Source organism: Sus scrofa, chromosome 3, assembly GCF_000003025.6.
Source record: "Sus scrofa isolate TJ Tabasco breed Duroc chromosome 3, Sscrofa11.1, whole genome shotgun sequence".
Classification (NCBI taxonomy): domain Eukaryota; kingdom Metazoa; phylum Chordata; class Mammalia; order Artiodactyla; family Suidae; genus Sus; species Sus scrofa.
Genome location: NC_010445.4, coordinates 22,972,945 through 23,026,658, shown reverse-complemented (window position 1 = coordinate 23,026,658; position 53,714 = coordinate 22,972,945). Strand labels below are relative to the sequence as shown.

Sequence of the window (53,714 nt, the reverse complement as noted above, 5' to 3'; positions counted from 1 at the left end):
TACATAGCTCAGTGGTTAATGAACCTGACTGGCATCCATGAGGACGCAGGTTCGATCCCTGGCCTCACTCAGTGGGTTAAGGATCTGGCGTTGCCTTGAGCTATGGTGTAGGTCGCAGATATGGCTCTGATCCCGCATTGCTGTGGCTCTGGCATAGGCCGGTGGCCACAGCTCCAATTGGACCCCTAGCCTGGGAACCTCCATATGCCAAGGGTGTGCCCCTAAAAAGACCGAAAAAATAAATAAATAAAATAAAAAAGAAAAGAAAAGAAAAAAGAAAAGATTCAGCCTTAGACTTGGGAAATCAAGGAAGACAGTAGCGTCAGGACCCTGCACCAGAAAATGCCTTCACCCTCTGCCATGTTGTCACCATCGGCGAAGCTGGACACACTGCAGCCACCAAAGCTGGCACAACCATTGGCCAGTGGTAGCCACACTTTTGGACCCTTGGTTCTGCTATAGAAGAGCTGAATCATCTTGAATAATTTCTGATTGTCCTTGAAATTTTTCTGTCACACCTTCAAAATTCTAAGCCGAAAGTGGAAGCATCTATTTCATTGGGCTAACTTCTAGGTCCAGTTACTAGCTCCTGGGCGGTAGGAAGGAGAGTGTATCTTTCTACAGCTTCTATAGTGGGAGACAGAGTTGCTTCCCATTCATCTTGAGACTTTCTCCAAAAGGATGATTACTCAAAGCTGGGCAGCGAAAAATGACAAATGTCTACTGCAACCTACGGATGAGGTGTATCTTGATAGCATTAAATGTATTGCTTTATCTGCTTGCTACCATTTCACATAGTTTTTTTTTTTTTTTTTTTCTTTTTAGGGCTACACCTGCAGCATCTGGAAGTTGCCAGGCTAGGGGTGGAATCAGAGCTGCAGCTGCCACCTGCACCACAGCCATGACAACACCAGATCTGAGCTCTGTCTTCGATCTACTCCGAAGCTTACGGCAATGCTGGATCCTTAACCCACTGAATAAGGCCTGTGATTAAACAAGGCCAGTGATCCTCAAGGAGACTACGTTGGGTCTTATATGAGTCATAACAGGAACTGCTCACATAGAAATTTAAATCTATTTTTATAAGAAAGCCAGCTTGCTGCAGTCTGTGTGTGCATACTATCTTTGTCAGGTTTAAGCTTTATCAGCTTTTTAAAAAAAATTTTTTTATATAATGATTTTTATTTTTTTCCATTATAGCTGGTTTAAAGTGTTCTGTCAATTTTCTACTGTACAGCATGGTGACCCAGTTATACATACAAGCATACATTCATTTTTGTCGCATTATCATGCTCTGTCATAAGTGACTAGACATAGTTCCCAGGGCTACACAGCAGGATCTCATGGCTCATCCATTGCAAAGGCAATAGTCTGCCTCTATGAACCCCAAGCTCCCCATCCATCCCACTCCTTCCCCCTCCCCCTCGGCAACCACAAGTCTATTCACCAGCTTTTTAAAAACAATTGTCAAATGTCCTTATTTTCCCCGAAGCTCTGGAACAAGTTAATGATGTATGTTCAAAGGTTGTAAGAATTCTCCCATTTACTGTCTGGATCTGATACGCCTGGCAGTTCTTTGAAATAGTTTGCGATGGCCTTCCATTAATACCAGTCTGTCTAAATTTTCTCTCTCCCTTTGAATTAATTTTAGTCATTTTATTTTGCTAGAAAAATCACCCATGTTTCCCAAGTTGCTCGCACAGTCTTACAAAGAATTATTTTAAGATGCCATGTTCTTTTGGCTCAGGACCATGCAGGTGAGTTTAATACAGTCCTCCATTTGTGACTCTGTTAACCCTGCTGTACAGCAATGGCTTCTCCTGTCCTGTCCCCTGTCCTTTCTTCTTGACAAGGATATTCACTAAGGTGATGCATTCACAGCTGATTCGCAGCTGGTGCCGCCCCCAGATCCGAGGGATCCTTTAGCCCTTTTCGGGGCCAGGCCCCCAGCTGGGTGCTTTGCTTTGAGTGGCTGCACCTGTAACTCTCTTCTTTGGGCTCCTGGCACTGCCTCGTCTGTACGCACGGAGAGCTGGACATGTCTCCTGGGGTGGCCCTTAGCCACTGACTCTTGGGTGCAGAAGTATGGAAGCCAGTGCTCTGTCTCCATCATCACAAATTCTGAGGCATCCCTCACATTCGAGAACTCCCTGCAGGATTAGGATGAAAGTAGCTTTTCCAGGAGTTCCTGTTGTGGCTCCGTGGTTAACGAATCCAACAAGGAACCATGAGGTTGCGGGTTCGATCCCTGGCCTTGTTCAGCGGGTTAAGGATCCAGCATTGCCGTGAGCTGTGTGTAGGTCGCAGATGTAGCTCGGATCCCAAGTTGCTGTGGCTGTGGTGTAGTCCGGCAGCTGTAGCTCTGATTTGACCCTGAGCCTGGGAACCTCCATATGCTGGGAGTGCAGCCCTAAAAAGACAAAAGGCTAAATACATACATACATATTCATATATATTATATAAATATATCATAGTTATTATATGGAGATACATGTGTGTATATATATATACACACACACAAGAGAGGGAGAGAGATTTATTACAGGACTTGCCTCAGACAATTGTGGAGGCTGAGAAGTCCTGCAATCTGCTGTCTGGGAGCCAGAGGCCCAGGAAAGCCAGTGGTATCCTTCAGTCTGAGTGCTGAGAATCACAGGGCCAATCATACTCAGTCTGAGTCTGAAGACTCAAGAACTAGGGTGCTGACATCCAAGGGCAGGAGGAGACGCATGGCCCAGCTCCAGAAAAAACATCACTTAACCCTTCCTCCGCCTTTTTGTTCTATTCAAGTCCTCCACGGAGTGGGTGAGGCCCAACTGCACTGGTGAGGGTGGATCTTCTTTTACTTAGTCTACTGATTCCAATGCTAAATCTCCTCCAAAAGCACCGTCGGAGACACACCCAGAAATCGGGTTTTACCAGCTACCTGCATCTCTCTCTCTCTAATTTTTTTTTTTTTTTTTTTTTTTTTGCTGCCTTGAGGCTTATGGAGTTCCTGGGCCAGGCATCAGATCCCAGGTCATGACCTAGGCTGCAGTTGCAGCATTTCCAGATCCCTAAACCACTGGGAACAAACCTTTGTTCCAGTGCTCCTGAGAGGTCACCAAATTCCATTGTGCCACAGAGAAAAACCCTATCTGGACACCTCTTAGCCCTGACAAGTTGACATTTAAAATTAGCCATTCCAACTCATTCATCAAAGTAAAGAATATTTAATTTTTTTTTTTTTTGTCTTTTGTCTTTTGTATTTTTACGGTTGCACCTGCAGCATATGGAGATTCCCAGGCTAGGGGTCGAATTGGAGCTGTAGTCACCGGCCTACACCAGAGCCACAGCAACGCAGGATCTGAGCCCCTTCTGCAACCTATGGCACAGCTTACGGGCAATGCCAGATCCTTAACCTACTGAGTGAGGCCAGGGATCGAACCTCCAACCTCATGGTTCCTAGTTGGATCTGTTTCCGCTGCACCATGACGGGAACTCCAGAATAGTTTAATATAAAGTTTTGTTTTGTTTTTTGGCCACACCTGAGGCAATCAGAAGTTCCCAGGTCAGAGATCAAACCTGTGCCACAGCAGTGACAATCCTGAATCCTTAACCACTAAGCCACCAGGGAAATCCAATATCATATTTAAAAAAACAAACAAACAAACAAACAAAAAAACAAGCTGAGGAGTTCCCGTCGTGGCTCAGTTGGTAACAAATCCAACTAGGAACCAAGAGGTTTTGGGTTCGATCCCTGGCCTTGCTCAGTGGGTTGAGGATCTGGCCTTGCCATGAGCTGTGGTGTAGGTGAAGACGAGGCTCGGATGCCAAGTTGCTGTGGCTCTGGCATAGGCCAGCGGCTACAGCTCTGACTCGACCCCTAGCCTGGGAACCTCCATGTGCTGAGGGAGCAGCCCAAGAAATGGCAAAAAGACAAAAAAATAAAATAAAATATACACGTTAGAGTTATAAATTTCTGTCTGAGCACTGCTTTAGTTGAATCCTCTAGAGTCAGTTTCTTAAACCAATATTAATCAGGGCCTTTAGGTCTCAAGAGCAGAATAAAATCTTAACCAGTTGTGTGCTCTGTTCAACTCCGGGGGACCACCATCAACATTGGAATCTATTTATTTATTTATTTATTTTGTCCAAGCCACGTCTGCAACCTACACCACAGCTCACAGCAACGCTAGATCCTTCACCCACTGAGCAAGGCCAGGGATTGAACCCACAACCTCATGGTTCCTAGTCAGATTCATTAACCACTGAGCCACAATGGGAGCTCCCAAAATCATAATCTAGAGTTTTGTAAAACAAAATTTAAAAGCTGCTTCCTCTTCCCCTTCCTCCTCCTCCTCCCTCCTCTTCTTCTCCTTCTCCTTTTTCTTCTCTTCTTTCATTTTATGGCCACACCCATGGCCTATGGAAATTTCCATGTCAGGGGTTGAATCTGAGCCACAGCTGTAACCTACGCCACAGGTACAGCAATGCTGGATACTTTAAGTCACTGCTGGATACTTTAAGTCACAGGCTGGGGATTGAACCCACACCCCTGCAAGCACCCACGCTACTGCACTCAGATTCTTAACCCACTGAGCCATGGTGAGTTAAGCTTCTCTTAGGTATTTTGAATGTAGTTGGTGGTGGGGGGAGAACAAACCTGATTTAATTAGAGCAGTCCTGAAAGACTTGCTTGAAAGGTGAGTTTGGAGCAAAGATCTGGAGAAGGTGAAACTGAGCTAGGCAAAAATTAGGAAGAAGGGTATTCCAGGAGGAGAGGAGCACAAATACAAATGCTGTTTATATAAATATGCCTGGGGTTTGAGAAACAGCAGTAAGGCCAAAGTGGAGGTGAGTAAATGACAGGCAAATAGTAAGATATGAGGTTAGTTAGTATTAGGTAACTGGTTTAGTGGCATAAAATCATGTAGGTGTCCAGTATAGACTATATGGTAGGCCATAAAGCAGACCTCAATAAATTTAAAAGGATTGACATCGTATATCACATGCTCTTCGACCACAGTTGAGTGAAATTAGAACTCAGTAACAGAAAGAAATATGAGAAATTCACAAATATGTAGAAATTAAACAAGATACTTCTAAGTAACCAATAGTCAAAGAAGAAATCATAAGGCAAATTAGAAAATACTTTGAGATAACTGAAAATGAAAAGACAACATATTGAAATTTACTGGATGTAGCTCAAGCAGTTTTGTTTTGTTTTGTTTTGTTTTTTTCCTTTAAGGCCACACCCATGGCATACAGAGGTTCCCAGGCTAGGGGTCGAATTGGAGCAGTAGCTGCTGGCCTATGCCACAGCCACAGCAACACCAGATCTGAACTACACTCACGGCAACGCCGGATCCTTAACCCACTGAGTGAGGCCAGGGATTGAACCCAAAAACCTCATGGTTCCTAGTTGGATTCATTTCCACTGAGCCACAATGGGAACTCCCCAAGCAGTTCTTAAAGGGAAAGTTATAACCATTAATATCTATACGAAACAAAGATCTCAAACCAATCATCTAACCTTCCACTCTAAGACATTGAAAAAAGAAGAACAAACAAAATCACAGAAGACCATATGGGATTTGGCTTTTGTATCCTGAGATGCTTAATTTTACATGTCAACTTGGTTGGGCTAAGGGATGCCCACAAAGCTGATAAAACATTATTTCTGAGTACTTCTGTGAAGGCTTCCAAGAGATTAGCATTTGAAAGAGTAAAGAAGATCATCCTCTCCAATCATGAGCCATCATCATCTGATCTGTTAGGAGTCCAAAGAGAAGGAGAAGACAGAGGAGGAGCAAATTTTCCCTCTTCTTGAGCTGGGATGTCCATCTTCTCTGCCTTCTTGCTTGAACTCTCATGCTGTAACCAAGTGCTCTTTTCTGCAACCTACTTAGTGCCACGCTTTCACATTTTTGCGCTGTTTCTTGGTGATTTTGCTATGTAAAACTTCAAGTGTAGGGCTAATGTGCTGTCCAGTGTTTCCAAGTACAAGCAGGTTGTGATTGGCTCTTCAGAGAAAATATGTGCATTAGATAAGCTTTGTTCATGTGTGAGTCATAATGCTATTGGCCATGCGTTCAATGCTGATGAACCAATGATACATATTAAATAAGGTATGTTTAAACAGAAACACACTTTTTAAAAATTTATGCATTGATCAGTTGATGACTGTGTTGTGACCAGAGGCTCTCTATTTCTCCTGGGAGCAATGGCTCAGTATTTGCTAACTCCGTGCTTGTGGCTACTTCATAGAATATAACCACTGCACATGCAATTATCAAGAAATGAGCGAACATTTCTAGTTCTATAGGCAATCTGACTGTGACATCTCTCATTTGTCATCTGTGCTGAATGAATAACCTGGTGGGAGAAGGTCACTTTCCCTATTTCATCCTTCTTAAAGGATCCATCTCAAAGCTTCGAGTGGCATTTTATGGGAAAGGAACATATATTAGAGACCTTCCATACGAGGGGAAAGCCCATAACAGTAGCCATGGCTGCTGTCCACGGTGCTGATCATCTAAAGCAAGCTTCCTCAATAGAAGAAGCATCAGAAAAATCATTGCAAAATTCACAGGAATGAATCTAAGGATACTGCCCCTGCTCCCACGTGATCAAAGAGAGTAGTTTTCCAAAACTAGGTTAAATGGCATTCATGAAGAAAAAGTCGACCCCATCTTTGTGGGACAAAGTAATATCCACAAGAACTGAGGCTTCTTGTCATCCTAGAGCCACAGTAATCCTGAAAAGAGCCAAACTGGGGAGCAAGCTCACTTATAACTACTGAGTTCCCATGCATAGCCAATGCTGTGCCATTGAAACCTAAGCCCTAGTATCAGTTTAACCAAACCTCCCAAACAATTTTAGATCTCCTCTAACTCCCCATAAGATTTAAGATCTCCTGTTATTTCTCACAACTGGCTTCCTGGGTCCCTGAACCCTGATCCTCTAAAACCCAGAGTCTCTACAGACTCCACATTACAAAAAGTTTCAAAAGGCAGAAATAGGAGTTCTCCTGTGGCACAGCAGGTTAAGGATCTGGTGTTGTCACTGCAGCAAACTGGGTCACTGCTGTGGCATGGGTTCAGTCCCTGACCCAAGGACTCCTGTGTGCCACGAGTGCAGCCAAAAACAAACAAACAAAAACAAAAAACAAAAAAAAATATGCAGACATAAATTTTAGATAAAGTGGTACCTCCTAAAAGCAAGAGAAGACAATATTTCACTGAGATAACTTATCAATTGCAAGTGCCAAAGAAGGCAAAATTGGGGAAATTATGGAAGACAAGTTGTTTCGCAACTCAGAATTTACTTTGATTTTGCTTTGGGGAAACACCCCCTCTCTCACTCTCAGACCATGTATTTTGCATCAAGATGATTTGAAATCTAAGCATATGATCCTAACCTAAGCCAATCCGTGCATTCATTATTTTAATCACAGCATTCAGTTAGAGATTGAGACATGCTTCAAGCAAGGTAATAAAGCTTAATTAGGATCATTCAGAACTAACCTTACAATCTATGCTGGAGCCACCAGTCCTTCTGGACTCAGTTATATACATGTAGGGGCTGGAGATAAAGCAATCTTATGATTGCAGTGGACAGAGAATGGCATGAACACTGAGAAAGTAGAACCAGGACTTAACAGCAGAGAAAAAAGGTCCTGGTGACATCGTTTGAATCCAGGTTTAGGCTAGGCTGAAACCAAACCCCTCAGTACAAGAAATAATTTTTTCCATGTTTAAACCTAAACTAGCTCAGAGTTGCTTGTTTCTGATACTTGCAAAATACAGAGTTCTACTTGGATAACAAGTAAGTCCCAGAAGCAGAATATTTTAGGTGATGTATGATAAAATGTAGAATTGAGGAGTTCCTGTCATGGCGCAGTGGAAACAAATCTGACTAGGAACCATGAGGTTGCAGGTTTGATCCCTGGCCTCGCTCAGTGGGTTAAGGATCTGGCATTGCTGTGGCTGTGGCATAGGCCAGTGGCTACAGCTCTGATTAGACCCCTAGCCTAGGAACTTCTATATGCCGTGGGTGCTGCCCTCAAAAGACCAAAAAAAAAAAGAAAAAAAAAAGTGTAGACTTGACAAAGGCCAAGTAATTTGGATAAAGGGCAGTGAAAACCCTTCTGACCTAGCTAGGAAGTTGGCCAGACTTTTCATCTGTTCACAAAAATGCTGGCTGAATTCCCTTTAAGGGAAGGTTTTCATCAGCTGTCTTGGGAAGCATGCTCTTCTGGAACCAATGGCCAAAGAGAAAAATGCTACAATTGGTGCTGAAAGTGGGGTTCCTACCAGAATCACAGGGCCACAGGATAGAGGAAGATCATTTTCCAAAGGAAACTGTTGGCTCTGTTGCCAGTAGAAAGTGGAATGGACGCCTCGTAGGCAGGAGAAACAGATTCCAGATTCCATCAAGCACTCTCCTGTGACAGTTCTTTTTTTTTAGGGCCATACCCATGGCACATGGAAGTTCCCAGGCTAGGGGTTGAATCAGAGCTATTGCTGCTGGCCTACACAGCAACTCTGGATCCAAGCTGCATCTGCGACCTATACCACAGGTTGCTCATGGCAACACTGGATCCTCAACCCACTGGGCAAGGCCAGGGATCGAACCTGCCTCCTCATGGATACTAGCTGGATTCATTTCCACTGCACCGCAACAGGAACTGCTGTTGTCTTTGTTGTGTTTTCTATAAGGCCACATCATCATAGGTAATCTTGAGCCTTAGAGAATCTGATTAATAAAAGAATGTTTCTGGAGTTCCCTGGTGGGTTAAGGATCCAGTGTTGTCACTGCTGTGGCTCAGGCCGCAGCTGTGGTGCAGCTATGGTGTAGGTTTCAGTCTCTGACCTCAGGAAATTCCACATGCCATGAGTGCAGCCAAAAAATAATAATAATAATAACAGGATGCTTCTTGCACTAGAAAATGATACTAACTTTTGTCAGAAGCACTTGTGTCCCTTGGAGGAAAAACGTGTCCCAGAAAATGAATGTAACCAAATTTGCATTTCTCTAATAGTACAACAATTAATGCTATTGCCCCAAGGTAAGTCTATATGAAGAAATAGTATCCAGGTCATTGGGAACCAAGGTCTGATTAAGAACTAAGAATGACAGATTTCACTGCATATTTAGCATCCTTACATTTTTTGTAATTATTTCTTCATTCGTCCATCTAGCCAACTATTTCGTGAGCTCTTTTGTGTATAAGCATCTGGTCTTCTTATTTTGGTAAATCTGAGGCCTCGCACTTGAATATAATAAAATCAGATTTAGAATACATCAAAAATGAATAAATAATATTTTCAATACCAGACACTCTAAGGAATGTTTATAATTGTAAAACATTATTATTATTATTATGGTCTTTTTGCCTTTTCTAGAGCCACTCCCACGCCATATGGAGGTTCCCAGGCTAGGGGTCTCATCAGAACTGTAGCTGCTGGCCTACACCAGAGCCACAGCAACGCGGGATCTGAGCCTCGTCTGCAACCTACACCACAGCTCACGGCAACACGGGATCCTTAACCCACTGAGCGAGGCCAAGGATCGAACCCTCAACCTCATGGTTCTTAGTCGGATTTGTTAACCACTGAGCCATGACAGGAACTCCAGTAAAACTTATTAAATATAATTAAATAATAATTGATAGCCAAAAAAAAATCAAAAGAAATAAGAACGATCTTCTCTCGTGCTACCACCTCTCGTGAATCTAGCAAGTTGTGGAAGAGGGTCCTCCCTGGTGTCATCAGGCATGGAAAAATGTTCTCCGGAAAGTTTGCAGATCCTGCATCTGGGATTGGGTATGGAATACACTTACTTTGGAGTTCCCGTCGTGGCTCAGTGGAAACGAATCTGACTAGCATCCATGAGGATGCAGGTTCAATCCCTGGCCTTGCTCAGTGGGTTAAGGATCTGGCATTGCTGTGGCTGTGGCTGTGGCCAGCAGCTACAGCTCCAATTTGACCCCTAGCCTGGGAACCTCCCTATGCCACAGGTGCAGCCCTAAAAAGACCAAAAAAAAAAAAAAAGTGAAATACATTTACTTTAAGGAGTAGAAGATGGTCCACCCCATACAAGCAGATTGCTGATTAGGACTCTTGATTTCCAGTGAGAGGAACTGAACTCACAGTAGCAAACCTACTGGGTCACATGACTGAAAAAACCCAGGAGGTAGACCCAGCTTTAAGCCTGCATCCAGAGACTCACATTTTCTCATCAGGGCTGGACCCTTCTCCATTTCTATGCCTATGGTCCAATGATGACAGAGATGTTTCAGAGATAACATCACTCTGTACCAAAGATATTTTTGACAGCTCTGATCGACCATGCCTTATGCAAGCACCTTGACAGGCTTGCTGCCCCATGGCCTTGGAAGTGAGGGGTGTTTCTCCATCTCAGCTCTTCCAAGGACTTTTGTCATGCTTCATGTGGGACCTGGAAGGATGAGGGCTGGTCCCACTCACAGTGATTTTCATGCAGCTTTGTGGATAAGTGTATAGGCTTTGTATTCTACAGAGTGGACTTGGATGCAAAGCTAGGCTCTCCCGCATACTTACCAATGGTAAACATAAGCTTTCTGCGTCTCAGCCTCCTCATCTGTAAAACTGGGGTAAGAATAACTCAGTAACCAGAGGCAAGGATGGCACAGTGGAAAAACGAACGTCAGAAGTGAATTTGTGGAAGAAAACAGATGCAAAAGAGCACACACTGTGTGACCCCCTGTATGTGAAGTTTAAGAACCAAGAGAGTGAATCTATTGGGGAGTTCCCGTTGTGGCTCAGTGGGAATGAATCTGAGGCAGGTTCCATCTCTGGCCTCGCTCAGTGGGTTAAGGATCCGGCGTTGCCGTGAGCTGTGGTATAGGTCGCAGACATGGCTCAGATCTGGCATGGCTGTGGTTGTGGCCTGGACCAGTGGCTACAGCTCCAACTCAACTAGCCTGGGAACCTCCATGTGCCATGGTTATGGCCCTAAAAGGACAAAAGACCAAAAAAAAAAAAAAAAAAAAAAAGAATATTGTTGCATTGGCAATGGTGATTACCTATTTGGGAAATGAGTTAAAAAGGGGCTGAGGGAACTTTCTGGAGCAATGATCCACATGTTGATTAGGCGGATGGGTACAGAGTGTGTACATTTACCAAAACTCATGGAACCCTAAAATCTGTGCATTTCACTGTACATAAATTTTAATTGGATTTTAAAAAATAAGCCAATCCTGCCTAAATTCACTATATCCTACAGTAACATAGAAGTGATTTTAAGCCTTATCCTTGGAGTTCCCGTCATGGTTCAGTGGTTAATGAATCCGACTAGGAACCATGAGGTTGCGGGTTTGATCCCTGGCCTTGCTCAGTGGGTGAAGGATCCAGCGTTGCCCTGAGCTGTGGTGTGGATCGCAGACGCAGCTTGGATCCCAAGTTGCTGTGGCTCTGGCGTAAGCCAGAGGCTATAGCTCCAATTCGACCCCTAGCCTGGGAACCTCCATATGCTGCAGGCGCGGCTCTAGAAAAAGGCAAAAAGACACACACACACACACACACACACACACACACACACACACACACACACAAAGTCTTATCCTTGACTTCAGCTAGCTAGATATCTTGCAAAAACAGTCTTACTTTTATGGCACAGGTGATAAAAACATTTACATACGCATACACACATATAAATATATGTATTTATATATATACATATAAAACAAAAAAACTTAAAGAAGTAAAATTCACTTCAAACCTACCCCAAGAGATAATAACCTCTTTTTAAACCTTTGGATATACAGTCTACTACTCTATGTATTGTTTTGCATCCTACCATTTTCTCTTAACTGTTCGTTTTTTGTGTCAATTAAACTGGGTAAGTACATTGACAGAAGAAAATACACTAGTAGGACTTTAACCCCCAGGAAATAATCAGAGCTATACATGAAGCTATCTTACAGAAAATTTATATTAGTGAAAAATTAGAGGCAATCTTAATATATATTAATAGATCGATTAAATAAGTTAGGTCCATTTAGTTATTGGCAAGGAAAGCTACACTCAGTATATCGTGAGGTGAAACGTCTGGTTTTATTTTACACTGAGACTCTAACTGTAGTGTATTGTCATTCAAACAAAGTTAAAGAACAGTGTGTATATCATTATATGCATATATCATTATATCATTATATGTACATATCATTATAATAACCCCCAAGCTTATTTTGTGGGGGTTGCAGATTATGGAAAGGCTTCCATTTCTCTCTCTCTCTTTTAAATTTAGGGGCATATGGAAGTTCCCAGGCTAGAGGTATGCTGGCCTACACCACAGCAGCAGCAATGTCAGATCCAGCTGTGTCTTGAGACCTACACCGCAGCTCACTGCAGTGCGGGATCGTTCACCCACCAAAGGAGGCCAGGGGTTGAACCCACATGCTCCTGGATTCTAGCCTGGTTCGTTTCCACTGAGCCACAACAGGAACTCCCTCCATTTTTCTCTTTATCTTTGAATTCTTTACTAGAAGTATGCATTGTTAGGAAAAAAAAAAAAAGTTGAGATTTTAAAAGAGGGTTTTCTTCAAATTGCCCTCTCGAAATTCTGAACCTGTTTCCACTCACCTAGGAAAGTAATGCTTGCTACTCATGTTGTGGTCCTTGGACAAGCATCAAAGGCATCACCAGAGAAATCCAAATTCCCAAGCCCCACCCCACTCACCCCTAGTGAATTAGGATCTGTATTTGAATGCGATTAGCAAGTGAAAGTCTGAGACGCTCCGAGCGGGACTGACCAGCTTCTCCTCTCTGCTCCTGTTCCTTCCCTACTCAGGGGGAACTGTGACAGAGGTGTCCCTCTGGTCCCTCCCAGGAGCAATTTTCTGAGCTCATTTCTTGTAAGATGTTAGCGTGAGTTCCTATAAAAAGGCGGCTAAGGGACTAAAGGATGAGTGCCCTCCCCCCCTGGTGGGCACTGAAGAAGCCCCAGGCTCCTGCCAGGTCAGGAAGAAGTCAAGGACTGGAGGCGGGGTGGGATCGCTCTGGGCACAAGACCCAGCTGGAAGGCAGGGTGGGAGGTGGCCTCAGGGCGGCAGCAGCCACTGCGCGTTGCCACCTGAAAACCCAGCGCCGGACCGGCTGAGACGCAAAGCGGCCTCTGGCTGGCAGGGGGCGCTGCCGAATCGTGGCTGGCTCGGGGCTGCCACGCGTCCTCCGCCGCAGGGGGAAAGACACCTGGGCAGGTGGGGGCGGGGCCTGAGGGGGCAGGACTCCAGGGGCGGGGCCCAACTCACAAGAGCCTTGGCCGCTGGGGCTGCGGGATGCTCGCGCTGTACCAGCAGCAGAACGGCGCGGACGCGGATCGCTCGCCCGCCAGCGGTGGACCCTTCGGAACTGAGTGAGGTGAGCCCAGCCGGGTCGGGTGGCACCAGGTCTGGGGATTCAGGCACCGGAACGGCCGCGGAGCTCTTGGGCTTCCCAGACGCTGTGGTCGGCGGCCGGGCGGGCCTCAGCCCGGGGCTGCCTTCCAGTACCTGGGATGCTGGGACGCTTTCCTAAGTCCATCCGCTCGCGATCTCTGCCGTCTGCCCCATTCCGTGGCCCGGGACGCAGGGCCGGGGCAAGAGGAGTGTCTGAGTTACTTAGAAAGCAGGTTCGGAGGCCGGCGCCGCACCCCGCCTCGCCTCTCCGCCCAGCACCTGCTCAGTCCCCTCCTGGCCTTGGTGAGACGCGTGAACCTGATCGCGATCGCTCCTTTTCCTCCCTGGAATGTCTTCTCTGGGGTGACTGTAGTTGCGGAAAAAGCAAACACTTGAAGCGAGTCGGTTGGGTTCCCTCCAGCGCCTTCAGCCGGGGCTGCCCTGAGGCAGATGTGGCTTCTGCCGCAGCGCTGCACCCGGTCTGTCGCTCTGCGCGGGGAGGGCAGGAGCTGCAGAGTCGCCCAGGAGCTCGAGACGGCGGCTGGTGTTCCCTCACTTGAAGTTTGGGGGGGGGGTTGAGGTCAGGAATGGGCGAGAGGGGTGCAGTAGAGAATCGTGAGGGACCCCAGCGTTCCAGAGTTTTCCTTTTAATCCTTCCCGTATGGCCTTAGGCAAGTTGCCTAAATTCTGGGCCTCAGTTTTCTCTTCTGTGAAATGGGGATAGTACCAGTACTTCGTATAATGACGGTGAGGTTAAATCAGGTGCTGTGTGAAAAGAGCTGAGTAGGAAGCCTGGGTAGCTTAAGGGATCAATAAGCAATAGCTGCTACTATTTGTTGTTCTTGCTGTTGTCATTATTATTATTGCCATTATCGTTACTATTATTTGAGGAGAAATTTGTAGTTAAAGGCATGGACTCCTGGCTTCACATGCCACCTCGGCCACTTTCTAGGGTGACCTTGGGCAAGCTACTTAACCGCTCAAGGTCTCAGGTTCATTTGTATAATGGAGGAAATTATAGGGCCTATCTCAAAAGGTTGTAGTGGAAATTAAATAAGTTAATACCTGTAAAATGCTTAGAAGAGTGAGTGCTGAGTGACAGCTACTAATTCACAAAGGCATCACATTTACTGGAGCAGCATAACCTAAAAGTAGTTACAGCCTGGCTTTGCTTAGACATTGAAATATTATTTGTGTGAACATGTCTATGTTTCGTGAAGCACCAGATAGGTTCCGCCTTCATTCACCTGTGATTTCACTGACCCTGGTGGCTGATCCATGGGGGTCAAGGTCAGTCCTGGGGAAGGGGCTGATGAGGCACAGGGACCCCAGGAGCTGTCTTCAGTGAGAACATGGAAGGTTTGATGACAGAAGCTTCCAGAATCATGGTTTCTTTTGAACATTCACAGGGAACAAAATCTTCCCTGGGTTCAGTTTTATTTGATAGGAAATTGCACCCAGACCTATTTCTAAAACAAACTCCTGCTAATTTTTTGCTTTGGGATTGTAGTGAGAGAATTGGAGATGGGGCAATCTTTTAAATGATAGAGCACAATAAATGTCATTGCTTTTGTCTATAAGAGATTCATAGCATAATTTTGAGGGTCAGAGATCCCAGCAAGCTCAGATACATCTGCAGAGGGTTACAGTGGTCTGGCTGCCTCTGGGTGTCTCATCTGCCCCCACAGCATTCTACATCCTTGCCCTCCTAAACCTGAAACCCACCAGCACCTTGAACTTGACAGTCTCCCAGCTTTGCCCCCAGCTCCTGATTTTGAACAATATCCCATGGGCTCAGGGTGGAGAAAAAGTAACTCCTCAAGCCCAGAATCCTGCCTAAAGAACGTGATGGGGCAACCTCAAGTCTTTGTCCCAGCATCCATCCCCCCCCCCGGGGAATGTGGGACCACCCTATATATTCTACTCCAGATTAGGGTGTAGCCTAATTTGCCTCTGTCACCTAGGGTAGGCATAGGAGGCAGAGTTCCCGTATCCCCCACTCTGAAAGAGTGTTGAGAAGTGGTCACATCACCTACTCAGAGTTTGGAAATTAAGTCTCTCAGGATCCCATCTTTTCCCACCTCCCTTTGGTCCCAGGGATGCTTAATTAACTGTCTTGGGGAGTTGGCAGCACCCAGTGCAATACCAGACCCCTCGTGGTGATAAAGGCTGCATGGTTCCAGACCAGTGCCTCCACTTCCTAGCTGTCTAATTTTGCACAAGTTACTCCACCTCTCTGAGCTCATTTTCCTCCTCTGTAACATGGAGATGATAATAGTATGACTACCTTCTGGGGTTATTGAAACAGGAACTGAAATATATATATAGAGAGATTATATATATTTGGAGGGAGCTATGCATTATATATGAAGAGAAAGACTGCATATATTTATGAGTCTAATGAGACTATATATGATTTTAGTTCATTTCTTTTTTTTGTCTTTTCTTGGGGTTTTTAGTTCATTTCTTAAAAGATCAGGAGTTCAGTTTCAGGAGTTCCCGTTGTGGCTCAGTGGTTAACGAATCTGATTAGGAACCATGAGGTTTCAGATTCCATCCCTGGCCTTGCTCAGTGGGTTAAGGATTCGGCGTTGCCGTGAGCTGTGGTGTAGGTCGCAGATGAGGCTCGGATCTGACGTTGCTGTGGCTGTGGTGTAGGCCGGGAGCTGCAGCTCCGATTGGACCCCTAGCCTGGGACCCTCCATATGCCGTGGGTACAGCCCTAGAAAAGACCAAAAAAAAATAAAAAATCATTGTTTCACATTGTAAAGTTTCTATGATACAGATGCGTCATGTATATTGATGAATGTGGTAATTTGCTTTCCAGCACTCTTCCCCAGATAAAGCTGTTATTAAATCAAAAAGAGTATTCTCCAAATTAGTGGGTATCTTAGAATCAAGGAAATATGGCACAGTGCCTGGCAAATATTCATCGGCCAGTATTTCCAGGCTATTATTATTAGGTGCTCTAGAAACACTAAGGGCTTGGAGCTCCCATTGTGGCTCAGCGGAAACAAATCTGACTAGCATCCATGAGAATGCAGGCTCGATCCCTGGCTCCACACAGTGGGTTGAGGATCCAGCCTTGCCATGAGCTGTGGCGTAGGTTGCAGATGTCGCTTGGATCTGGCGTGGCTGTGCCTGTGGTGTAGGCCAGCAGCTACAGCTCCAATTCAACTCCTAGCCTGGGAACCTCCATATGCTGCAGGGATGGCCCTAAAAAGCCAAAAAAAAAAAAAAAGAAAAGAAAAGAAAAGAAGAGAAAAAGAAAGAAAAGAAACACTAAGGACTTGACTGGAAACAATAAGTAAAACAGAAATGAAACAGAAACACTCTATGTGCAACAAAGCAGCTGAGAAAAGGCTGGGAAGGCTGGGCTGGGAAGGGACTGAACATGATCTAGGGTGGCTGCTCGGAAATTCTCTTGGCAGATTTTATCTGTTAGAACTGATTTGCATGGTGCTTGCTCTGTGCCAGACGCCGAGCTAGGCACCAGGGGGCAGGACGAGATAGGAATGCTGCCCTTGAGGAGGGCAGGCTCCTGGAGGAGGTAAAAGCAGACCCAGGCAGCGATACTCTCATCGCAGTGGAGCTGATTTGAGGCATGTGGAGGCTGGTAAGGATGGGGTTGCTTAGCGACTCCTGCTCCAAGCACCTGGGGGGGGAAGGTCCTTCTAGCCCGTCCAGTGGTTCACAGGTTAAGCCTCACCCGGTGTCGCCTGGGGGCCACAAGAGAAGGAGGCAGCTCTCTTTGGCAGCTGCGGTGGCCCAAAGCAAATATCCTGGAGCCAGGGCCAAAACCTCAGAAAGCAAACTGTCCAGCCCACAGAGAGAAGGAGGAAGGCACCCTCTGAGGGCACGGGGGCTGATGTTTCCCAGCGCCCCGCTTCTGGGCTGTGCCGGCTCACCTGCGTTTCTTCTCTGCCCTTCCAGCCTACCTGCCCCGTCACGTACACTCCCCGCCATGGCTCCTGGAGAGAAGATCAAAGCCAAAATCAAGAAGAATCTGCCCGTGACGGGACCCCAGGCGCCCACTATCAAGGAGCTGATGCAGTGGTACTGTCTCAACACCAACACGCACGGCTGCCGGCGCATCGTGGTGTCGCGTGGTCGGCTCCGGCGCCTGCTCTGGATTCTGTTCACCCTGACAGCCGTGGCCCTCATTTTCTGGCAGTGTGCCCTCCTCATCTTATCCTTCTACACGGTCTCCGTCTCCATCAAGGTCCACTTCCAGAAGCTAGATTTTCCCGCCGTCACCATCTGCAACATCAATCCTTACAAGTAAGAGGCAGGAGCGGGGATGTGGGGGGGGGGGGCCGTGCCCCCTCCAGGTGCTGCTATCCCTCCGGAAGGTGGCATTCTCCTCCATGACACATGCTTTTTATTTTTATTTTATTTTATTTGTCTTTTTGCCTTTTCTAGAGCCGCTCCCGCAGCATATGGAGGTTCCAAGGCTAGCGGTCTCATCGGAGCTGTAGCCTCTGGCCTACGCATCAGCCATAGCAACGCGGGATCCGAGCCGCGTCTGCGACCTACACCACAGCTCAAGGCAACACCGGATCCTGAACCCACTGAGCGAGGCCAGGGATGGAACCCACAACCTCATGGTTCCTCGACGGATTCGTTAACCACTACGCCACGACAGGAACTCCCGACACATGCTGTTTAGAAATGTGAACTCGGCAGCGCCCGTCATGGTTCAGTGGTAACGAAACACAGCTAGGATCCATGAAGATGCAGGTTCAGTCCCTAGCCTCACTCAGTGGGTTAAGGATCCTGAGTTGCTGTGGCTGTGGGCTAGGCCAGCGGCTGCCGCTCTGATTGGACCTCTAGCCTGGGAACTTCCATGTGGCACAGGTACGACCCTAAAAAGACAAAGAAAAAGAAATTTGCATTTGTTGCCAACGTTGATAAACTACCCTCTCCCAGGCGTTAAATCTGTACCAAGTTTTCAGTCCATTGGAAGAGGATGGGCCAGCACAGGGAAAACAGGAGAGGGAGGCTGTTAAGGATCACTTTTGCTTGGAGGTTGAGCCTGGAATGAACGAGCCCAGCCCCTGGACACACACGCACGCACGCATGCGCGCATACACACAAGAGCGCATGCGCACAGCTCAGCCATTTTCCCTGAGCGGTGCAAGTTTACACCCTCACTCTCCCCTGAATGTGAGCCGGAAGCTGACTCAGACATGACACCTAGGTGACTTCTGGAAGCATCGCGGCTGCCCCAAACCTTCATTTGAGTTAACCCAGCCCCATTAGTGGAGATCACGAGGCTCTGGGCGGGATCAGCCCTTGGCGCTGCCCACGGGCTGCTGCAGGACCTGTTCTAAACGGGTCACTGCAGTCCTCAGGATTATTGAAAACTGATCTGTGAGGCAGGTGAGCATCTGGCAGAATTTGTCAGAGTGGGGGTGGGGGTGGGGGTGAGGAGAGCAGGAGAGGAAGTCTATCGAAGGGAATTGACTGGCCCAGGCGTCAGGGACTTGATGGCAAATTTCAAGAGCAAAATTGGGTCTAAGCTCATCCTCCACCTCAAAGTCTTTCCTTCCTTCCTTCCCTCCTCCCTTTTTTCTTTCCTTCTTTCTTTCTTTCTTTCTTTCTTTCTTTCTTTCTTTTTTTTTTTTTTTAGGGCTACACCTGTGGCATATGGAGGTTCTCAGGCTAGGGGTCTAATCGGGGCTACAGCTGCTGGTCCAGGATCCGAGCTGCGTCTGTGACCCACACCACAGCTCACAGCAACTCCAGATCCTTAACCCACTGAGCGAGGCCAGGGATCGAACCTGCAACCTCATGGTTCCTAGTCGGATTCATTTCCGCTGTACCACGATGGGAACTCCATCTTTTTTTTTTTCTTTTCTTTCCCCTCCTTCCTTCCTTTCCTTCTTTCTCTCTCTGATTCTTTCTTTCTCCCTCCCTCCCTTCTCCTACCCTCCACCCCCACCCCTACCCCCACCTTTCTTCCTTCCATCAATTGTTTGTCCCATCATCTTTTTTACTCAGCAGCTGCAAATGGTCCTTCACTGTGCTAGGTTCTGGGGCATGGAAGTGAATGACCCACACAGTCCTTGTCCTAGTGCAGCTGATGCTGTCGTAGAGGAATGAAATATTAACATATATAGTTACACTAATGACATTAAGAATAGTGACCATTTAACTACATGCACACAGAGAGATAGAATAAACTCACTGACTCTTGCCAATAACCCCATTTTACAGATGGGAAAAGGGAGGCACAGAAAGGTTATGGTTTGTCCAAGATCACACATCCAAGAATGAGAATGGGGAGCTGGAACTCGGGTAGTTTGACTAGAATTTCTATGCTCAGTCGCCATGCTGTGTGACCTATGCTCTGAGCAAGGGGGGGAGAGAGTTAGAAGAGGTTTTTGTTTGTTTGTTTTTTTCCAGGGCCACTCCTGTGGCATATGGAGGTTCTAGGGCTAGGGGTTGAATCAGAGCCGTAGCTGCTGGCCTATGCCACAGCCGCAGGATCTGAGCCGCATCTGTGACCCACAACAACAGCTCACGGCAACACTGGATCCTTAACCCACTAAGCGAGGCCAGGGATCAAACCTGCATCCTCATGGATGTTCGTCAGGTTCATTAACTGCTGAGTTACAAAGGGAACTCCCGAGAATGGAAAGAGTCAAGAGGGAGGCCAGGACCATCTGGTAGGGTGAGAATTAAAAGACGGTGAAAAAGATGCAGTCAACTCGTGGCTCCTTCTTCTGTGTTCTTGGCGGTTGTCGAGGGAACACCTATACCTCTTCCCGCCCAGCACCAATTGGAGGAGAGTTTGCGGGCTGGGGCAGGGGCACTGGGCAGAGACATAGCCTGTGCCACCCCACCCCCCCGCCCCCTGGGGAGACTCCCAGTTAGCAGTTACTTACTTGCCTTCCCTGTGGCTGGTTTATGGGAGGCAGCTGACAGTCACCACTCCAGAAATGCTGGTTGGGGCCAACTCATCAACACACCCCGAGAACAAGCAGACAGTGGTGGCAAAGGTGAAGCTGCAGGAAGTCACACAAGGGTCACAGGGATCCTGTCCCCATTTACTTGAGCCAGTGGTCACACTGGATGGGGCAAATCGTAAAAGACTTTGTCTTTTGGGCCAAGGGGGCTGGGGCAGTGGGCACAGGTGGACACGCTTTGATGCAGTGTGGCACAAACAAGTGCCAGCCTTCTGGCAGAGGGGTTTCCCCATCCCTGACCCCCCATCCCGACCCCTTCCCACCTTGGCAGGTATAGTGCTGTGCGGGACCTTCTAGCAGAGCTGGAGCAAGAGACCAGAGGGGCCTTGAAGACCCTGTATGGCTTTTCAGAGATCACGTCGAGGAAACGCCGAGAGGCTGAGTCCCAGAATTCAGCCTGGGAGGGCACAGGGTCCAAATTCCTCAACCTGATCCCCCTGCTGGTCTTCAATCAAGGTGAGACGGGCAAGGCCAGGGATTTCCTCACCGGACGGAAGCGGAAAGTCAGCGGGAGCATCATTCACAAGGCCTCAGACGTCATGCATGTCCACGATTCCAAGGAGGTGGTGGGATTCCAGCTGGTGAGCTGCACATCCTCCAGGCTTTGGGGCACGGGGTCGGCTGGAGATAGTGTGTCAGGAAGGTCACTCCTTTGCTGTTAGCTCTGTGATCACAGGAAGACACGCACTCAGTTAGGGTGAATTGGCTGCAAACAACGGAAACTTGACCCAGACAATCTTTTTTTTTTGCTTTTTTTTTTTTTAGGGCCACACCTGCAGCATATGGAGGTTCCCAGGCTAGGGGTCGAATCAGAGCTATAGCTGCTGGCCTACACCACAGCCACAGCCACAGCAGGATCCAAGCCACATCTGTGACCTACACCACAGCTCATGGCAACACTGGATCCTTAACCCACTGAGCGAGGCCAGGGATCAAATCCACATCCTCATGGATCCAGTCAGGTTCATTAACCGCTGAGCCATGAAGGGAACTCCCAACCCAGGCAAGCTTAAGCAGATAATAATGTCTTAGAAGGTGACCAGTAGCTCTTGGAGGCCTCTCAAAGGACAGAAATTAGGGAAGATCCAGGGATCCTGACGGCAATAGATGGTGGAAAGTCATTTCAAATACCGCTCCTGGATTGAAGAAGCTTCAACTATTTTCAGTCTTTTTGTTAATACAGCCATAAAGATGGGTTCAAGCCCCATGTGGGGAACTATCGGATTGGCCAAGTTTGGGTCACCTGGTGGCTCACGGAGAGTGGCGTATCTTGATGGACAGTCTCATCCCACTCTATCCAAAGGGGGAAAGGAAATTCTACCAAAGCAAAGTTGGTGTGCAGAAAGGAAGAAAGAAAGGAAGGAAGAAAATAGATAAAGAGCAGAAAGACCCAGTATTCCCAGGAGTATGTGCCTTTGTGTGGTGCTATAGCTGGATTTCTCATCTCTCCTCCTTGGTCCCATTTAATGCACTCTGAAGAAGCAGCCATTCACCAAAAATGAATTTCCTTGCCTTCCTGGCCAAACTCCATCATCATCCTCCTCTCCATGCCCCAGCCACCTCCGTGGGATGAGCGCTACCTGTTATAGTCTTGGTTGCTGATTCTAAGACCTCATGGCTCCAGTCACAAATCCTAGAGGGAAAAAAGTGGCCCTTTCTCTAAATCTTTGAGCCGTTTCAAAGTCTTTCTTTCCCCTAAGGTTCTCCTTGCTAACAAAATCAATCTTTTTTTTTTTTTTTTTTTTTTTTTTTTTTTTGTCTTTTCGTCTTTTTGCCATTTCTTGGGCCGCTCCCGCAGCATATGGAGTTTCCCAGGCTAGGAGTCTAATTGGAGCTGTAGCCGCCTGCCTACACCACAGCCACAGCAACGCCGGATCCGAGCTGCATCTGCAACCTACACCACAGCTCATGGCAATGCCGGATCGTTGACCCACTGAGCAAGGGCAGGGATCGAACCCGCAACCTCATGGTTCCTAGTCGGATTCGTTAACCACTGCACCACGATGGGAACTCCACAAAAATCAATCTTTGATATCCATCTTTCAGGAAAGTTTTAAAGCCCTGTGTGATGAGACCCTCTGGAATATACTACCATTTCCCTATAAAACTCATTATTATTTATTTTAAATGCTGGTCCTCCCAATGCTGGTTCTTCACGAGGTGGAGAAGGATGGTATTTTGATGAAATAATGGATAAGGGATGCCTTGCCCAAGAGAAGTCATGGCAGAGTCGGGCTCAAATCTAGATTTCTGCAGGGTTGATCCAACAGGAAATGGTGATGGTTGTGGGGGAACTCAGGAGCCATGATCCGCCAAAGCCTGGATGTCTGGGGAACCCGAAGAAGCTCGTTTTGCTTCTTGTCTGGTAGGGAGTCATGACAGTGAGGCTCTGGGTCATTCCTCACTCAGCCGCTTCTTGGTCCTCGAGGCTGGAGGATGATGCGTCCCAGGCCTCAGAAGTGAGAAAAAGCTCCAGGTATCCCTCCTGTCCCCCCGAGTATGTGATCCAGGGTCTCAGATCCTTGTCCTTACAGTCTTCCTGAAGGCCACTGGTAGGGCTGATGGCTTCATCCTGGTGTCTCCTCCCATTTGCAGTGTGCAAATGACACATCCAACTGTGCGGTCTACACCTTCAGCTCGGGGGTCAATGCCATCCAGGAGTGGTACAAGCTGCACTACATGAACATCATGGCCCAGGTGCCTCTGGAAAAGAAAATCAACATGAGCTACTCTGCCGAGGAGCTGCTAGTTACCTGCTTCTTTGATGGGGTGTCCTGCGATGCCAGGTCAGTAGTGGAAGGCTGTTCTCTCAGCTCCAAGGAGCTGGGCCCCTTGCATGCACCTGCAGCTCTGCTAGAGGACATGGGAGCGACTCTGCCTTTTGGAAAATGTCTTACACGGGCACTGGACTCTAGAGTCAGTGGGGAAGGTGGAGGTGAATTCAGGGGAATATCCTGAAACATTAAATTACTCATAAAACCAGAGTAGTGGATGGTATACATATAACTTTGTGTATTACTATCGTGCATACCAATGATTGAGAACAGAGGAAGGGAAGAAAGAAGGAAGGAAAAAAAGGGAGGGCGGAAGGCAGGAAGGAAAGAGGAAGGGAGGGAGAGAGGGACAAAGGGTCTGTGTACAAACGTATGAACTTTCAGGTCTTTCCACCTTTAAGATAACACTCAGATTCCTGGTGCTGGCTGGGCAGTCATGGGACATTCTAAAGTGTTCCTGCTCATCTGAAGGGCTTTCTTCATTCCTTTGGAATACTAAGGCTTGTGGAGTTCCCATTGTGGCTCAGCAGAAGTGAATTTGACTAGGATCCATGAGGACGCCGGTTCAATCCCTGGCCTCGCTGAGTGGGTTAAGGATCTGGCATTGCCATGAGCTGTGGTGTAGGTCACAGAAGCGGCTTGGATCCTGAGTTGCTGTGGCTGTGGTGTAGGCCAACAGCTGCAGCTCTGATTTGACCTCTAGCTTGGGAACTTCCCCGTGCAGTAGGTGTGGCCCTACAAGCAAAAAATTAAAAATTAAAACAATAAAATACTAAGCCTTTCTATAAGTTAGTTGATATATTGATCCTTGCGAACACTGAATGATTAGAATCATGTGTACCTGAAAGGTGGATTTTAAAGTCAGTATAAGGACACGTATGCTGTGATTCCTTGTCTGGGGATCACTTACCAGGAACTGTAAATGGAAAAATGTCAAGTGATGGTGGAGCAATTCAAGAGTAGAGGAATTTGAGGCAGATTTATGGCTACAAGGCGCGCCAATAAATATCAGGACGGAGAAGGAGGCGAGAGGATCAAAAGAGGGGACAGCAGGAGAGCGTAGTTCCCCATCAACATGTGTTAACTGGGTGGGGGGCTTCGGTCATTCATCAGAGGCAAGATGGGTGAAGCAAGTCCTGTTTATCATCCGTGGTCCACAGAAGAGAGACGGTCCATCAGCACTGCCCATCCAGACTTCAGCTCAAGTGCATGACGGGAGATTCCCGCTCAGGTGCATGACGGGAGATTCCTGCTCAGGTGCATGACGGGAGATTCCCGCTCAGGTGCATGACGGGACATTTCTCCACAGCCTTTTCTGACTGGTATCCTTCCGCCCTAGGAACTTCACGCTTTTCCACCACCCAATGTATGGGAATTGCTACACGTTCAACAATAGAGAAAATGAGACCACTCTCAGCACCTCCATGGGGGGCAGTGAATATGGTAAGGCTCCCAGGCTAGGGGATGCTTTGGACAAAGCAAATGGAACCTCCTTGGGGGCAAGGGTTTCACTTGGGGAAACGACTCTATTTTAAGCTTGTAGCTGGAGTGAGTAAGACTGGGCAGGCCCCCTTCCAGATGGACTTAAATCCGGACACGCCGAACAGGAGATTAAGGGAGGCAAACACACCTTTATCTTGGTTAAGCTGACAGAGTCTAGAGGCCAAACCCAGCTCTGCCACTCACTGCAAGTTACTGCCCTTCGTCTATGAAGTGGGAATAATGGTATAGAAGGTAATTGAGAAGACCTAATTAAAATATGGAAAGCACTGGAGTTCCCGTCGTGGCTCAGTGGTTAACAAACCCGACTAGTATTCATGAGGATGCAGGTTCAATCCCTGGCTTTGCTCAGTGGGTTAAGGATCCGGCATTGTGGTGAGCTGTGGTGTAGGTCACAGATACAGTTTGGATCTGGTGTTGCTGTGGCTGTGATGTAGGCTGGAAGCTATAGCTCGGATTCATCCCCTAGCCTGGGAACCTCCACATGCCGCGGGTGCAGCCCTGAAAAGACAAAAGACGAGTAAAATAAAATAAAATAAAAGCCCTGAAGAAATAAAGACAAGTAGAATAAAATAAAATAGAATAAAAAATAAAATAAAATAAAATAGGGAAAGCACTTAGAATAAGACCTGAGACACACCGTGTTAGTTTGGTTGGGCTGCCAGAGCAAAATATTACGCACAGGCAGCTCAAACAACAGACGTGACTTTACTTCCCCACAGTTCTGCAGGCTGGAAATGCTTGATCCAGTTGCTGGTCAATTCAGTTTCTGGTGAGGAACTCTCTTGCTGGCTTGCAGTTGGCCCCCTTCTTTTTGGGTCTTCATGTGGCCTTTCTTCCTCTTCTTCTAAGAACACTAATCCTATGGGATTAAGGGCCCACCCTTATGACCTCATATAACCTTAATTACCTCCGTAGAGACTGTACCTCCAAATACAATCACTCAGATTAGGGCTTCAACATATGAATGGGGTTGGGCATGAAGAGACACAGGTTCCGTCATAACACCCGCTAAGCACACAGCAGGTGCTGATGGTGGTTGTCATTCCTCCCATTACCACCATTATTACTACTATTGCGGCTGCTACTATCATCACCACCAATAATACTAATACCATTATTGCTCCAGTATTAGTATTACTACTCCTCTACTCCTATGACTTTTTTTTTTTTTTTTTTGCTTTTTAGGACTGCACCTGCGGCATATGGAGAGTCCCAGGCTAGCGGTCGAATTGGAGCTACAGCCACCAGCCTGCACTCCAGCCACAGCAACTCAGGATCCGAGCCGCATCCGCAACCTACCCCACAGCTGGATCCATGACCCACTGAGTGAGGCCAGGGATCCAATCCACATCCTCATGGATGCTAGTCGGATTCATTTCTGCTGTGCCACAACGGGAACTCCTACTCCTATGACTTTTGTAGAGAAGGCAGGAACTCAACAGGTGTTAGCCTGGCTTTACCCACAAAAGGAATTCTTGAAAGGTCCCAAATTATTTGAACATGATTTGATGTACAGGTATGTTCCTACGGGAAAAGGCAAAGTCCAGTCATGGAGGAAAATCCACTGGGATTCCTTGCCTTCGTGACTGTGTAGCCTGTGTTCTGACCAAATCTGCAAGAAACCGTAATTCTGCTGCATGTGGGCTCTGTGACCTTGACCAAAATTGCGACCTCTGTATACTTGCACCCATTAAGTCTCGGAGACAGAGTTTTGAGGAAGAGAAAGAACAGTTTTATTGCTCTGCCAGGCAAAGGAGGATGCAGCAGGCTAGTGCCTCAAAACTAGGTCCTGGAGTTCCCATCATGGTTCAGTGGTTAACAAATCTGACTAGGAACCATGAGGTTGCAGGTTCGATCCCTGGTCTTGCTCAGTGGGTTAAGGATCCGGCCGTTGCCGTGAGCTGTGGTGTAAGTCGCAGACGTGGCTTGCATCCTGCGTTGCTGTGGCTGTGGTGTAGGCCAGTGGCTACAGCTCTGATTAGACCCCTAGCCTGGGAAGCTCCAAATGTCAAATGTCGCAGGTGTGGCCCTAAAAAAGACAAAAGACAAAAAAAAAAAAAAAAAAAAAAAAAAAAAAGAAAGAAAAGAAAAAACAACTCTCAAGATTCTCTTCTTTCAGCTCATATAGACCCTGCTCTGTAGCTCATTTGTTTATCACATGTTTATTGAGTCTCTTCTTGTGCCACGTCTTCTTCCAAGTCTTAGGGACATGGTGGTGAACAAGACAGGTGCCACCTCTGCTTTCAGGGAACTTGCATTTTGGTGAAGAGAGACAGATACCGAGTGGGTGAATAAGCACATAGACATTATCCAGTTATCAATCCTATGAAGAAAACAAAGCAGCACAAGGATAGAGAGAATGGCTAGGGTCAAGATGGGAGGGTCCAGAAAGACCTCAGTAAGGAGGATATTTAAAGATGAGAAGAGAGAGCTCCCGTGGTGGCTCAGCGGGTTATGAACCCGACTAGTATCCATAAGGACACAGGTTCAATTCCTGGCCCTGCTCTGTGGGTTAAGGATCTGGCGTTGCCATGAGCTGTGGTGTAGGTTATAGACGTGGCTCGGATCCCGTGTTGCTGGGGCTGTGACATAGGCTGGCAGCGGGAGCTCCAATCGGACCCCTAGCCTGGAAACTTCCATATGCTACAGGTGTGGCCCTGAAAACACAAACACACAAACAAAAATGAGAAGATACATGGTGCGGGGTCACGAAAGAGCATTGTGAGCCCTAGAAGGGACCAGGACCCCGAGGAGGAAATGGATTCGTTGCGCTCCAGAAACAGTGGGGGCCAGTGCGCTTGGAGCTTTGTGGGGAGAAGGAGAGTGGGATGAAGAGGGAGGCATCCTCTGAGCCCTCACAGCCACAGCCACGGTCAGGCGTCTGGACTTTATTCGATAGCATTCCCGCGTATGCCACTGAAGGGTTTGGGGCAAAGAAGTGACCTGATCTGTGTCCCCATTTTAAAAGGTCCCTCTGGCAGCTGGGCGCAGAATAGACTGCAGGGGTGAGAGGGGCGCAGAGAGAGAAGTTAGGTCAGCTGTCAGATTCACCATGAGTGTCTCTCCCTGAGGGCTTAAGTGGCCACATGGATGCCCAGCAGACCTCCCCTTCCCAAAGAGCCACGTGGAGGTTCGGGTCTGGAGCAGGAGAGCCATTTTCCTTATGCTTCGCAAAACTGTTGTAGTGAGAAAAGAAACAAATTCATGGACGTGGGGAGAACAGATGTGTGGGTACCAAGGGGGAGGGGAGGGAGTGGGGTGGACGGGGAGTTTGGGGTTGGCAGAGGCAAACTCTTGCATTTGGAGCGGATAAGCAGTGAGATCCTGCTGTGTAGCACACGGAACTCGATCTAGTCCCTTGTGATGGAACACGATGGAGGATAAAGTGAGGAAAAGAATGTCTATTGTAACTGAGTCACTTCGCTGTACAGTAGAAATTGACATTGTCAAGCAACGATCATTAAAAATTAAAAAAGAAAACAAAACCCTGCAGTAGTGACCCTGCTTCTGAGCCCCTCTTGTGTGCTAAGCCCTGAGGACAGAGCAGCGAATAAGTCGGGGTCGGGCTCCCCTCCCGGAGCTGCTAGGGACCCCTGTCTACCTGTCACTTGTGGGGAATGCCTGGGTTCTTGGTTTGGGGACTTCTGGAGCAGTGGGAGAGGTAGGCTCCCACCAGTGTTCTCCTGGCCTTTGACCACAGCACGTCGCCTTTCCTTCCAGGGCTGCAGGTCATCCTGTACGTAAACGAAGAGGAGTATAACCCCTTCCTGGTGTCCTCCACGGGGGCTAAGGTGATTGTCCATCGGCAGGATGAATACCCCTTCATCGAGGACGTGGGGACGGAGATCGAGACGGCCATGGCCACCTCCATAGGGATGCACCTGGTAAGAGAATATTCTGATTTTGTCGGCTTGGCGAGGAAGACGGGTCCCCCCACCCCCACCCCGAACCCAACCCCTGCCCCAAGGATAACCACTGAGGTGCAGTTTATGGAAAAGGGTATCAGTTTCAAAAGAAAGCATGGGGAGTTCCCGTTGTTGCGCAGTGTAAACGAACCCGACTAGTATCCATGAGGATGCGGGTTCAATCCCTGGCCAGTGGGTTAAGGATCCAGCGTTGCCGTGAGCTACGGTATGGGTTGCAGGCTTGGCTGGGATCCCGCATTGCTGTGGCTGTGACTGTGGTTGTGGCCAGCAGCTGTAGCTCCAATTCTACCCCTGACCTGGAAACGTCCATGTGCCTCAGGTGCAGCCCTTAAAGGCAAAAAGTAATAATAATAATAATAATAATAAGCATGTCCTGTATTGTCCAATGGTCATTCTGGTAGTTTCACTGAAGACTATCTTTGTACCTTCTGTGTGGATGAACAAGGATAGGACACCATTCTGGCTAAGAATTGAAGACACCTTCCTTGTTCCAGAGACAGACATCAGCAATGATGGAACCCGTGCAGGAAGCAAGGCCGTCAGACACTATGTATTTGTCAGTAATATAAATAGAGCAGATGAACATCTTTCTTTCTGGGCCACCTAGAGGCCTATGGGACACGTAAGCTGCTACTTAAAGGCTATTGGAGGAGTTCCCATCATGGCTCAGTGGGTAACGAATCCAACTAGGAACCATGAGGTTGCGGGTTCGATCCCTGACCTTGCTCAGTGGGTTGAGGATCTGGCGTTGCCATGAGCTGTGGGGTAGGTTGCAGACTTGGCTCGGGTCCTGCGTTGCTGTGGCTGTGGTGTAGGCCGGCGGCTGTAGCTCTGATGAGACTCCTAGCCTGGGAACCTCCAGATGCCGTGGGTGTGGCCCTAGAAAAGGCAAAAAGACAAAAAAAAAAAAAAAAAAAAAAAAAAAAAAAAAAGACTATTGGAAAGTCACTGGGCCATCAAAGGTCTATTGCTATTTCCATCAGTTTCGCACCATTTACGGAGAACCCCCTTCTCTCTCAAGTCTTTGACTTTCTCTGACTTCACTGAGTGTTGAGAATACTCATACCTGTTCACAGAAGCACATCAGAGCTGCAGATGCCAGCCCCTGGGTAGCCATGCCCAAGGGAAGCTGAAGGGCAGGGTCAGGAGTGTGCCCGGATGCCCCTGGCCATGCCACTGCTTGTACAGTTCTCTTGTTATGGCAGTATCTCTCCCTCCCTCTCTCTATCTCTCTTTCTCCCTCTCCCCCTCTCCCCCTCCCTCTCTCTAATAGAATAACTATTAAGTACTTCTTTAAAGGGAGTATATGCATAAAGTAAAAAGCCCAACCATACCCAGGAGCTTACCGTACAGATGTATCTCGCTTCTATCCTTGACCTCTGCTCCCCTCTTTCCTCTCCATGGAGACCATTGCCGTTGCTTCTGGGTCCTGGCAGGGCTGTTATAGTCTTCTTCATGCATGTGATTTAGGTGTAAGCCTGTCTCCTTTTATGCAAATTCTCGAAGTTCCCTGGGGGCTCAGTGGATGAAGGATTCAGTGTTGTCACTGCTGTGGGTCAGTTGCTGGTTTGGTTCCTAGCCCCGGAACTTCCACATGCCATGGGTGCAGCCAAGAAAACATACCTTTCTGTTCCATTTTTCACTTGACGCTATAGCTTGGAAATAGTTCCATATCCATGCACACAGATTCTGCCTCCTTCTTCTTAAAGACCCATAATATTCCATTGCATGGATAAGTTATTGGAGCAATTCCCTGTTGATGGACTTGCAGTTGTTTCCAGGTACAACTAAAAGCAATGGCATGATAGCATGTGTATGCATCTGATTACTTCCTAGAAGTCTATCAGACAGTATATGTATTAGCCAAATTCCCTTCCAGTGAGGTTGTACCAACATGGGTATTAGCCAGTTTTTAATCTTAGCTAATCTGTCAAGAGAACAATGCTATTGGCTGTAATTTTCGTTGACAGTTATTCTTAGTGGCATTTTTGCACTGTTGGTGGAGGGAAAAAAATCTTGTAGACTCTTTGTTCGTACCTTTGTTGACATCCAACCTTAATGTCCCAGATTAAACTTCTCAGCCTTCATCCCTCACCCATTTGTCCTCCAGAGCAGTGGTTTTCAAACTGGGTTGATCATTAGATTCAGATCTAAGAGATGAGCCCCAGGATCTGTATTTTTACCAAACTCCAGCAGTCATTCCAAGAGGCCACAATCTCAGGAACCTCAGCTATAGAAACTTGAATAGTTCAGAATGAAAAGAAGAGTGTGTCTTCCCAAGAGAAAGTCAAGTTAGAATGACACAAAAGCTTTAGCGCAGCCTTAAGTGATGGCTTCAACATGAGTTGTATCAATCCATTATCTATCCATTCAACAAGCATTTTCTGAGCACTTCCTGTGGGCTAGATACTGGAGCTACATCAGTATCCCCAGGACGTCCCGGTCCTATTAGAACTTAGGGTCTAGAAGAAGAAATCAATAACAAACAAAAAAATCACACGGATGATTAACTATATTCATCATAGATGCTAAGAAGGAGAAATACAGGATGCCTGAGAGCATATCACAGGGATGTCTGATTTAGGGATTTTTATGGGGGAAAGTGGGGATTCAAGGAGTGCTTTCCAGAGTTCCCGTCGTGGCTCAGTGGGTAACGAATCCATCTAGGAACCATGAGGTTGCAGGTTCGATCCCTGGCCTCGCTCAGTGGGTTTGGGATCTGGCGTCGCCGTGAGCTGTGGTGTAGGTCACAGACGTGGCTTGGATCCCGAGTTGCTGTGGCTGTTGTGTAGACTGGCGGCTACAGCTCCAATTCGAGCCCTAGCTGGGAACTTCCATATGCCGCAGGTGTGGCCCTCAAAAGACGAAAAGACAAAAAGACAAAAACAAAAAACAAAAAAACCCCTTCGGGGTACTACTTAAGGTGCTGGGTCTCTGATTTCTCTGTTCACCAGCAGATTAGAAAGCTCCCAGATCAGAATAATGAACATTTTGATTCATCATTTCCCAGGGAGTATTTGTGTTCGTGTGTGTGTTTTGTTTGTTTGTTTGCTTTTTAGGGCCACACTCGAGGCACCTGGAAGCTCCCAGGCTAGGGGGCAAATCAGAGCTACAGCTGCCAGCCTACGCCACAGCCACAGCAACTCGGGATCCAAGCCGTGTCTGTGACCTACATCATAGCTCAGGGCAACCCTGGATCCTTAATCCACTGAGTGAGGCCAGGGATCGAACCTGCCTCCTCGTGGTTCCCAGTCAGGTTTGTTAACCATTGAGCCATGAAAGGAACTCCCTCCAGGCAGTCTTGTCCCTTGAAGAAGCCCTAGAGATTTATAGCACATTCTTTTTTTTTTTTTAATTTTATTACAGTGTAGTTGATTTCCAACATTCTGTCCATTTCTGCTGTACAGCAAAGTGACTCAGTCATACATATACACACATTCTTTCTCTCATATTACTTCCATCCTGTTCTGTCACAAGGGATTGGATATGCACTCTACAGCAGGACCTCATTGCTTATCCACTTCAGATGCAATAGTCTGCAGCCACTAACCCCCAACTCCCAGTGCATCCCGCTCCCTCCCCCTTCCCCCCTGGCAACCACAAGTCTACGTCTGTGAGTTTATTTCTGTTTTCCAGATAGGTTCATTTGTGCCGTGTTTTAGATTCCGCATATAAGTGATGTGATATGGTATTTGTCTTTCTCTTTCGGATACAGCGCCTTCTTACTTTATCCTGTTGCCCTCTCTTGCCTCTCCCAGGGTCTGCAAACTTAGAGCTGGGGAAAGTCTAAGAACTAAGGAATTGTCCTCTGGTTTTCCTCCCTGAGCTTAGAAATACCCATCACATTGTTAAGCAAATGCCCTTTAGCAATGAAAGGCAAACAAAGACAGGGGTAGGTTCTCTGCTGCACCTACTTTGAGAGACACAGAGTCAAAGCCACAGAGCACAGCAGGCGGCCCTAGTTCTGATTTATGAGCATTTAAAACAATAAAAAAAAAAATAAGAATTACTGAGAGGTCACCAAGGGGTCACTAAGAATAGATCCAAACAAACTAGACTGCCTTCCTTTCTTATTTATTTTTTATGCAGTTATTTATTTATTTGTGATAGGCCTGTTAAACTCGTAGACTCCGTTGGTTAGGCAGTTGGTTAACAAATCGTTTTCATTCATGGAGGGACTGGGTGTCCAAAGCATTGGCTCTTCAGAGATGGATACAACAGATCATCTGCCTTCAAAGGTTAACCCTTAAGAGGAGAGGATAGGGACCTCCCATCATGGCTCAGCGGTCATGAATCTAACTGGTATCCGTGAGTATGTGAGTTCGATCCTTGGCCCCTCTCAGTGCGTTAAGGATCCAGTGCCGCGGTGAGCTGTGGTGCAGGTTGCAGAAGTGGCTCAGATTTGGCATTGTTGTGGCTGTGGTGTAGGCCGGCAGCTGTAGCTTCAATTTGACTCATAACCTGGGATCTCCTATATGCCATGGATGTGGGCTTAAAAAGACAAAATAAATAAATAAATAAAATAAAGAGGAAGAGAGGATAATACACTTTTGCAATACAAGCCCAGGCTCTGTGGGAACAGGGACCTTCTATGTCTTGTTCCCAGGGTTACTTCTTAGAACATAGTGGATCCTAGGTAAATATTGTTGACTGGCTGGATAGATGGACGGAAGGTTGGGAGCTTAGACAGAAGCCATCAGTGAAGACTTTCTAGATCATGAATTCTTAAAGGACAAGTGTCAGGCAGAGAGTATCAGGAAGGGCTAGTCCAGACCAAGGACATAACAATTACAAAGAGGTCGCAGAAAAGATTTGAAGCCATGTAGTGAATCCTGTTGAGAAACCCCTCTGTCTGAAATGCAATCAAGATACTAGAGACAGGAGTTCCCGTCACCCGCTCAGTGGTTAACGAATCTGAATAGGAACCATGAGGTGGCGGGTTCGATCCCTGGCCTTGCTCAGTGGGTTGAGGATCCGGCATTGCTGTGAGCTGTGGTGTAGGTTGCAGATGCGGCTCAGATCCCGCGTGGCTGTAGCTCTGGTGTAGGCTGGTGGCTACAGCTCCAATTCGACCCCTAGCCTGGGAACCTCCATCTGCTGCGGGAGCGGCCCTAGAAAAGACAAAAGACAGAAAAACAAAACAAAACAAAACAAAACAAAAAAAAAACGATGAGACCCTAGCAGAGGCAATGGCTATTGAGGATGAGTAGACGTGTACAGATTTGAAAGATACTACAGGTGGAAGCAACAGGGCTGGACAACCAAGGTCCTTGAGGAAAGGCCAGAGGAAGTTGATATGTAGGCTCTGGCTTGAGCAGTGTGTTGGACGGAGGGGGCAGGCTCTGAATTAGGGACCACAAGAAGCAGCGAAGGTTTAGGGGAGAAGATAGACACTTCGGTTTGGGACATGCCCAAGCCGTTGTGCCTTTGGGAAACCAAAGTGAAAATGTGGAGGAAGTCGATGTTTTGAACTTAGAGCTCAGGAGAAAAATCAGGGGGTGGGGCCGGGGAGTCGCATCCAGCGTAATTCTAGACTTGGACATAAATGCTGTCACCCAAGGCCTGAGACCATGCAAATGTTTTAAGGGCTGAGCAGAAAGGAACGGGAGAGACAAAGACAGCAAAGCAGCCACAAAAGCCGCAAAGGGTTGGTGTCCGATACACGAAGAGAGGTTCAAGGAAGGTATTAGCTAGAGGGCCACATGCCATGGAGAGGTCAGGCACGATAAAGGGTGGAAGCTGTTTTCTGGGTCTGGTGATCATGAGGTCACCAGTTCTTTGCCAGAGCAGTTTTCAGTGGAACAGAAACCGAAGTACAATGGGTTGGATCATGAATGGGAGAGGAGGAAGCAGACTAGGTAGACAGGTCACCCAAGGGCAGTGTGGAGCCAGGCCCTGGAGAGAGGGGCGAGACTTCCCTGTCATTGCAAACCCTATGATTTTATCTTATAGCGTGTTTTATCTTTAAACATGCTTCTTTAAAGCATGCTTATCTTACATTTTTATCTTAAAGCACAGCGCCCATTTCTTCTCCCACATATCTGCAAATAGGGATTTCAGGGCTCAGACTCCTGGAGCCAGACAGTGAGGACCCAGATCCCAGCTTTGTGCTTTGGTTGTGTGGTCTCTGCCTCAGTGACCTCATCTGCAAAATGGGATGGGCTGCTGAGAATTCAATGAGTGAATTCGTAGGAAACCCTGAAAACTGTGCCTGGCATGTAACTAACGCGTGCGCTCCAAAATACTGCCTATGGAGATATCTTAGAAAGAGATGGGACGGAAAGGAAAATAAGTTTGAAGCAAATAGAAGGGTTGGGGAAGGTTTTTCTCCTCCATTGTGACATCTCCCCCTGCCCCTTCTTTATGAGTGAGACACTGATCTCTTCCACATAGTATAGGAAAGAGTACCGATTATGTGCCGGACGTGTTGCAAGTATCTCTCCCAGTTTGTGCTTTCACTTTAGTTTTCATTGTGCTCCTTTTTTCACATGTAACAACATCAAATGTTTACATCGTCTAAATCTTTGTTTTCTTCTTTAGTCATTGTGTTTGAGGACTTTCCGTCCTTGAGATCAGATACGGTGTAGAGTTTCCTCCCAGTTATTTTGTTATTTCATTTAATACTTTAACCCCCTAGAATGTTCTTTTTTTGTTTTTTCTGCGAGATATGAAATAGAGATAAGAATTTATTACTTCCTCCAAATTGTTAACAGATAGTCCTTACTTCATATAGTAATTCCTTTTTTCCTCCATTGATGAGAAACAGAAGCTTTATCGTGCACAAATAATTTTTTAATTGATTACAATGAAAAAAGAAAAACCAAAACAGAACCAAAGGCCAAAAAAGTTGAACCACATGAAATTCCACCTGGGGCCTCCTGCAGTCGCCTGGTCTTTCCCCTGGCACTGTTCATGCCTTTAAAGAGGTGAGCTAAGGACTCCTGTGCAATTGCCATCCTCCCCAGGATTCGCAGAAAGAAGCAGATAGGACCTGGTTTGATAAAATGAGTCCTGTTCCTTCGCACATACCCACATACCATACATATGCACACATACACCTAATCACAACTACACGTAGCTGTGCATGCACACACAGCACACACATATCTATCTGTCTATCCATCTATCCATCCATCTAAACTGCACACACTCTCACACACATATACATATATATCCATTCTCATTTGTGTGTACCTAGGGGTCCAGGCAGAAGCCAAAATGTTTCTCCACCCTAGATCAGCAGTTCTTCTTCTTCGTCTTCATCTTCGTCTTTGTCTTCGTCGTCTTCGTTGTCTTCTTCGTCTTCGTCTTCTTCTTCTTCTTCTTCTTTGTCTTTTTATGGCTGCACCCAAGGCATATGAAAGTTCCCAGGCTAGCGGTTGAATCAGAGCTGTAGCTTCCAGTCTACACCACAGCCATAGCAACGCGGGATCCGAGCCACGTCTGCAGCTTACACCACAGCTCACAGCAATGCCAGATCCTTTGCCCACTGAGCGAGCCCAGGGATTGAACCCAAGTCCTCATGGACATTAGTCGGGTTTGTTACCACTGAGCCGCAACAGGAACTCCAGATCAGCAGTTTGGAAAGGGTGACGGTGAAGTTGGAGAGTGAAAGGAAGAGGGGATTGAGAGAGAGAGGCAGAGACAGAGAGAGTGCCAGGACTCTGCCCAAGTTCATCCAGCCAAGGCTTTAAGAAGCCAAAGACCTCTGTTCTAGTCTGTGAAGGCCATTGGCCCCATCTGCCCCAGCCCCAGTTGCTTCAGGAGGCAACCAGAATAACCCAGGAGCTCTGAATTTGATAAACATCATTTCAGACTAAAGAGTCATTGAGTACTCAAAAAGCATAAAAATCGGACTATGACTTGTCACAATCAGTTTCCTGGAAGTGGTCCATGGGCTGGTTCTTGAAGCAGAGGGAGCCCCAGCCACCTTAGCTAGCTGCCTAGGGCTTACCTGCTTACCTGTCAGACCCTCTCACCTAAATGCCAGGGTTTTGTGTTTTGCCCATAGCTAACACTCTAGGACAGCTTAGCAGGACCTCGGAGCTCCAAGGCACATCTGACCAGAGAGCCTGCTGCTGGGAGAAGCTTAAGGGTAGCACTGAACCCAGGTGCCCTTGAGGGAGGCCACTGCTTGGCATCTTTGTGCCCAGTTCCCAGCCCAGCCCTGGCATGTACTAGAGGCTCTAAAGCTATTCGCTACCCAGCTCTTAGAAGAATGAAGTCAGCCTGTTTATTCTGTACAGAAAGACACGCGCTCCTTCTTATTAGCGAGAAGGGGAGATGGCAGGGCAAAGGGCATGTGTGAGTCTATGTCTGTCTGCCTGAGATCGGGATCTGACTTGTTGCAGTGTGTACCCTAGAGAAGAGGTTAATCAGACTTTTCTCTCTGTTTCTTCTGTTTAAATTTTTTTTTTTTTTTTTTTTTTTTTTTTTTTGGGCAGCGCCCATGGCATATGGTGGTTCCCAGGCTAGGGGTCGAATGGGAGCTACAGCTGCCAGCCTACACCACAGCCACAGCCACAGCCACAGCAATGTGGGATCTGAGCCAAGTCTGTGACCTACACCGCAGCTCATGGCAACACCACATCCTTAACCCACTGAGCGAGGCCAGGGATCGAACCCTCAACCTCATGGTTCCTGGTCAGATTTGTTTCCGCTGTGCCAGGATGGGAACTCCAATTTCTCTTTCTTTCTTTCTTTCTTTCTTTCTTTCTTTCTTTCTTTCTTTCTTTCTTTCTTTCTTTCTTTCCTTTCTTTCTTTCCTTCTCTCTTTCTCTCTTTCTTTCTCTCTTTCTCTCTCTCTCTCTTTCTTTCTTTCTGTTTAAATGTTTTCAAATGAGCACTATCTATTGCCCTGGCGGGTATTTGCAATTGACTGAGGGATCAGCAGATACATTTCAAGCAGAGACGATAGCCATTTGGCATGTCTGCCGTTTCTACCTGTGCCAAACACCTTGATTCCTTTCTCCACAGTTATCTTTCTCTCTATCCAGCCACTCTTCAAAGAAAAAAAAAATTTCTTACCTCCCATAAATCTGCCATCCATTTGCCCTTTACCCTCCCCAATCTCAAGAAAAGCAAAAGTTTGCACGCATGCGCTCACACCCACACACACACACACACACTCCGGTCACAATTTATCTTCTTATTACTCCCCCGTAGGACATACTATGCTTTTCTTTCTTAATTAGCTTATCTGGATTATTTATTTGCAGTTACAAATATTAAGCTAGAGCCAAACTCAATAAGCCATAATAAAACATCATTTTTTTTTGGCAAGAAATAGATTTATTAAGATAGGAAGCTTGTGAGGGATGCAAGTGGCAGGTGAAGAGTCTCTGCCAATAAAACATAATTTAATAAGGCTTTTGAATAGTGAATTATGATGCTCTGACTTCCTTGGATCCGGGTACCATGCTACTCTGCTGGCCATTCCTTGGTCTTTTCTAAGAAAGTGCATTGTTCCAAGTCAGCTTCTGGGGCCAGAAAACAAGAGGGTAGGAAATGAGTTCTTAGCCGGGACAAGAATCCCATGCAGCACAGTCACTGCTCGTCTTTCTAGCCCCTCCTGCCCCCCCCCCCACCACCACTTGCCTTGCTACCATTCTGTTTTTTCTTTTCTTTTCTTTTTAGGGCTGCACGCACGGCATATGGAGGTTCCCAGGCTAAGGGTCTAATCAGAGCTGCAGCTGCTGGCCTACACCCCAGCCACAGCAATGCGGGATCAGAACCGCATCTGCAACCTACCCCACAGCTCATGGCAATGCCAGATCCTTAACCCACGGAGCGAGGCCAGGGATCGAACCCGCAACCTCATGGTTCCTAATCAGGTTCGTTGCCCTGAGCCACGATGGAAACTCCCCTCACCACCATTCTGTGCACCAAATCCAAACCCAAATTTCTCAGTACAGTGTTGGAGGCCAGCATGATCAGGATTTGGGTCCCTCTCTGACTTCATCTCCAGTGACTGTTCTCCTGTTACGGGCTTCCAGCCACCCTGCCCCCCCATCCCCTCCAGCCTTGCTGCTCCCTCTGCCTAAGCCTCCTTCTCCACCTCTTGGCAAGTCCAGCTCTTTCTGGCCATTCCATGTAGAGCCAACCTTTTTCTCAAAGACAGCTTCCCTAATCACCTTGGGAAAGACTGTCCCCTCCTCGCAATTCCTCCAGGCTCTCTAGCAAGTTTCATTGACCACTATCAAAAATTATTCCTAAAAAGCAATAATAATAAAAATAATAATAATAATTATCCCAGGAGTTCTTGTCATGGCTCAGCGGTAACGAACCCGACTAGGATCCATGAGGATGCAGGTTCCATCTCTGACCTCACTCAGTGGGTTAAGGATCCGACATTGCATTGCCATGAGCTGTGGTGTAGGTCGCAGACTCCACTCAGATCTGGCATTGCTGTGGCTGTGGCAGAGGCCGGCAATTGCAGCTCTGACTTGACCCCTAAGCTGGGAACTTCTATATGCCACAGGTGCGGCCCTAAAAAAGACCAAAAAAAAAAAAAATCCCAAATCGGAGTTCTCTTGTAACACAGTGGGTTAAGGATCCAGCATTGTCACTGCTGTGGCTTGGATTCAATCCCTGGCCCAGGAACTTTCACACGCTGTGGACACAGCCAAAAGAAAATTGTCCAAAATTGTTTACATATTCGCTATTGACCGTCTATCTACCCCACTAGAATGTGAGCTCCACGAGAGCAGGGAACTTGGCTTTTTCGATCATTGTGGATTCCACAGTGCCTAGGATAGCACCAGCTGCCTAGAAGGTACTCAGTAAATATTGGTTAAATCAGGAGTTCCCATCACGGCTCAGCAGTTAACAACCCTGACTAGCATCCATGAGGATGCAGGTTCGATCCCTGGCCTTGCTCAGTGGGTTAAGGCTCTGGTATTGCCGTGAGCCGTGGTGTAGGTCGCAGACGCGGTTCGGATCCTGCATTGCTGTGGCTGTGGGATAGGCCGGCAGCTACAGCTCCCATTTGACCCCTAACCTGCAAACCTCCATATGCGGTGGGTGCAGCCCTAAAAAAGACAAAAAGGCCAAAAAACATTATTGATTAAATCCATGACGGGGTGGCTGCTTAGCTCCTGGAAGCCGCAAGCATTGCTCGCTGCCTGGGTCCTGGGGGCGGGCAGGGCTGAACACATGCTGCTATGATTACAGACGGAGTCCTTCAAGCTGGGCGAACCCTACAGCCAGTGCACAGAGGATGGGAGCGACGTGCCTGTTGAGAACATCTACGGCGCTGCCTACTCCCTGCAGGTACAGGCTGGAGGTGGCACTCAGCCCCGGGTTGTGGTCTGGACCCAGGAGACAAAGTTATATGTAAGCTCAGGTGTGTCTGGGACACGTGACACAGTGCGGGTGTGTCTGGCACTGGGGCGAGAATCCTGGGGTTCATCCAAGGACCTCAAGAGCAAATGATGCTGGCTGGTTCCTCTTCCGTCCACCTGTAACCAGAGCTTAGTGGATTCACCGAGGTTTGCATGGAACAGAATGTACAGCTGAGACGGGCCAGCTTCTTAAATGAGGCTTGGCGAGGGAGGGACAGGAGGAAGCCCTGGTGGGGGGTTGTGGGGGGGGCACTGGCTGAGGGGTCAAGAGCTTGGCTCCCAGCCCCACAGGTGCCCTTCACCGCTGATGGCTTTGGGCAAGTTGCGTCATCCTCAGCTGTCACGAGGTGGGGTTTGGACTGGATCAGGGGCTGCTAACTGGCATATCTCAGGCCCCTTCCACCCTGCTCGCCTGGTTTTTCTGGATGGTGTTTAAAAGTCAGGGAATTTCACAAGAAAACCCAGATTTCTAGCTTCTCTTGAAAAACAAGATCTGGCAACATTGGGCCCATATGCCTACAGGATAAACAGTGAGTGGAGTGGCCTCATTAAACAAGGTGTATTTTCTGGTGGCCTCCGGTCCCCAACACTCGGTAGGTGTCTTACCTACATCAACCCTTGGGTGTGCTCAGCTCTTATGACTTGTCTCATGTTCTGGGAGGCTGCGTGTCACCTCCCACCAGGATACTGAGAGAGCAGTGAGAATCATCTCAGCAGAATAAAAGGACCAGGTGCCCTCTGCCCGCACTGAGTCCTAGACCTTCCATCAGAGCTGAGCCAAGTGCATTGGTAGAGACACTAAATGAAAAGAGACTTGTAGTCCGAGAATGCCTGCTTGTAAGAAAGAGCAAAACAATCAGGAGTTCCCGTCGTGGCTCAGTGGTTAACAAATCCGACGAGGAACCATGAGGTTGTGGGTTCGATCCCTGGCCTTGCTCAGTGGGTTAAGGATCTGGCATTGCCGTGAGCTGTGGTGTAGGTCGCAGATGTGGCTCGGATCCCGAGTTGCTGTGGCTGTGGTGGAAGCTGGTGGCTACAGTTCCGATTAGACCCCTAGCCTGGGAACCTCCATATGCCATGGGTGCAGCCCTAAAAAGACAAAAGAAAGAAAAAAAAAAAAAAAGGACTATTTGTTTCTCCCTGGTTTTTGGCACTTGGTCCTATTTTCCCACGGACCTCTGTGTCAGCACTCACACGATAAAGAATGACCACCTTAACCTCAGCTCCAGCCCACCCTGGCCCTCCGCATCTCTGTTTAATTTCCCTATCAAGGGTCTAGCTTTGTCCCTTTGGAGTCAGGGGACCACACCCCAGGCCCAGTCGGCGGTGATGTGCTGGGCAAATTTATGCCGTCTGCCAAGGCTGAGGGAGGCTGACTGTCTGACAGAGGGAACGAGGGAGGGAGGCAACCACGTGCAAGGAAGTGAAGGGAATTCCTGGGTCTTGTCTTTCAGATCTGCCTTAACTCATGCTTCCAGGCCAAGATGGTGGAGAAATGTGGGTGCGCTCAGTACAGTAAGCCTCTGCCTCCGCCAGCCAACTACTGCAATTACCAGCAGCACCCCAACTGGAGTGAGTGTGCGACCCATTCCCCCCCACCCCCAACACACCCCAGGAGCAGGGGCAGCCCAGCTCTGACAATAGCCAAGGCGCTCCCAGGACCCCACCCCTATTGGGTGGGTATTGGTAAGAGAGATACTCCTATTGTGAGTTTCACTCCTATTGTGAAGCATGGCTGGAGCTATATATATATATATATATATTTTTTTTTTCTCTCTTTTTAGGGCCACACCGGCAGCCTATGGAAGTCCCCAGGCTAGGGGTCAAACAGGAGCTACAGCTGCCAGCCCACACCACCGTCACAGCAACACAGGATCCGAGCCGCACCTGTGAACTACACCACAGCTCATGGCAATGCCGGATCCTTAACCCACTGAGCGAGGCCAGGGATCGAACCTGAGTCCTCCTGGATACTAGTCAGATTCGCTTCTGCTGAGCCACGACGGGAACTCCTGGAGTTATCCTTTCTAATTAAGGACCAAATTTGGAGTTCCTGTCGTGGCTACGTGGTTAACGAATCAGACTAGGAACCATGAGGTTTCGGGTTCGATCTCTGGCCTCGCTCAGTGGGTTAAGGATCCGGCGTTGCCGTGAGCTGTGGTGTAGGTCGAAGACATGGCTGGGATCTCGTGTTGCTATGGTTGTGGGTAGGCTGGCGGCTACAGCTCCGATTAGGACCCTAGTCTGGGAACTTCCATATGCCATGGGTGTGGCCCTAGAAAAAGGCAAAAAAAAGACCAAAAAAACCCAAAAAGAACCAAATGCTACACCCCAGCTTGTGCTAAGAACATGACCTCCATCTGTCAACTCTAGGAGGCGGAAACGATTGTTGGTACCCTTTCACCAAACAGTTCACTGAGGCTCAGAAAGGTCAAGCAACTTGCCCAAGGTCACACAGCCAGGGAGCAAGAAAGCCCAAAGCAAGAGCAGCCCACCTGCCCCTCCAACCCAACTCATGTTGTTAACCATTGGCCACCTACTGTCTCTCAAAAATCTCAAGGCAGCAATTGTTTCCAGAGACCTAGTGTTTGTAGAGAGTGGAAGGTGAACTCATTCAAAGGAGTCTCTGGGGGCACCGTTTAGAAATCCCTAGGAAGGGCTCTGTGGCCCCCAAACTCAATGCCACCCTCCATCTTGTCCCCCAGTGTACTGCTACTACCAACTGTCCCAGGCCTTTGTACGGGAAGAGCTGGGTTGCCAGTCTGTGTGCAAGGAAGCCTGCAGGTGAGTGGACCTGGAGGGGCGGGACGAGCAGAGCTGGGCTGCGCCGGGCCGCCCACCCTCACTCCATGTGCCCCTCTCTACTTAGCTTCAAGGAGTGGACACTGACCACCAGCCTGGCGCAATGGCCATCAGAGGTTTCCGAGGTAAGTCCTCTGCCCCATCTCCCCCCTGGGAGCCCTCGGCCTGGAGCCTGATGTCCTGGCTTTGTCCTCTGGCCTCAGGGATGACTCACAGGGGAGACCCGGTCCAGGGCTGGTGCTGAGACGGGAGGGCAGACGGGCTGGCTCCCGTCTCTCCAGGCAGCCCCAGGCTACTCCTTCTCTCTCCATTGCAGAAATGGTTGCTGTCTGTTCTCACTTGGGACCAAGGCCAGCAAATAAAGAAAAAACTCAACAAGTAAGTGGACCCTGGCCCTGCTTTCTCTGCTTCTGCTGGCCCCAGTCCCAACCTGCTCGTTTGATTCATTCCTTCATTCATTCCCCCCCCCTTTTTTTTAAGCAAGCAAGCAAAGTCTTTATTACAGGAAAGCAAATAGCTCCCAGGACAGCTGGAAGTGGGGAGAAGAGCCCCCCTCTCTATTGTCCTATAGGGTTTTTTATTCCTTAAAGATGGGGGGGTACCAACCTGGGGTCCAGAGAGATGTGGTTCTCTCCCATTGGCCTTGCTCAATTACCTGTATCAGTCCTTGTCCAATCGGGGTCTCAGGGGGTGGAAATGTCCCATGAGTCTCATCATTTCTTTTTTTTTTTTTTTTTTTGTCTTTTGTTGTTGTTGTTGTTGTTGTTGCTATTTCTTGGGCCGCTCCTTCGGCATATGGAGGTTCCCAGGCTAGGGGTTGAATCGGAGCTGTAGCCACCGGCCTACGCCAGAGGCACAGCAACGCAGGATCCGAGCCGCGTCTGCAACCTACACCACAGCTCACAGCAACACCGGATTGTCAACCCACTGAGCAAGGGCAGGGACCGAACCCGCAACCTCATGGTTCCTAGTCAGATTCGTTAACCACTGCGCCACGACGGGAACTCCTCATCATTTCTTTGTTCCTTCACTCCTTTATTCGACCAATATTTATTGAGATCTTATCAAGAACAAGGCCCTGCTCTAGGCCTGGGGCTCTCAAGCTTTTGGACTGAGTGCTTTTCCCACTATGGCCCATTGAATGCATAACCCAAATAAAAGTGTCATGAAATAGCCCTCCCTTAATATGTGCAGTGCCTTCGGGCTGGTTTTCAGATGTCGCACACTCACAGAGCCAAACCAATTGGTCACAGCGCAGTTCTGAGTGGTTAGTGCCCGTATCAGTTGATAAAAATTTTGACTTTCTCTGTGGATGCAACGTGATCCTTTCTATCCTATTTTCACTTTGTAGAAGTTACTACTGGCCATGGCCCAGTAAATTTATTTCATGGCTTCCTGGTAGATCTTTTTTTTTTTTTTTTTTTTTTTTTTTGCTTTTTAGGGCCGCACCTGCGGCATATGGAAGTTCCCAGGCTACGGGTCAAATTGAAGCTACAGCTGCCGGCCTCCACCACAGCCGCAGCAACGCTGGATCTGAGCTGTGTCTGTGACCTACCCCACAGCTCAGGGCAACGCTGGATCCTTCACCCACTGAGTGAGGCCAGGGATTGAGGCCTCATGGATCCTAGTCGGGTTTGTTGCCACCGAGCCACGAAGGGAACTCTGCTTCCTGGTATATCTTGACCCACTCAGAAAAACACTCTACTGAGCCACTCAGCTTCTAATCCCACTTGAATTTTCCACATCAAAATTCGCTTCCCGGAGTTCTCTTGTGGCTCAGTAGGTTAAGGATCGGGCATTGTCACTGCAGTGGTTTGAGTTGCTGCTGTGGCGCAGGTTCCGTTCCTGGCCTAGGAACTTCCACTTGCTGCAAACCTGGGCCAAAAAATAAATAAATCATTTGCAGGGTCTTTAGCAAAAATCAGCCAGGCTGGAGTTCAGGGACCTGAGCAGATGAAAGCAAAGGTGAGAGAGGGTGGGGGCTGCCATATGAACTCACATCTCTCTGGGCCACTCCTATCTCCACATTGCCCAGCACTTTTAACATCTCAGCAGGTTCTTCACTCATGAGTTAGATATAATCTGCAATACACATTCATCTCTTGGAAGTTCCCATTGTGGCTCAGTGGTTAACAAATCCAACTAGGAACCATGAGGTTGCGGGTTCGATCCCTGGCCTTGCTCCGTGGGTTAAGGATCCGGTGTTGCCGTGAGCTGTGGTGTAGGTCACAGATGCGGCTCAGATCTGGCGTTGCTGTGGGTGTGGTGTAGGCTGGCAGCTGTACCTCAGATTAGACCCCTCGCCTGGGAACCTCCATGTGCTGTGGGTGTGCCCCCCCCCCCAAAAAAATGCAAACTACTAAACCAAGAGTTGCCAAGTGGTAACTCCTGGGTCAAGTCTGGCTCCATGAAAGTAACCCATTATTTCCAGCCTTTCCTGAAAGATCAAAAATTCTGGCGACAGCAAACCTCCATTCTTATAGAGCACCAAAGATCTGAGAAATGGCTGCCTTTGGCACAAACATGACCTTGCCAGCTTGCCACAGTCCCGACAGGAGGCAGTTTCATTCAGTGATTAAGAAGACAAACTTTGAAGCCAGATCTGACTAGGCTTGAATACTGGCTCTGCCAATCATGTGCTGTCTAGTCTCAGGCAAGGTACTTAACCAAGCCATGTCTCAGTTTCCACATCTGTAAAATGGAGGCGATTAAAACCTACCTACCGGAGTTTCCTGGTGGCTCAGCAGGTGAAGGATCTGGCACTGTCACTGCTGTGGCGTTGATTCAGTCCCCACCCCAGGAACTTCCGCATGTCATGGGCATGACCAAAAATAGTACAAATAAAAAATGAATAAAAAATAGGGAGTTCCCGTTGTGACTCAGCTGATATGAACCTGACTAGTATGCATGAGGACACGGGTTCGGTCCTCGGCCCTGCTCAGTGGGTTAAGGATCTAGCGTTGCCATGAGTTAAGGCGTAGGTCGAAGACAAGACTCAGATCCCCCATTGCCATGGCTTTGGCGTAGGCTGGCAGCTATAGCTCTGATTCCACCCCTAGCCTGAGAACGTCCATATACCATGGGTGCAACCCTAAAAAAAAAAAAAAAAAAAGCAAAATAATAAAATAAAATAAAACATACCTACCTTATAGGGTTGTTTTGAGAATTCAATGAGTGACCAGTTCTTGGACCAGTGCTTAGCAACACAGAAAGGGGTCAATAAGTGCTCGCTGTTATTATGTCATTGTTACCTTATCCCCAGCCTGCCTCACTCATTTGCATCACCCGCCTGTTTCCTGTACATATTGGAGGTTGCAATTAAACAAGTACAATGTCAAGGTTTACTGGAGAGCAGAGGGCTCTGGAGATGTAGCAGGGGGAGACTGACGTGTGTGGGGAAATGGGTTTTGCATGAACGAATGGCCCAGGCCGGAGACGTGCCCTGCCGGGTAGAAAGAATCCTGTAGAAAGAACCCACGGGCTGGGTTCTAAAAAGCCGGGGGAGCTCAGAACCTGAGCCGTGCTGGGGGCTGGGCAGCAGGGAGACAGCCCTGCTGAAGGGCTGGCCAGCTGGCAGAGTGCAGAGGTGTCCAGCGTGGCCCTGCCCATTGGCATTTTTGCAGGACAGACTTGGCCAAACTGTTGATATTCTACAAAGACCTGAACCAGAGATCCATCATGGAGAGCCCCGCCAATAGCGTGAGTGTCTTCCTTCTGGGACCTGTTGTTGTTGCTGTTGTTGTTTTAATATTTCTTATTATGGTTGATTTACAGTGTTCTGCCAATTTCCGCTGTACAGCAAAGTGACCTAGTCATCCATATATATGCCTTCCCTTTCATGCATTATCCTCCATCACTAGTGATTAGATCTAGTTGCCTGGGCAACACAGCAGGAGCTCATGGCTTATCCCCTCCAAATGCAGTAGTTTGCAGCAACGAACCCCAAACTCCCAGTCCATCTCACTCCCTCCCACCTCCCCCTTGGCCACCACAAGTGTGTTCTCCACGTCCAAGAGTTTGTTTCTTTGCTGTAGATAGGTTCGTCTGGGCCATATATTAGATTCCAGATATAAGTGATATCCTATGGTATTTGTCTTTCTCTTTCTGATTTCCTTTCCTTAGTATGAGAGTCTCTGGTTCCATCCATGGGACCTGTCTTGAGTGTGCAAATGTGCCCATCTGCCAGGCCTTTGGGGAGCCGAGTCAGATTATGGGGATCCAGCCTGAGCTAGTAGGGCCACCCCAGGCCACCCAAGCCTCAGATCAAAGCAGGAAGATTCAGGAGGGACAGGAAGCCTGCTCCCATCTGACCCCAAACCTGTTCAGGGCCACAGCTAGCCGGTGGCTCCCTTGGCAACCAGCGTCTTTGCCTGAGGCCAGCTTGCAGTGGGGGCGGTTCACTTCTGATGGTGTGGCTTGGCCTCCCTTGCAGATCGAGATGCTTCTGTCCAACATCGGGGGTCAGCTGGGCCTGTGGATGAGCTGCTCCGTCGTCTGCGTCATTGAGATCATTGAGGTCTTCTTCATCGACTCCCTCTCCATCATTGCCCGCCACCAGTGGCACAAAGCCAAGGGGTGGTGGGCCCGGAGACAGGCGCCCCCCTGCCCAGAGGCTCCCCCTAGCCCTCAGGGCCGGGACAACCCAGCCCTCAACATAGACGATGACCTGCCCACTTTCACCTCTGCCTTGCGCCTGCCTCCAGCCCCGGCGGCCCAGGTGCCCGGCACGCCGCCCCCCAGATACAACACCCTGCGCTTGGAGAGGGCTTTCTCCAGCCAGCTCTCAGACACCCAGGTGCCCGCCGAGTCCTGAGGCAGGGGTGGGGAAGAAAGATCGAGCCAGGACCACCAGCCATGGTCTGAGAACTTGGACCCTTGTCTCCCACACGCAGAAGGGACCCTCTGCATCCTGCCTCTGGGGTTTTCAAAGACACTGGCTCCAAGTCTGCTTTGAACAAGAAGATGGGGCCCGGGCATGTGCAGGGGGCTGTTGGACCCTGCCCAGCAACATTCGAAGCCGCCCAGGACAAGATCAGTCCCGCGGCCCAAACACTCAGCATCTCTGCCATGCAGAGAGAGAGAGATGGGGCCAAGGAAACCGAGCCGGCCTGCACAGAGGCCAGGAGTGAAGCCCGACAGAGTTCTTCTCGAGATCTTGAGAAAGAAAGACTCCTCCGAAGCCCCAAGCTGGGGGGTTTCAGCCACTCCCCCAGGCCGGGCTGAGACCCAAGGATGTGACCTTAGGTATCGAGGCCAAAAGACCACCGCCTGGTGTCAAGGATGGGAGGAAGGAAGCTCCAGGCCTGGGGCTGGAGCCGTCTGGGAATACACTGTTCCTAAATCATTGACCCCGGGGCAAGGTCTGCTCTGTGCCCCCAGGCGGGGAGCTGGCCCAAGGTCCTCGGAGTGGTGTAGAGCGAAGGGGTGCACTTTGGGAGGCCTGGGGTGTGGCTGGAGGTCCTCCCTCTGGGCTGGCTGGGGAGCCACATTCTGGGCAGCTAAACCAGTGCCCTTGGCCCCTTCCCCAAGCAGAGAAGGGCCATTTCAAGGACACTGTGGGACCCGCCTGTCCAGTGTTAGCCCAAGGCATAGTGGATTATTTCCCGATAACCCACCTCAGCTTCTCCTCCCCCAAAGCAGACCCTGTAGCCGCCCCCAGAGGGCTGCCCCACACCAACAAGCCAGCCACCGTGGACAACCGCTTCCTGCCGCATTCACATCTTCCAAGAGGATATGAACTAACGTGTATCGAGCCCCAAACAGGTGCTTCATGTCGCCTCCAGAGCAGTGTGCCGTGCTGTTCTAAGCACTTGCAGAGACTGGCATAGGGGACTGCCACCTGCAGCCCACAGGCCAAATCCTGGTTTCACCTGTGACCCAAGAAAGGGTTAGGTGTTTATTTTTCATATCATTAAAAATATCAAAAGAACATTTTGTGACATGACCATTGTATGCAATTCAAACTTCAGTGTCCATAATAAAGTTTTATGGGACACAAAGTCGCACCCACTCGTTCTCAAATTGTCTGTGGCTGCATCTGCGCTCCCATGGCTGGCAGCGGCAAGAGACACGCCATGGTCCCCAAAGCCTGAAGCATTTATTCTCTGGCCCTTTACCGAAAAAAATCTGCTGGAGTGCCCATTGTGGCTTAGCAGTAACAAACTCGACTAGGATCCACGAGGATGTGGGTTCAATCCCTGGGCTCACTTAGTGGGTTAAGGATCTGGCGTTGCCGTGAGCCATGTAGGTTGCAGACTCGGCTCAAATCCCGTGTTGCTGTGGCTGTGGTGCAGGCTGGCAGCTGCAGCTCCGATTAGACCCCTAGCCCGGGAACTTCCATGTGTCGCAGGTGTGGCCCTAAAAAGACAGAAAAAATCTGCCAACCCCTGGATTAGCACAGTCAGTAGGTGTGATGATCCTGTTGTATGGATGAGGAAACTGAGGCAGAGAAGGGTTGATTTACTTGCCCGGGGTGACACAGATAGGATGCTGAAGAGCTGGGATTCTAAGCCAGGCATCCTGACTCCAGAGCCAGAGCATTTTATGGCTCCATCATTTTGCATCCCATCAGTGTCTGCACCTTTTAAGTGTGAGGCTCAAGCCAGTTCAGGTGGAAAGAGGAGAAGGCTCCACACCTGGTTGTAGGGAAGAAGGAAGTCCTTTTATTCTTTTTTTCTTTTTTTTTTTTTTTTTTCATCTTTTTGCCTTTTCTAGGGCCGCTCCCGTGGCATTTGGAGGTTCCCAGGCTAGGGGTCTAATTGGAGCTGTAGCCACCGGCCTATGCCAGAGCCGCAGCAACACGGGATCCGAGCTGCGTCTGCAACCCACACCACAGCTCACAGCAACGCCAGATCCTTCACCCACTGAGCGAGGCCAGGGACCGAACCCGAAACCTCATGGTTCCTAGTCGGATTCGTTAACCACTGCACCACAACGGGAACTCCAAGAAGGAAGTTCTTCATTGGAGTTCCCGTCACCGCTGAGCAGCAACGAACCCGACTAGTATCCATGAGGATGCACGTTCGATCCCGGGCCTCGCTCAGTGGGTTAAGGATCCAGCGTTGCCATGAGCCTCTGTGTGCGTTACAGACGCGGCTTGGATCCCACCTTGCTGTGGCTGCAGCTTGGGCTGTCAGCTAGGGCTCTGATTCGACCCCTTGCCTGGGAACTTCCACATGCTTGCGGGTGCGGCCCTAAAAAAGACACACACAAAAAAAGAAGGAGGCAAAGATCTGCTTTCTGCTCAAGGATGGCTGCTAGTGGAGGCAGGTGACTTGGTGAAAGAGCAGAGACTGGGGGACCCTGCCTGGTCCAGACCAACCTCAGACCTGTGGCCATCACAGTCCTCTCTCCCCCAAGCAATTTCCTCTGGCTGTCACAGGTGGGGCGCTGCTAGGAGGCCCAGAGAAGGTCACAGCAGGGATAAGGTCACTGTGACCCTGGCTGCAGCTTCCCTGAGGAGGGGGCTTGGAAACCAGGTGCTGCAGGCAAGCATCAGGTTACAGAAGGCGAGGGCCTGGCTCCTGCCCATGCTGGGCTGGAGTGGCTGCAGCCAGTGCGGACAGGGAACTTGCAATGGATGCCTGCCTGGGCATCGCCCAGAGAGCGCTTCCTCCTCCTCCCCCAGAGCAGGTGGGGGAGGGGGGCGCGCCCTCAGATTCATGGAATTGACCGGCCTCAGGGTGACACCATAGGCGGGAGCATTTGTAACCAGGCTGGGGTTTTGCAGGCTTTGTCAAAGGCGAGGCTGAGAGCATCTGGAGGCAACAGCCGCCCATTTCTCCCCTGCCCCTTCCGGCACACAGGCACTCGGGACGAACAACCCCAGGGCTTCCCCATCTTCTTCCTGCTGGGCACCCAACCTCAGGGCTCATGCACCTGTGATGCCAAATGCTGCCCCCTCTCCTTGTCCATTCATCCCTCCGGGTACAAATGTCACCACCTCTGTAAAGTCTTCCTGTACCTTCCCTCATCCTGAGAAGCTGGAGCTTCCTCCATTATAGAATTTCCACCCCCTGATACGGTTTTGTACACATTTGCCTGTCTCTCGCATTAAATAGTGAACGCAGAGTTCCCGTCGTGGCTCAGCAGTAACGAACCCGATGAGAGTCCATGAGGATGCAGGTTTGATCCCTGGCCTCGCTCAGTGGGTTAAGGATCCAGTGTTGCCCTGAGCTGTGGGGTAGGTTGAAGATGCGACTTGGATCCCGAATTGCTGTGGCTGTGGTGTAGGCTGGCAGCTGTCACTCAGATTGGACCCCTAGCCTGGGGACTTCCTTATGCCGCAGCTGTGGCCCTAAAAAAAGAAAAAACAAAAAACAACAAAAACAGTGAACACCTTGGGGCAGGATGTGTCTTAGCTCTTGGCCCCCAGACTGGGTCAGGACCGAGTACATTGATAGTATTTAGGAAGAGTTTATGGAGCCACTACAGACAAGAACCTACGTAACAATGGCCAGTATTTATTAGCATGTCATCAGCCAGAAATCCGCTAAGCACGCCACTCATATCAGCTCGTGTAATTCTCACAGCTCGGGTATTCTCGAAAGAGAGGAGACTGAGGCACAGAGAAGTGGCCTCAGGATTCCATCCCTAGGACCTCGTGGACTCAGGCCTGCCCCAGGGCTTCATCACCATGCAAACTACTTTTCAGATGGAAGCGGTTCCCCAGAGGCCACGTCACCTGCCCCTAAGGAAGTTCTCTCCAGTGTCCTCTGGCTTCAGGTCCAGCCTGCTCAGCTGAAGGGCCCTCTTGTGCCAGGACGGAGGTGGGGACGGGGACAGCCGCTTCCTTCCCAGAGCCCTCAGGCAAGCAGCCACGCGGCTAGGAGTTACCGACTCCAAGGGACAGTGGCTCCACATGTGGGTGGTAGGTATGTTTGTTTGACTGCACCCGCAGCATGCCGAAGTTCCAGGCCAGGGATCGAACTTGCCCCAAAGCAGCCACAGCAGTAACAATGCCAGATCTTTAACCCACGGAGCTCCCAGGGAACTCCAGGGAAGGCTTTTTGTTCTCCATGGGCCCTTGTTCTTCTTAAACTGAGCTCCCGGCCTCACTGCTGTTCTGACCTCCCTTCTGGGGCCCTGAGTCCTGGACCCGAATGTCCCATCGTCCACAGAATGTCGCCCTGATGACAAAGATGCCACAAACGCATGCCCCATGAGCCTGCACCCCCCAGGAGTGATATCAAATCAAGATTCTTACCTCTCCTGGGATTGAAGACTCGGGAGAGAAGTCTGGGCCAGACAGAGATGTGGCAGGGAGGGGCAGTCGGGAAGGGTGTGGATGAGGTCACCATGGGAGAAAATCGGGTCAAAGAAGAGGACAGGTTGAAGGTGGGACCCAGGGGCCTCTGCATTTGAGACGAGCCTGGAGCATGAGGCGGAGCCCAGACAAAAGCCAAAGCAGGATGACACTCAGCTGCTCATAGGTCTCCTCGTCTCCCAGCTCTCCTTCCTCCCATCCTGACGCCAGGCCTGGCTGGAAGGATGTCTCCACAGGGCCAGCCCATCACAGACCCACCCAGATGCCTCTGGGGACACCCTGTCCCCTCAGCTGCATTGCTCAAGTCGCCGGACTTGCCCTACAGGGGTGACTTTCGGTGACCCACACACTTAACTGCAATGCCACCCTCTGCTCTCTTACTCCACCCATCCTCCAAGACCAGGCCCAGATGGCACCATCTCTGCGACATCTGCTTCAACCCCCTCCCTGGCCCCAGCAGATGCAAGTGTGAGACTGGCAGAACCAGAAAGCCATTCTCTTCTTCAAAGGGCAAAGACTTTTTTTCCAGTCTGTTTGTTTTTCCAGGGCTGCACCTGCGACATATAGAAGTTGCTAGAGGCGCAAGTGAACTTTCCACAAGAAAAGAAACTCATGGACTTGGAGAAGAGACTTGGGGTTGCCAAGGAGGAGGGGGAGGGAGTAGGATGGATGGGGAACTTGGGGTTCATAGATGCAGACTCTTGCCTTTGCAATGGATGAGCCATGAGATCCTGCTGTGTAGCCCTGGGAACTATGTCTAGTCGTTTATGATAAAGTATGATACTTTGAGAAAAAAAATCTATACATGTATGTATAACTGGGTCACTTTGCTGTACAGTAGAAAATTGACAGATCATTGTAAACCAGCTGTAATGGAAAAAAATAAAAATCATTATATTAAATTAAAAAAAAGTTCTTAGAAATAGCTGGAAAGAAGGCGGCAGAGACTGAAGCAATGAGATCTCAAGCAGGTTTATAGGCTAACGGAGTGGCCGGGAGCGCTGAGCAGAGAGAACTCAGGCTCCCTGCCGGCTAGGGAGCAGCAAGTTTTATAGGGAAAGGGGTAATTTCTATTTTTAGCACATTCTATTTTTATCACAGTTTTGTGATAACTTAAGACACAGGGAGGATGCAAGTTATGTTGTTACCATTTAACTGTTTCTCCAGCTATTTTTGTCTGGAAGCTTTGTGTCTTTGGTTCCAAGGCCATCTGTCTTTGGCCACATGTTAGTTCTTTTCCAATCTACAGTTACCACCTAACAGAAATTTCCAGGCTAAGGGGTTGACTCATAACTGCAGCTGCCCACCTATCCCACAGCCACAGTAACACCAAATCTGAGCCACATCTGTGATGTATATTGCAGCTTGCAGCAAGGCCCGGGATCGAACCCATATCCTCAAGGACACTATATGTCAGCTTAACCTCCTGAGCCACCTGCCTCCTGCCTCCGTTTTTTCTGTTTGTTTGTTCTGCTATTTCTTGGGCCGATTCCTTGGCACATGGAGGTTCCCAGGCTAGGGGTCTAACCGGAGCTGTAGCCACCGGCCTACACCAGAGCCACAGCAACGCGGGATCCGAGCCACGTCTGCAACCTACACCACAGCTCACGGCAACGCCAGATTGTTAACCCACTGAGCAAGGGCAGGGACCAAACCCGCAACCTCATGGTTCCTAGTCAGATTCGTTAACCACTGTGCCACGACGGGAATTCCCTGCCTCCGTTTTATA

At 48.7% G+C, this 53,714-nt stretch overlaps 1 protein-coding gene across 1 annotated transcript; it reads left to right on the top strand.

Moving 5' to 3' along the window:
• SCNN1G (sodium channel epithelial 1 gamma subunit) lies at positions 13,275–48,719 on the top strand. The gene is made up of 13 exons (XM_003124543.4): positions 13,275–13,385; positions 17,336–17,683; positions 20,645–20,954; positions 22,969–23,159; positions 24,487–24,590; positions 28,371–28,534; positions 39,749–39,847; positions 41,373–41,490; positions 42,624–42,702; positions 42,788–42,845; positions 43,037–43,098; positions 46,344–46,419; positions 47,153–48,719. The coding sequence occupies exons 2-13, from the start codon at positions 17,367–17,369 to the stop codon at positions 47,531–47,533; spliced, it is 1,959 nt and encodes a 652-aa protein (XP_003124591.1). The 5' UTR covers positions 13,275–13,385; positions 17,336–17,366; the 3' UTR covers positions 47,534–48,719.

What these genes read in the sequence shown, in the direction of transcription:
- SCNN1G (XM_003124543.4), top strand. Translation starts at nt 17,367, where the DNA reads ATGGCTCCTGGAGAGAAGATCAAAGCCAAAATCAAGAAGAATCTGCCC. An exon ending in CCAGCAGCACCCCAACTGGA is followed by an intron (nt 41,491 to 42,623) that starts GTGAGTGTGCGA and finishes CTTGTCCCCCAG; the next exon opens with TGTACTGCTACTACCAACTG. An exon ending in GGCCATCAGAGGTTTCCGAG is followed by an intron (nt 42,846 to 43,036) that starts GTAAGTCCTCTG and finishes TCTCCATTGCAG; the next exon opens with AAATGGTTGCTGTCTGTTCT.